The sequence below is a fragment of the Cervus canadensis genome, chromosome 30, assembly GCF_019320065.1.
Source record: "Cervus canadensis isolate Bull #8, Minnesota chromosome 30, ASM1932006v1, whole genome shotgun sequence".
NCBI classification, from domain to species: domain Eukaryota; kingdom Metazoa; phylum Chordata; class Mammalia; order Artiodactyla; family Cervidae; genus Cervus; species Cervus canadensis.
In genome coordinates, this window is record NC_057415.1 from 5,395,762 (window position 1) to 5,467,850 (window position 72,089).

Below are 72,089 nucleotides of genomic sequence, written 5' to 3' on the forward strand. Positions count from 1 at the left end.
AGTAAGAAAAAGCAAGCAGAGTTTGCTTTCTGGAAGTTATATTTGTTGCAGGAAATAGATAAGTAATTGGACGAATAAGTTTGTGATAAACTAACAACTTTTCAGAAAAGAAAAGGGTATCTTGTTTCAACCAGAAGCTTGTGCTAGACCCTGAAGTTAGAGAAGTCTTTCTTGAGAGAGTGACCCTTGAACTAAGAATTGAAGCATGAGGAATTAATCTGGTCACAAAGAGGCAGAGAAACAAGTGTTTCCAGAGGTTCTTGGATAGGAGAAAACATAGCATGTTGGGATAAAGAAAGGAAGCCAGAGCTCCTGAGTCTCAGGGAAGGAGAGGAAGATGAGAAGTAGATAAAATCGGTACAGAAAAACTAATAAAAGCAAAATTCAACATTTAAGTAGTTCTTTAAAAAATCATCACTTATCTAGCCTTTAATATGGAGCAGACACCACTTTTAAGTGATTTCAGTTAAATTAGCACCATTTAATCCTGGCTATTAATTCTACCCTCCTCTAGGGGATCTTCCCAATCCAGGGACTGAACCCAGGTCTCCCGCATTGCAGGCAGATTCTTTACCATTTGAACCAACAGAGAACCCCCAAGATACTGTTGTTACCCTCATTTTGGAAGATGAGAAAACTGAGGTATGGAGTGGTCAGACCTTGTCCAAGGTTTGTAGGTAGGAAAAATAAGTGCTGAGAACAGAACCCGGGTGGTTTGGATCTAAATGTCCACTTTTATTTACTGTATTATACAACCTCCTCCTAGTTAAGTTAAATAATTATAGTCTACTTTTACTGGGTGCTTAGTATTACCGAGTATCTTTCCAAACTCTTCAATATGTTAACATGTGCGTGCTCAGTTTTTCAGTCATGTCTCTTTTGCGACCCCAGGAATGTAGCCTGCCAGGCTCCTCTGTCCTTGGGATTCTCCAGGCAAGAATACTGGAGTGGGTAGATATTCCCTTCTCCAGGGGATCTTCCTGACCCAGGGATTGAACCTGGGTCTCCTGCATTGCAGGCATTGTCTTTACCATCTGAACCACCAGGGAAGCCCATTAATTGGCTATACCCCAATACAACATAAAGAGTTAAAGAAAACTTCCAGTTATGGTAGACCAGTTCAGTTTATGGGAATATTATGGGGATAATCAATAATGGAGATAGTGGAGGGATAGAATCCCAAGCAGATATGGGGTTATATTGCAAAGGTATATCTCTTCTAATATAATGAGAGAACACCTGCATAAAGAAGGGTTTGTACAGGTCCTTTGCACATTTGCCCATTAATGTTTTCTTTTTGTATTTATTTGAAAGAGTTCTATATTATCAGGATCTATGCCCTCACATTTTATTATATATGTTGTATGTAGTTTGGGAGTTTTTATTTGCCTTTTTAAAAATTAATTTGTGATTTATAGCATAAATGAGTTTTCATAAATAAGTTTAGATGAAAGTGATCTATCCTAGCTATCAGACCAATAAGTACTAGGGATGTAATGTACAATATGATGACTGTAGTGAACAGGGCTAGGTGGTGTATTTAAAAGTTGTTAAGACAATAGATCTTTAGAGTTCTCATCAAAAGGAAAAAATGGGGGGGGGGTGTTTAGTGTCTATATGACATGAACCATTTCATAATATATAATGTCAAATCTGTATGATATATACCTTAAACTGTTGTCAATTATATCTTAATAAAATCAGGAAAGGGAAAGTTATTTCCCTTCATCTCTCCCTCTTACCCTAGTGACTCTCTGGATTCTTTTATCGGGGTGGGGATGAAATATGGATTCATATCTTTGTTTCATTTAGTACCACAAACATCATTATCCTCATGTCCCACATGGTCCAGGCCTTTATTTCGCTAAGAAAAAAAAGTTCTCAACATTTCTATCTACTTTATTTTATCAAATTTTCCTTGACAGTTCTTACATGTGTCTTTCAGCATAGATGACTTTGTTCCACCACAGTTTATATGAACATGCTTCAGTAATTTTTTCCAAGACAAATGTGATGTTTTCACTTTAAAAATAATTTAGTACATCTGGAGTCATATTTATAACAGGTGTAATATAGGGATCTCTGTCCAGCCCACTTCCTCCACCACCACAATCTCAGTGGTTGCTTTTAATTAGTACATGATGTCCAACCTCCAGGTTTTAGCCTAAAGCACTTCACGAATTGTGTAACGCAATAAGGAACACTTCCTTGTGCTGGATCAAAACTGCCTGTCTGTCTGCTAGGGTCTTCATCCTCTCTGTGGAAGCAAGGACCAAGAACTGTGCACGTCTTTTCTCAAACACATGTGCCCCAGTTTGCCAGAATCATTCAGAATGTTTCCCGGGAGTTTATGTTTCATGATTTTACTCATTTTTCAAATTAAAGGTATGTCTTAATCTTTTTATGATAGTTTTCTGAGTATGCTGTGAGGAAACATCTCTCTTGTCACCAAGTTTAAATTGTAAATGATAAAATATTAATATTCACTGATTTTGCTGAGAACATAGCATAGAATTTGGACTAGATTATGGTTGATCTTGAGATTCAATAGTTCTATAAAATGCTGTATTACTCTTAAGTACTCTGATAGATGGTGAGAAGGAAGAAGGAGTGGATTTTACTAAATATCTGCAAGGCAGCAGACACCATGTTTGAGCAAGCTCCGGGACTTGGTGATGGACAGGGAAGCCTGGCATGCTGCAGCCCGTGGAGTCACAAAGAATCGGACATGACTGAGTGACTGAACTGGAAGTGAGACATGTTAGCCATTAGCCACTTTGTGTATTAGCACTCTTAAAATTCTATATTGTCTCCACTTCAGTGGTAAGAACATTGAGATTAATATCTGTAGATCAGGGAGATTAGACATATTACTCATGGTTATGTATGTGTGTTCAGTTGCTCAGTCATGTCCAACTCTTTGCAACCCCATGGACTGTAGCCCACCAGGCTCCTCTGTCCTTGGAATTTCCCAGGCAAGAAAAATGGAGTGGGTTGCCATTTCCTCCTCCAGGATATCTTCCTAACCCAGAGATCAAACCCACATCTCTTGTGTCTCCTGCATTGGCAGGCAGATTCTTTACCACTGCACCACCTGGGAAACCCCACTCACAGTCATACTGCTAATAAACTAGTAAAACTCTGGTTCCAATAAGAACAGATCCCAAAATCCTACGCTATTTGCTCTACATCACTCTGTACTGGGGTTGGTAGGACTCACCTGACAGATGTTTACCAATCTGATAGGTAATATAGAGATTATTTTAGCACTGATTCAAAGGATCTAAAATCCCTTTCACATGGGAAAGTCTTATATTTAGCTATGAGAGTTAACTTCAAATACAGATGCCCCATAGAGATAAAATCAATAATTTATATTGAAACAAACTATTGCAGTGACTGGCTTCCACAGGAGGCAGGATCCAGAGACAGGCAGGAGTAGAAGACAAAGGTCACACCTGCAGAATAAAGTGAAAAGATGTAAGAAACTGAAGGACCCCAATCTGTTTGCCTACTTTCCAGTGGAATTCTCCAGGCAAGAATACTGGAGTGGGTAGCCATTCCCTTCTCCAGGGAATCTTCTCGACCCCGGGATCGAACCTGCGTCTCTCACATTGCAGGCAGATTCTTTAGCGTCTGAGCCACCAAGAGAAGTCCACATTTTCCTAACTTAGAAATATCAGTCTCAATTTCCATACTTATAAAGTGGGGATGCTCTTCTACCTGGCTGCTAATTGGAAGCAAATGAACTCCATGAGATTAATTCTGTTATCCAATTACTACGGATGAATGTTAATATCAAATATATCCCCCACCCCCCCTACTGCTTATGTTCCCTTTCAGAAGAGGTCATCCTTGGAGTAGAGGGTCAAGAACTGGTTCATCCTAAAAGGCTTCCTCTGATGCAGAAGCGAGATGTTTGGCACATCCATGAGGATGACGTACAGGTACGGGCTTTGATTTAATAAATAAAATGCATTGTTTTGCAGGTATGAAGAAAGCAAACAAGTGAGGTATCTTGTCTTTTCTGAGGATTCTTACTGCTGTTAGTGCATATGCTTGGGTAGAGAGTGGAGTAGAGGTTGTAGGGGGTGGGGGGGTGGTTTGGACCATAACACAAAGTATCAGTTAATATCCATGAGCCCATACTTACATAAAAAGTGATTGAACAAGGAAATTAATGAGGGAGAATAGACAAATCTCTCTTAAAGAAGAAATCAGAAACTTAATGCAGAAATCCAACCCCCCCTCCCCAGGAGGTGTAGCATAGCACCCCACCTTTGAGCATGGGCTGTACTTCATGACTTCCTTCCCAAGAGTAGATAGAATAATATGGAAGAAAGAAAAAAATATAACTTGAAGTGAAGAAAGCTGGAAAATGTTGCCTCAGTGAGATGGTCCAGGTTAACATCAGTAATAAGTCATATTGACAGTATGTTCTTCTGATATGAGGCTATGAAAAATGGCACTTGATTATGTTGTTTTCCATCAATTCTTCATAACTCCAGTCTAAACATGAGAAAAACATCAGATAAACCTAAACTGAGAGACATCCCACAAAAAACCTGACCAGTATTTTTGACCAGTACTCTTCAAAACCGTCAAGGTCATCAGAAATAAGGGAAGTCTGAAAAATGATCACGATTTAGAGGAGCCTCAGAAGAAATGACAATCCCATGGTCAGAGGAGCCTGACAGGCTATAGTCCATGGGGTCACAAAGAGTCAGACACAACTTAGTGACTGAACAACAACAACCAAAGGACATAGATAGAAAAGTCATATACAAATAAAAGGAAAATATCAATTTCAAAAGTAATCAAAAGGAACAATTTATCACAATGTTATCATTTCGTTATTCAAAAGACTTTTATTAGCAACAATATCTAAGGCAAGGAAACGAATCACTATAAGTTTCTGTTGAAATTCTAATTTTGAACTTCCTTTATTCAAAGCTATCTGGTAATATTTACCAAAAGCTTTACATTTTCCCCCTACATTGCTGATCGTGAAATTCTAACTGTAGTGGATATCCCAAGTGAAATTTCTAATATAGATGTAGATTAAATAAGTTCATTTTGTGTATTCCAGTTTTAAAAAAAATACATACTGTAAAAAAAGATATATTAGAACAGGAAATGCTCATGGTCATGATTTATTTTTATGTGAAGATGTAGAGTATAGGACAGTGTATACCAACTGTTAAGAAAACATAAACAGAAGATCCAGGGGAGTAAAACTATAAGGATATATAGTAACTTGTATACTTCTGAATAAGGGAAAAGTAGGGAAAGTATGCATTTTTTCATTTAATTTCACTTTATAACTGGAAAAAAGTCCACCAAAATTAAGAAAAAAATAACTTGGCAATTATCCTGCAATTAAAATAAATAAATTTTAAAAACTATGCTCCGATATAAAATGAAATTTAAAAAAATAACTTGTGGGGACTTCCCTGGCAGTCCAGTGGTTAAGACTTCACTTTCCAATGTGGGGGTTGGGGAGGCTGGTTGGATCTCTGGTTGGTGACCTAAGATCCCACAGGCTTCTTGGTCAAAAAAGTAAAATACAAAACAGAAGCAATATGGTAATAAATTCAATAAAGATTTTTATAATGGTTTATGTAAAAAAAAAAAAACTTAAAAAAATAACTTGAAAGCAAAATTTTTCATAGAAATTCAGCTTTATCAGTATTTATGATTTTGCCTGAAAGGACTTCCGGGTTGCTGGGTAGACTGTGAAAGATCTGTAATTTTCCCCTCTACCTACCCCTTTACCCACCACCAACACACACTCAATGGGCAAACATTTAAGTCACATGATGGATACTGTTTTTCAGGAAGCTTTTGAAGAAGAATTGTTGTATCAACTAAACCTAAATAGAAAAATATTAATAATGCACCTTGTAAAATCAAGGTAAGTTCTATGACAATTCAATACCTTAGAGATGTACTAGTCTATAGTATCCTAGTTTTCATAAAAAACTTCTGGTAAAGTGAATTCCTTGAGCCCTTCTTATGTATATGTAATCTGAATTCTTACTCTTCTAAAATAAGCTTGTATCATTTCAACAATTTAATAACATTTAACAACAATTATGTACACTGCTCTCCTGTTCCTAAATTACTTCCAATCTGGGTTACCTGGAGTATGCTCACTGTAAGAGTGCATACATTAATGCTTTGTGAATCAGTGAAACAAAAGAAGCTTGAAAACTATATATTTTTTAAGTGACTTCTAAATTATTGAATATAGACATCAAATAGAGTTCTGCTGGAGCAGACTCTAAGGGATGGGAAGAATTTAGTTTATCAAGTTATTTTGTGTACCTTAAATAATTCTAATGCATTACATTAAACTTTTTTCATTAGCTCTCTTCACAACTGTTGCTGCTGTTTTTGTTCAATTTCCACTTCTTTCTTTTCTGTTGATCCTACGCACAATAGCTCTTCCTCCCAGCCTCAAACATTGAAATCATGAAGAACTCTCAGATGTTGAGTAAAATATAGGATAACTCCACTGAAGAATTGAGACTCTGGCCTATTAGCTTAAAAAATTAAGTAAATAAATGAACAACAACAAAATATCCTTCCACTTTGAGTCTCCCACTGAACAAATGTACAGAAATATGAACCTAATAACATACTTATATTGATAATTTGTTCAAAATCTGCATATTCTAACATCCTCAGGATGGAAGGAAGCTAACATTTATTGAGAAATTTCTGTGTGCCTTTCCTTAAAGTTCTTTTTTAGTCCCCAAAAGTTCTGAAAGTGTTAACCTCTGCATCCACTGAAATGTCCACATGGTAATTTACACTGATTGATATTTGAATATTAAACCATACTTGCATCCCTGTGATAAAACCCTCTTTGCTGTATTCAGTTCACTTAGATTTTGTTAAAGGTTTTTGAAACCATGTTAATGATGAATATTATTAAGCATTTCTACATTTTTGTGATGTTTGTCACATTTTTATATTAACATTATGTTGGCCTCAAAAATGAGTTAGGAAGTATTCTCTCTTCCTATATTTCCCAAAAGATGTTAGTTTTAAAATGCTTGATGGAATTCATGAATGAAACTACCTGTGCCTTGAAGATTTGTGTGTGGGGGGGGGGTGGTTTTATTATTACAAATTCAATTTTATTCAGAGAGGGTTAGAGTTATTCAAATTTTTTCCTTCACTTTGTATCAGTTTTAACTTCTAATTCACAAGGAAAACATACATTCATGTAAGATGTCAAATTTTTGGTATAAAGTGTTTTTTATAATATTCTCTTATTATTCTTTTAATGTCTATAGTATCTGATAACACTTTTATAATTTCTAATGCTGGTAATCTGAGTTCTCCATCCTTTTCTCTTGACAAATCTGAAGAGGTTTATCAATTAGCTCATCTTTTCAAATAGCCAAAATTTGTATTTTTTCATTGTTGCTCTTTTCTATTTATTTCACTGACTCCATCTATTATCTTTATTATTTAATTTTTCTACTTATCTAGGGTTTACTTTTCTCTTTTTATAGAAACATTTCATCTTTTCTGTCATAGGTATTTAAAATATTTAAAACCTTTGTATTTCCTCCAAGTATTAATTTAGATGCATCTAAAAAACCTTGACATGTTTTATTTTTATTATCATTCCTTTCAAAATATTTTCTAATTTCTTTTGAGGTTTCTTCTTTGACTCATGGATTACTTAAGAGTGTATTATTTATTTGATACCAATATCTGATAGTTTATGGTATAACCTTTGTCAAGATTTGTATGATATCATTTTTTAAATAAAAATTTATTGCAATTTGTTTTATAGACAAACCTATGTTCTAATTTGTTAAACATACCATATGCCCTTGGGAAAAAAAAATATTTTTCAGTTACTGGATGAAGAGTTCTAGACTGATAGAATTATTTAGATCGTTTATATTTACTTACATTACTCTTTTATGTGTTCTGTCAATTGCCAAGGGATGAGTATTAAAACATTCAATTATGATTTGGAATTGTTTATCCTTTGAATTTTTAAAATAATTGCTTCATGTATTTTGAAGCTTAGCAGTTAGATTCACACATATTTATTATTGTTTTTTATTTATTGTGGACTAACTCTTTTCTCATTATGTCATTTTAAAATGTCACTCTTGCTGGGAAGTGTATTTTACCTGATATTAATACACTTTAGCTCTGTCTTCACATGTTTACTGTTTCCATAATGTACGGTTTTTCATCCGTTTTCCCCAACCCACCTGTGTGTTAACATTTAAAATGTGTCTCCTGTAAGAAGGCAAGTGGTTGGTTGCTGCCTTTTAGTGACTTCTGACACTATTTCTAATTGGAAAGCTTAAGCCATTAATATTTAATGTAATAAATGATATGTTACAATGTTATGAATGAATGATATGGTTGTATTTAATGTTTAATTTCTGTTTGTCTCTGTTTTTGTTTCTCTGGTTTTCTTTTCCTACTCTTCTTTGGATCTTTGAATTATTTGACTTCTTTTTTACTTTATCTACTGGCTTTTTATCTATTGTCTTTTTAGCAATATCTATCTGCTTTAATTTAAAGTTTTTGTTTTAGAGATTAAAATATATATTTACAGTTAATATTGTATGAAAGTGAAGTGAAAGTCTCTCAGTTGTGTCTGACTCTTTGAGACCCCATGGACTGTATGTAGTACATGGAATTCTCCAGGCCAGCATACTGGAGTGGGCAGCCTTTCCCTTCTTCAGGGGATCCTCCCAACCCTGGGATTGAACCCAGGTATCCCACATTGCAGGAGGATTCTTTACCTTCTTTACCAGCTGAGCCACAAGGGAATATTGTATAACTTTTTATAAAATGTAAAAATTGCAATCTTTTTAAGTCCATGTATCATTTGATGCATGCAAAATATTTGTGATATTATATATCATATATGTATATATGATATATATGTATACATATAGTATATATTTTATCAAAATATATACCTGTTGGGTTAATGTGCACATATATCTTAATGCACATTAACCCAACAGGTATATGTTCTGATAAAATGTATACTATATATATACATATGTATCATATATACACATATATATCACATATACATATATGATATATAATATCACAAATATTTTGCATTAATTTTGGCACTTAAGGCAAGAGATTTTTCCTTAGATAATATTTTTCCTAGGTTCTTCTCAAAATGATGCAGTTTTAGAACTGCCAGGATCTTTTTCTTTTCTTTTTTTTTTTTTTTGCTGCCTGCACCACACCCTGAAATCTATATAGAATCTTCTCATGTGACTGGGATTGATTTTGCTTATCTTTAGCATAAGAGGATCTTGCTGAGAACTGAAAGCAACCTGGAGGCATCTCTCTCACATAATAGGTTTTATCTGTTCACTTATTAGAATAAATGAATCTCACCATCTCCCTGTCCTCTTTTTCAGGGAGCTTTTAGCCTTAAATTACAGTGAGACGTACTACTCCACAAAAGGAGAGGAAATCACCACACATCCTCAGATCACGGTATCTTACAGGACCTTCCTCTGTCTCTTCTTTGAAAATATTATTTCCTTGCATAATTTTGAAACCATTCTAGCTTTACAAGTAGTTGCAGAAAGTGTTACATCAGAATCAGAAAGTTGCAGGAAGTGTTAGTTAAAAAATAATAATCATAAGTAACTTTAAAAAATTTTAAAAACTGAAGAGTTAACTTGGTTCTATCAACTCATGAGAGCTTCTAAGCACCACTGTTCACTCGCTCCTCCCACTAATACTGGTCAAAGAGTGTGAAAAATAAATAGAGTAAGTATACAATTTTAAAAAAAGAAATGAATCTTGCATTGACTACCATCACTAAATGATCCTAGAATAGAGGCTATGATCCTCTGAATGCTAAAGGAGGCTGATAACTGCCTAACAGACAAATCAATGACTGCTAATGTATCTTATTGATTTCTCTGTACCCAAAATGGTGTTAAGTCTGGAGGAATGGTAAAGCAGAACACCAAAGAATTATGAGGTACCCTGATGGAGCAGTAGTTAAGCTAAAGGATAAAGCTTAAAGATATGAAACAATTTTAAAACCTCCATCTATTTGACTCTTATGTGAATCAAATCCCCTTGCCCAGTCCTTCTGATCCACCAACACTGAGTCCTCTTTCATTCTCCAAATGAGTTTTGGTTCATTTATTATAGTATTATTTCAGTGGATACAAGTTCTTTTTTTATATTTATCTTCCATTCCAGAAGATGCCCACTGCAGCCTTCTAGCCAAGGATGACTTTATTCTCTTCTACCAAATGTATACATTTTAAACCATATCACCTCTATTTAAGGCAGTTATCAGCTATGATATCTAAGTCATCTTGCACTGTTTGCAAAATAGAATAGTAAGAAAGCTGAGTTACATTATTCTACAAAGGGAGTGGATATTAGTCTGTGAGGGTCTGAGGTCTAGGGCCATAGAAATTGTCACACATAGACAGGAACTGAACAGAAGGAATTGATGGAAAGAGAAATTATCTGGTGGAATCACCATGAATGGAGCACCAAGGAGGGTGTAATAAAGATAACAACTGATCGAAGCAGAGAGGCAGGGAAGTCATGAAGGAACCTGGTTAGAGAGTGAGACCTAATTTTTGTGATCATCAAAAACTTTGATTTGATTTCATATGCAACAGGGGGAAATGTATGATAGCACAAGGAGGGTAGTTTAATAGAGATATTAAGATGGATTAAGGAGTAATATTTCTAAGGAAAAGGGTCACATTTCTGAGGTTAGCATCAACTCATAGACTGTTAAAATTGTCAGGGAAGAATTTATATACAGTTTTAAACAAAATAATCAAGCAGTTAAAACAAAAGGATTCTAAAGTAGCTTTAAAATCTTCCAACACAAGAATGCAATGAATGAATGCATTAATGAATATAAGTGTCATTTGTGAAAAGAAAATAATGATGTATTATGAATATAAAATGTAGAGATATTAATATTTATATAACACCCAAACATGTATTTATGTCAATAGCCTCTTCATCTCTTTTAGGATCACTGTTTTTACCAAGGATCTATCTTACATGAGTTTGATTCTGCTCTCAGCATCAGCACGTGTCATGGTCTGAGGTATGCACCATATCTTTCTACTTAAATGAGTTATTCTATGAATTTTCAAAGACATTCACTTTTATTTTTTATAGACACTTCATATAGAAAAATTAATGGCAAAAAAGGTACTGTATATTTTTGGCATGAATATCCAATCTAGCCCATTTTTTATGTTCATTTTAGACAAAAAGATACAACATGCTTTAAGCAAGATGAATTTTTCAATATATGATCAAGGGATTCAGAGTTGGAAGATAACTGAGATTCATCCAGCCTGGCCTCTCATGTTACCGATCAGGATACTGACATCAGAGATTTGTTCTTGAACATTCATTTTGCTGGTGGTTGAACTCTATCCAAAAACGGGCCTTCTACTTCCTAATCCTATAAATTCCTACCACATCACAGCACAATGCTTCACAGCTTTTTACTAAATTAGGCAGTGTTTCCAGCCTCTGGAAAGTAAAATAGTCAGAAGTAAAGCCTATATAAGTTTTCTCTAGATCTTGGGCTCAAGGACAAAGGAAGAAGATGTTGGGAGGCAAAGTAGAAAAACAAGAAACTTGTATCTTCATTTACAAGGATTTTACGTGTTCAGTTTTCAGTATTTCCAAGAATAAAAAACCCTTTAACAACACAATTGCCACATAGCAGTGTCTGTACCTTCATATATTTACTCTTTAATTAATATATACAAATTCACAAAATTTTTGCATGAACGCAGACTTGCCAGGGGTCCTCAGCCATGAGTGGGAATTGCTACTCTACTCAGGCTTCAGAGGAAAGATGGGGCTGTCAAATTTCTGAAATCCGGACAAGCTGTCTCTTAGCAAAGAGTCACATGCCGTATCACCTCTTGTTGCTCAGTCTCTAAGTCACGTCTGACTCTTTGAGACCCCATGGACTATAGCATACCAGGCTTCCCAGTCCTTCACTGTCTTCAAGGGTTTGCTCAAACTCATGTCCGTTGAGTCAGTGATGCCATCCAATCATCTCATCAGTATACCACCTCTTATTCACTCAGGATACCTGGCTACCTGCTGACATGAGGCCTTGACTCCACTGTTTCCCTTTCTTATTTTTTAAAATTTATTTATTTTAACTGGAGGATAATTGCTTTAAAGTATGTTTCCCTTTCTTAAAAAGGCAAACTCCACAAAGTGGAACAGAGAAATACTGTGCTAGTAATGTAGCAGTAAAATGATAGAGATTTTTAAATAGACATTGTATTCCTAATTTCCACAGGGGGTTCTTCAGGGTGAGAGATCAAAGATACCTCATTGAACCAGTGAAATATTCAGATGAGGGAGAACATTTGGTGTTCAGATATGACCCCCTGATGCAGCAGCCTATAAATTATTCTTGTACAGAGCTCAACTTTACCAGGACAACTGTTCCAAAGGATAATACTAAATCCCTGGAAGATTCCAAAATGGAAGTGAGTGCTTTATTTTTAAATCATTTTTATCCCATGTCAAATGCCTCTTATTTTCCTTCTCATCTCAAGAGAGAGATTATAAGCCCAATGGATGCAGTATATATGCTACCTGAATCTGACTCTTCACTGTTTGAAATCTGAAATGTCAATTTTTTGTTGTTCTTATCTTCATAGAAAGTGTTCGTTTTCTATAGCAAGTCTCAGTTTGTCTCACCAATTTCAAAGAAGGTGGATATCTGCAACCCTAAATATATAGATTTATAGTATTAGAGCTAAACGTGGTTGGAAGGAATGAAATTTACATCTTGAAATTGCTCCTAAATATTGTCGTTTCTTTCCTTGTCTTTCTTGCCACATTTTTTGGGGGAGGAGTTGTTGATTATAAGCCAGACTATCTCCCTCACATCAAACCAAATATTCTAATTGTTAGGGTGGAATTTCTAGTGGAATGACACTACAATGATAGTGTTTTAGGCTTTTCATATCATCTTAAATCCCCACGAGGTGTTAGCCTTAAGATCTGTGAATGTTTGTCTTCTTCACATATCCACGGTTTAGACTGTGTCTGAAACTTTCTAGATGCCTAAGAGGTGTTTTTTGATTAAATCAATCAATTAATAAATGATTAATTAGCTCAGAAAAGAATAACTTAGTTAAATAGTTGAACGATATGCCTCTGGTTTATACTCAAGAGAATATGCATATACCTAGCGCCTGATACTGAAGGCTGAAAACAGAATTTCCTGGAACTGTGTTTTATAAAATAAAGATCTATAATTAGCAATGTTTTACAAGGTTCCTTGGAATTGAATTTCAACAAAGGGAGACTGGGAGACAGAAGAGTGGAAGGAATACAGTCAGTCCTATTGATTGGTTATATGTCCTGCTCTCAGCTATAGATGGCCTTTTTTACATGAACTTACTTAGTGTTTACTTTATAAAAGAAAAAAAAAAACTAAATGTTAAAAACTGTATTCATGATTCTTTACTTATAACTCTTATTTTACCTGAAAGACTAAACAAAGAAATGAAGGAATATAAAATATGGAATGTTGCTTCAGTTTCACTAAAATCTGATGACTAGAGCCACATGTCTTAATAACATAGTGGGTTTTATTTACCTAAATTTCTGGAATTATTGGATATACTCTTGAACCTCACCTTACATAATACCAACATTTTTCACCTTGAAAATGTTAACTTAAAATGTTAAGATAAGAAATATTAACCATACTTCATTCAATTTTCCATACATTTCCAGAGCAAGGAAAAAGAAAAGCATATTGAACTGTTCATTGTTGCCGATGATAACATGGTGAGTTTTCACTTAAACATTTGCTCTCTACTGTAGTTGTGATTTTTTAGCAAAGAGAAAGTAGTATTTTCATCAGAATTTCATTCCAGGTTCAAAGTTATGTTTTTAGCTTCTCCGGACATATGTAAGAGACAATAAGGTCCTTTGGGTATACAGCAGGCTAAGTCAAAATAGAACCCTCCCTCTCCATTATGAACATATGGAAATGATGAACAACTTACAAAAAAATTGAAAATATGTTCACAATCTATATGTGGGTTTGTGCTCAATCGCTCAGTCGTGTTTGACTCTTTGCCACCCCATGGACTGTAGCCTGCCAGGCTCCTCTGTCTTTCCCAGGCAAGAATGTTGGAATGTGCTGCCATTTCCTTCTCCAGGGGATCTTCTTGACCCAGAATTGAACCTGTGTCTCCTGCATCACTGGCAGTCTCCTGCATCACAAGCAGATTCTTTACTGCTGAGCCACCAGGGAAGCCCAAGTGGAGAGAAGTGGGATGGACCACAATTACTAGCCCTTCTCCATCATATCTCTGGCTCCAGGATGATCCTTGATTATATGCTCCTGAGTCTGTGGCCACCATGGATACAGGAGGGCTGAGAAAGTTGTTTTTTGCAATATACTGGTTGATACAGCTTTAATAAGTTTTGCTATACATATGGACTCTAAAGCAGCAGCCCCCAACCCATTTTGGCACCAAGAATTGGTATCTTGGAAGACAATTTTTCCATGGACCAGGAAGTGGGGAGATGGTTTCAGCATCCTGAAAGTGCATTCAAGTGCATTACACTTATTGGGCACTTTATTTCTATTATTATTACTTCAGCTCCACCTCAGATCATCAGGCATTTGATCTCAGAGATTGGGGACCCCTGCTTTAAAGAACAGTTATCAGTTGGCTTAATAAATCAGTATAATGCTATATAATGTAATGTGAAGAGGGAACAGAGTTATAAAGAAACACCTTAAAATAGTGCCAAGTTAAAACTGCCTTTAGAAACTGCTATATCTGGTTATTTTATATTAAAAGTGTATTTCTGCATAAGTTGTATACATTTTTCAGCTCACTGGAAGGAAAGCCAATGAATTTTTTTCTTTGAAATATACCATAATGGGAATAATTTTGTTGAAATTGCATTCAGTTTCTATGATCAATGAATGTTAATTGAATGTCTATTTTTCCAGTATCGCAGGAATAGTCAACCTCACAGTAGACTGAGGAACCGAGTTTGGGGAATGGTCAATTTTGTTAACATGGTAAGATTTGACACAGTTTGAATCAAGCCAAAAACACAAATGAAAGAAACTTTTAGGCTAGATCTCTGCTGGACTTTTGTAGTAATCCTGATTCTGAGACAGCCCAAAATACAATTCACCAAGGCAGCTAATTAACAAAATTACATTGGAAAAAAGATCAAAGCAACAAATGAATCACAACTGTAAGTTTTAAGTTTTCTAAGTAAATGATATTTAATATTTAGATAAGTTTCAAGCATTTGTTACTAAGCACAAAATTTACAAGGCAGTGTACAAAGACTTGACTACCCACCATGAATAATCAAATCCATTCTTTGAAATTACTGTTCCATGACCTTGAATTGTATAGCAAAAAGGCTTTCAAATGCTAATTTATAGCCCATCTTCAAACAGAGAGATCAGGGGAAACATTTCTATGAAAAGCAGCAAATGATTACTTTGTCTAACTTAGAATGAACTAGAACCCTTTTAAATAAATAATACTGTGAATTTTACACATGTTTTAATAACTGACTCCTTCTGAGTTAGCCAGCTCCTTTACTAGGATAAAGAGGGCTCCCCAAAAAGACACTGTAGAAATCACCCCTTTAGGTCAGTGATTTTTTTCATTCACCAGCTGATCTGTTTCTAGTTTTTCACTAGAATATTTGGGGACCTGAACCAGCCCGACTGTGTACTGAATTCCTGGGCTAAGTGAGGCCATCAGTTTTGCTTTGCAGATAGGGGAAGTCATGAGCTGACCTCTGTTCAAATTCTACTGGGCCTAGGGCTGTTGAATGGGCTATGAAGATTCCATGGTAAGAGTCCCTGGTCAGACAGACTGAAGTCTATATTCAGCAATGAGCAAGGCTGCAAATCAGATTCTCTGCTTGGGCACAGGAGGAGAAGCAGCTCTGAAACTGATAAAGCTCTGTTGGCTGTCTTAAGTCAAGTTGACCCCCTTTCCTGGCTGAACAGGATCACTGACTTTGCTTGAAGACTATCAGCTCTGCCTGCCCATCTCTTAGGCTGAGCACTGCTGGGATGCCCATCTTTTAGAGGTTTTCACCAGTCCAGAAGTGGCTTTGCTCTGGGGGAATCTCAAGGGCTGTTTCTCCTGTTTCTTGCAATTATCTTTATTACTCCCCTAACATGGATCCAAATATAACACAGATCTATCTCTCTCCTTGAGTTCCCATCCCCAAACTGTTGCACATTGCTGAATTTGTACTAAATATTTTCAGTTCAGTTCAGTGATATTTTCTCACTAGAAAAGAATATATCCAGAGAATGGCAAATATCGTTTCCATTTGCACTTGATTACGATTTTATGAACCTGAAATCCACCCAAGAAGGTAGAGAGTCCAAAGAACCCAGGTTAAGAAAACATCTCACAGGACCTAACTCATCAAAAAAGACAAAGGAATGGACATCTAGTTAGGTTTGAGATCATGGTTTAGCTAAAGATCTAACTTTATAAGAGTTTATGAAAACCATAGTTCTTCATGGTTATGAAATGACCATGAGTCACGATTATTGTGTCGGCACATGAAATTCTATATAGTCATATTATGCAGGTTAAGAAAAGCGAAAAATTAGTACATGATTATTGTTATAGCAATGATGTGAATATTAAACTTCTTAATAATCGGTTACACCTTCTATGAATATTATCAAGTTGACCTCTCTATTTCTGTTCTTAACTCAGTGTTTATAGTTGTTATCCACTCCTCCTTTCAACTGACTTGTACTGGCTATTTTGAGATATAAAATTGATTTAACACATAGTTCTTTGTCTCAAAATCTTCATAATATTTGCTTAAATTCTTTTTGTCCTGGCATCAAAGTATCTATCAACTTTGTGTTTACAAAAGCAGATGGGAATAAGGGTGAGAAGGCTTGAGCTACAACTATTTCCATCTGCTTTAAGGCTTTGAGCAATTCCCAATAAGTTTTCTTACACAACAAAGTAATTCCAAAAATGAAACACGGAGCACAAACATGAGAGCTAAGTTATTGTTTGTTTGTTGTTTTTTTTTAATTTCTATAACTTTTTATTCATGAAAAATTTTAAGCATACACAAAGTAAGCAGAACAGTATAATGAACCTCTATGTATTCATCATCCAATTTCAGTGATTACCATCATTCTACCCTTTATCAATATCACTAGCCAATGCCCACCCCTTGCATTATTATTATTGTATTTTTACAAGTTTCGGGAGGTAAATTCAATACTTTGAAATATGCAAGTCTGCATTCTTCTTCTTTTTATTATTTTACAGGTTTGAGAGTGGTAAGTTCAATAGTTTGAAATGCACAAGTCTTAGCTATAAAAATTTGAATAATGAACCCACCTATGTGATCCACACTCCTATGACCATAGTAGAATCCATTTCCCACAAAATTCCTGTATCCCTAGGAGTAACCTGCTGGCTCTCCACACTACTTTTCTGAAAAATTTCACTGTAGATTAGTTCTACTCTAAGAGCTTCATGCAAATGGAATTATCCCGCGGGTCTTCGTCTGTGTCTGATTTCCCTTGCTTAGCACAATGCCTGAGATGCATTCATGTAGCTGTGTGTGTATTGGTGGTTTCTTCTCTGACATTTCTAGGTAGTTTTCTAGCGTATGGAGATCACAATTTGTTCACCCATTCTCCCAGTGATATTCATTTGAGTATTTTCCAATCTGGGCTACAGTGAATGAAGCTGTTATGAACATTTTTGCACAAATCCCTTTGCAGACAATGCAATATCAACATTCTAGTCTACTACCAAACCAACTCATGACCTCAGTAGAGAGATGGATAAGGAATATTCATTCTGTTGTGTGCCAGTGTTCATAAATTCATGTTTTCAGGTCAGGTATTATCTCAGAGCTTTACTTATGTATTTATTTTAGAGATATCGTGAGCCCAGTGCCTATCAGAATTATATTTCAAGGAGAATCAGATGTTTTTAGCCAAGTTTCTTGGTTGGCCATGGCGGTTCACCCAATATTCTGGATGATTCAACCTCACATTCTGTTTCAATACAACTATTTATAAAATGAGGCCTGAACATTTGACTATGTACTTCACACATCAAAATTACTTTTTTAATATAAAGAAATATAGTCACAATAAAGGATCCTTCTGCAATTTAACATTGTGAAAAATTGTTTCTCCTTTGAACAGATTTATAAAACCTTGAACATTCATGTGGCATTAGTTGGCCTTGAAATATGGACAAATGGAGACAAAATAGAAGTAGATTCAAACATAGAAACTACCTTATTGCGTTTTTCAGCTTGGCAAGAAATAATCCTTAAAAAAAGGAAACATTTTGATCACAGTATGTTACTCAGGTATGTAACTGCTCTATTTTTCTGCATATTAGATGGATTATTTTTAAAAAGAAAATAACACAATAAACTAAAATATTTTTAAAGCAGTTGACTTTTGGATAAAAGTCACAGGAATAAAACATTATGTGTGGTTAAACAGAAAATTTCCAAATGACCTTGTAAATGATCTTTTTCCTAATAATGGTCTTTCAGCATCTCTTTTGATGTCCTTAAAGCTACTATATAAGGGTGGTACCAGCTTTACCTATTTCATCTACCTATAATCCCAGTATTTCTCCTAAGGCCTACAAAACAGCCCACAGATACACTTTCTAGAGATTTCTTCAAGAAAATCTGAGATATCAAGGGAACATTTCATGAAAGGATGGGCATGATGAAGGACAGAAAACAATAAGGACCTAATAGAAGCAGCAGAAATTAAGAAGAGGTGGCAAGAATACACAGAAGAACTATACAAAAAAGGTCTTCATGACCCAGATGATGTGATGAACCAGGTGATGAATCAGATGAACCATGATGGTGTGATCACTCAACTAGAGTCAGGCATCCTGGAGTGTGAAGTCAAGTGGGCCTTAGGAAGCATTACTACAAACAAAGCTAGTGGAGGTGATGGAATTCCAGCTGAGCTATTTCAAATCCTAAAAGATGATGCTGTTGAAGTGTTGCTCTCAATATGCCAGTAAATTTGGAAAACTCAGCAGTGGCCACAGGACTGGAAAAGGTCAGTTTTCATTCCAATCCCAAAGAGGCAATTTCAAAGAATGTCAAATTACTGAACAGTTGTGCTCGTTTCACATGCTGTTAAAATTATGCTCAAAATCCTTCAAGCTAGGTTTTAGTAGTATGTGAACAGAGAACTTCCAGATGTATAAGCTGGATTTAGAAAAGGCAGAGGAACCAGAGATCAAATTGTCAACACCCATTAGATCATAGAGAAAGCAAGGGAATTCCAGAAAAACACCTACTTCTTCTTCATTGAATACGCTGTATGGATCACAACAGACTGTGGAAAATTCTAAAAGAGATGGAAATACCAGCCCACTTTGCCTGTCTCCTGCAAAACCTGTGTGCGAGTTAAGGAGCAACAGTCAGAACCTTACATGGAACAAATGACTGGTTCAAAATTGGGAAGGAGTACAGCAAAGCTGTACATTGTCACCCTGCCTGTCACATGCAGAGTACATCATGCCAAATGCCAGGCTGGATGAATCACAAGCTGGAATCAAGATTTCCAGGAGAAATATCAACAACTTCAGACATGCAGATGTGTGCGTGTGCTAAGTTGCTTCAGTTGTGTCCAGTTCTTTGCTACCTAATGGACGGTAGACCATCCAGCTCCTCCTCTATCCATGGGATGCTCCAGGCAAGGATAATGGAGTGGGTTGCCTTGCCCTCCTTGAGGTGATCTTCTTGACCCAGGGATAGGACCTATATCTCTCAGATCTCCTGAATTGGCAAATGGATTCTTTACCACTCACACCACCTGGAAGCCCAGATATGCAGATGATACCACTCTAATGGCAGAAAGTGAAGAGAAACTAAAGAGCCTCTTGATGAGGGAGTAAGAGGAGAGTGAAAAAGCTGGCTTAAAACTCAACATTCAAAAAGTAAGATTATGGCACCTGATCCTATCACTTCATGGCAAGTAAAGGGGGGAAAGTGAAAGCAGCAGTAGTTTTTCTTTTCTTGGGTTCCCAAATACCTGTGGATGGTGACTGCAGCCATGACATTAAAGACATTTCCTCCTTGGAAGGAAAGCTGTGACATACCTAGACAGTGTATTAAAAACTAGAGACATCACTTTGCCAACAAAGGTGTGTATAGTCAAAGCTATGGTTTTTCCAGTAGTCATGTAAGGATGTGAGAGCTGGATCATAAAGAAGACTGAGCACCAAAGAATTGATGCTTTTGAATTGCAGTCTTGGAAAAGACTCTTGAGAGTCCTTTGGACTCAAAGAAGATCAAACCAGTCAATTCTGAAGGAAATTAACCCTGAGTGTTGGAAGGACTGATGCTGAAGCTGAAGCTCCAGTACTTTGGCCACCTGATGCAAAGAGCTGACTCATTGGAAAAGACCCTGATTCTGGGAAAACTTGAGGACAGGAGGAGATGGGGGCAACAAAGGATGAGATGGTTGGATGGCATAATTGACTCAAAGGACATAAGTTTGAGCAAACTCCAGGAAACAGTGAAGGACAGGGAACTCTAGCGTGCTATAGACCACGGGGTCACAAAGACTCAGACACGACTTGGTGACTGAACAACAATAACAACAGCATTATCTCAGTGTTAACTTTCAGTCTGAGCTCAGAACTATGAAGCTTGCAAGGCCCATAATGGGAGCTCAGGTCTAGTCATTTGGCAGCTTGATGAGCAAACCAGAACTCCAGATATCATTTCTGGTATCACAGTGACTGTAACACGTATCTCCAGGGGAATAACTGCATCTGGTTTAGTTTCACACATTCATGTACTATGGACTTCCCCGGTGTCTCAGACAGTAAAGCGTCTGCCTATGATGCAGGAGACCCGGGTTCGATCACTGAGTTGGAAAGATACCCTGGAGAAGGAAATGGCAACCCACTCCAGTACTCTTGCCTGGAAAATCCCATGGATGGGAGGATCCTGGTAGGCTACAGTCCATGGGGTCACAAAGAGTTGGACTACTATGTCCCAAAATCATGGGGGGTAAGCTAAAATATCATCATGACCTTCATAGCAAGCAAGACTAGCCCCTTTGCCTAATTCATGGATGTATGTCTTAAAATACTTAAGAAATTAGTCTAGAAATATTAATTGGTTTTACGTAGACAAACTTTTATTTCCACAAATGTCTATTATTCTGAGCAGTAGCTTCACACACTATTAGTATGTCTACAAATAAGAATGTGGGGAGGGGAGTGCTAAATGTTTAACTGAGCATCATATTTGGAACTTCTTATGTGTTGGGTTTCTTATATGTCTTCCTTCTATATTCACATAGATCTAGAAGTGGTTGGATACCATATATGACATTATCATGCTGTGACTTTTGGTTTTCAGTAATGATGAGCTAAGTTAGAATCCAGACGGTGCTTTCTCTGGTGCTTCATCTCCATAGCTGATATTCTCTCAAGATTCCCAGAGTCTGGAAAGATTGGAATCCTAAATTCTTCTAAGATGCATAGTCAAATACTAAGACTTTTAAATATAGGGAGATAAATATTTCAGTAGTGAAGACAGAAAAATAACATCTCTTCTTGATGAAAAAATTTGAAGACTGAGAGTGGTCACCTGACCTGACAACCTTTCTTGTATTTGAACCCTCTGTATTATACTCTGAGTTTCCTTGGTGGCTCAGATGGTAAAGAATCTGCCTGCAATTCGGGAAACCTGGGTTCAATCCCTGGGTTGGGAAGGTCCCCTGGAGAGGTAACAGCTACCCACTCCAGTATTGTGGCCTAGAGAATTCCATGAATGGTATAGTCCATGGCGTAGCAAACAGTTGGACATGACTAAATGACTTTTACTTTCACTTTATTATACTCTAAGAATGGCCCTCCAACCTATGACAGTTCTTTTCAGAGTGGTAAAACTCTAAATGTTTTTCTTGAAAGCATATCAGATTTGGGTCCCTTTAGTATACACATCTACATCTGTCTTTTTAGACAATCCAGGAATAGGCCTTTTTTACATGACAAGTGTTTTAAAATATCTGATAATAGTTATCAAATTCTCTATGAGTTTCTATGGTTGATTATTTTTGTTTTAATTTTCAAGCACAGCAAACTAATCATGGTGTTGAGTCCGTTCACTATGCTGCATTTCCCCCTCTGAACCCTTTTAAATATTTAGGTCTTTTAAGTGACCTTATCCAAAGTTGAGTGCAGGGCAAACTAAAGTTAAGTCAAATGGACTCTGACCTTATTATTTTTTTTTTTGGAAAGGGCATTTTTATGGTTTAATTTCTAGATTACATTGACTTTCTCAATGCCTCTAAAATGCCACAGGTTTAAAATGAGTTTGATATCAACTAAGGTCATCCTCCATTCCAGAACTCCAGGAAAAAGAAAGGGCACTTTTCATGTGCCAGGGTACTAGCACTGGGGGGTTCACTTCACTTCAGTCTTTGTGTTGATTGAACTACAGGTTTATTTGTATCTTGTTCACAGTGGAAAGTGGCTCTACGCACAAGCACATGGAACTTCCTATCCAGGGGGGATGTGCCTGCCCTATTATTCCTCAAGTGTTGTTAAGGTGGGCTGTGTTTTATTTATGTTACATTACTTAATTAGAAATTTTACCTTAAATTACTGTAATTTTCTGTGTTCTATTGGAAGGAACCACGTATGCATCTTATCATACATTCCCATCAAAATATGTCATGATGAAGCTGTCTTGTTTCTTTTTTAAATGGGAAGTGTATCATAAAAACTATAGATACATAATGAAGATAAACCAGTGCTTTTCAGAATTTAAAAGAACATTGGATTTTGGATGATTCTTCCTGCCTTTGAAACCTTCTCTAGCATGATCAAAATAATCACACTGATAAAATTTTGGTATATACTTCTAGTTTTTTACAAAGTCAAGTATGAAATCTGAAGATTTCAGCAGCAACTTTCTGTCAAAATCCTATTAATGGTATAAGCCTACTGAAAGGTTCTTACATATGAAAAGAGTATTCAGTACTTATGTTAATATATGAATTAACATACCAACACTAGGAAAGCTCTTTTGCCTATTACATACAGTTATTTATAAGGACATGTGATGTACATAAAACTTGATGGCTGGTTTAGCAAGTGAACATAATTGCTTTTATTCAGAAAATGTATAAACCACTTCAAGTATCATATCTAGATGACCTTACCATTCAATTTTAGCAAGCCTACGAACTATCAACTGCCAACACTGCTTGTTTACCCAATCCCTTCCCAGGTCACTAGGCTTCCAGTAAATTCTGTCCAAGTAACCCTAAGATAAGCTTTAAAATATCAAAGTTGATTTCCTCTAGTGTCTTTACCTAGTTGTTGCTATGCTCAGGAAAGTCTTGTAAGACCTTGAACTTAAAAGCTAGTACTTACTAAGATGACTACCTGATTTTTTATTCCCATGGTTTTTTTATGATTATAATTTTGCCTATAGTATTTCAGAAATAAAATTTTGTATAATAGAGTCAAATTAATCTAATATAGGCTGTGCACTCCAATTATGACATTATAACCCATCCAGGATACATTTTAAATGTCATATGAGTAAGATGAAATTACCAAATTAGGGATGTTTTTCCTTTATAGTAACTTGATATCCCACCCCTCTTCAGAAATTAAAATTTTCCACTAACATAGAGGTTAAAATATAAAATAGAACTAAGAACAGGATAGCAATCAACACTGCCTTGGATTTTCCATTACTGATCTTCTGACTTTTTCATAGTAGTAACTCCCTCCTCATGATTGTATCACATTATTGCCTAATGTGAGATTTTAAATTGAAAACCCTAAACTCACATATTTTTATTTTTATGCCCTTTGAATATCTAGTAATAGGAGACAATCAATACTGTTTATTTTGTTGTTAGGATGCTAATTAATAAGTTTGAGCTATTGGTAAGAATGAGTCTATATAAAATCAATAATGACTATTACTTCACCAAAAAAAAAAAATCTACTAATGTTTGAGTTAGAAACCATCAAAAGGTTTTGTCCAACTTCATCATATAAGTGAGGAAATTAAGGTGCAAGAATGGAAGATAATTAAGTTCATAATCTCTCAGATAAGATACTAATTAGCCAGAAGCGAGAAACCAGATCTTAGTGACTACTTCAGAGCTTGTGTACTGTAGTGTGCTATTTCATAGAAGTTTCTAATGCAAGGCTTTTTTGGCCTCAGGATCTTTTACCTGACCTCAATGCAATTGCGAGCAGAATGGCACACCAGTTGGGGCATAACCTTGGGATGAGTCATGATGATTACCCATGTACCTGTGCTTTGGAAAAATGTGTGATGAACAGTGGTGGAAGGTGAGATTCCAACAATATAGAGAAAATATTTCCATATTGGAGGAATGGCTTTGATTAAAACTCAGTGCTATGGGGCTACATGGTTATTATAGGGCTACGGTTTCCCTGGTGGTTCAGAGGGGCTTCCCTGGTGGCTCAGAGGGTAAAGAATCTGCCTACAATGCAGGTGTCCCAGGTTTGATCCCTGGGTCAGTAAGATCCCCTGGAAAAGGGAATGGCAACCCACTCTAGTATTCTTGCCTGGAGAATCCCATGGACTGGAGGAACATGGTGGGCTGTAGTCTATGGGGTCACGAGTCTGACACAACTGAATGACTAGCACTATAGTTATTATCTGGAATTTTCCTAATATATCCTGGCTAAGAACTCAGTAACTGATATCTAATCTTACATCATTATCTACATAATTAGTAATATTTGGGAGGGGAACACACCATCCCCCTCAAATGTCTTCAAGACTGTAAAAATCCATCTGTAGTTAATCATTGTTTCAATAATAATGAGCAGGGAGTCAAAACCAGAGGAAGATAGAAGGGAGGTGAGTTTCAATTTGAAAAGAAGTATATCACATTCCTAGGATGTGTAAGAAAATTAATTGCTTCAAGAAATGTTATAGAGAACAATTTCTGCCAGGTATCCTGTTAGCTAGTGCTTATTTTTTTAAAAGCTTGAACATGATTCAGTCCCTGTATTGAGAAGCTAGCAATCTTGCACAGATGATAGACAAATATATAGATTATTTCAAGTGGAACAATAAAAGGTGATGTGGAAACAGCAGGTAGAGTTGGCCTAGATGTAGGCTGCAGGGGGCTTCCCAGGCAGGACTAGTGGTAAGGAGCCTGCCTCCCAATGCAACAAATATAAGAGATGCGGGTTCAATCCCTGGGTTGGGGAAATTCCCTGGAGGAGGGCATGGCAACCCACTCCAGTATTTCTTGCCTAGAAAATCCCATGGACAGAGAAGCCTGGTGGGCTACAGTCCATAGGGTCACAGAGGTAAACAGGGCTGAAGTGACTTAGCACGTACGCACACAGGCTTCAGGAAGCATATTCTGGAAGATATATAGTCTGAATATTTTCACTAAACTAGCCTGTGTTGGCTGTATTTCAAAAAGACATTTCATGTAATAAAGAGCCCAGTTACTGGTCAGCAGTAACTGTAAGGTGAGAGCAGGAAAGGTAAATGGACTTTGAGTCCGTCATTTCTGTTTGTTCTGTTTTGGCTGCTCTGGGCCTTTGTTGCTGCTTGTGGGCTTTTCTCTAGTTGAGACGAGCAGGGGCTACTCTCTGGTTGTGGTGCATGGGCTTCTCATTGCGGTGGCCTCTCTTCTTGTGGTGTGCAGGCTCTAGAGTATGGGTTCAGCAGTTGTGGCGCATGGACTTTGCTGCCCTGAGGTATGTGGAATATTCCTGGATCAGGGATTGAACCCACGTCCCCTGCATTGGCAGGCAGACTCCCAACTACTGGACCACCAGAGCAGTCTTCTCTTTGTTTTTTGTTCTCAGTTCTTCATAGAATTTTCATGGCTGTTCTACCACTATGCATTGATATGATTAATCTTTATTTTTAACTCATCCTATCTCTAGCATTCCTGCAATGAAATTCAGTAAATGCAGCAAAGCCCAGTACCAGCAATTTCTCAAGGATTACCAGCTAACATGCATGTTCAATGTTCCATTTTCTGACAAGCTATCTGATTACCCATACTGTGGAAACAACAGATTGGATGATGGAGAGGAGTGTGATTGTGGCCTTGTTCAGGTATTTGCAAATGATGCTGTCTTTCAATTTACAAAATGTCAACTCAGCTAGAACCTAGGCACGGATGTAGCCATTAATCAACCATGGTAATCCTTGTAAAGCTTCAACAAGTATGCTTTAAAAAAAAAAAAGAATTGGAAACATGCTGTTGGGTACCCTCTTTGCAAAGCTTCTTCCCAAGTCATGAATTGTGTGTAGTGATCTTACCTCATTAGCCTGGTTTATATGCTAATTGGCTCTTCTAGTGCGAAGGGCCCATAGGTCTCCTTAAGTCCGATCTCTCTTCCACAGTTGGATTTGTTCTACAAAATCCCACACAGTCAGTTGAGTTTGACTCAGGGCCTTATGAAGCTAGTCTATATCCCTGTTGACCAGTTCACATTATTAGAAAATTTAATTGAGCAGAAACCTTCCAAACGTACACAGATTTATAGCAGTCTCTGGAACATTTAGAATAAGCCTTGCAGGCATATTTTAAATTAACTCTTAATCTGCTTTTCTTCTACATAGAAGCTCTTTCTTTCTAGAGCTCATCATATAGGTATGTGCCCTAGATAACAACTTCTCACATTATCAAGTGCTCATCCATCACCCCGGCATGTTGTTAGAATGTGGACTCTGATTCAGCATGTCTGGAGTAGAACTGAGATCCTATTCCTACGAACCTACAACATTGAGCTGATGCTGGAAGTCCAAGGACATTTTTAATAGCTATGCTGTAGACATTGCACAATTCAAAAAAAGTGTAGTAAGATGGCCACAAAGAGACTCCATGATCAGAGTGGAGACTGTGACAGGTCCAGAGGTTACGGCTTCTAGTTTTCAAATGTCTAGGTTAAATATGAAGAGAACCTTAACTTCGGAAACTGATGCTTTTGCCCATGTGCATTGTTTGGAGTATTGCTACAGTTTCATTCTAACACTTGAAATACCTTACCTCGGGGCTCCTAATCCAGGCCATGGACCAGTTTGTAGCCTGTTAGGAACCGGTCTGCACATCAGCAGGTGAGCAGTGAGAGAGTGAGCAAAGCTTCATTTGTATTTACAGCCACTCCCATTGTTCACATCACCACCTGAGCTCCGCCTCCCATCTTATCATCGGAGGTATAATAAATATAATGCACTTAAAACATCCTGAACCATCCCTCATAATCTCAGTCCATAGAAAAAGTGTCTTCCATGAAACTGGCCCCTGGTGCCAAAAAGGTCACAAACTTTGGGCTTGTGAGAATTCACTAGCTGTGGAGTACTGAACAGCTCCAAAGTAAAAGTCCCAGACACTGGTTGGAAGCAGGAGCCTTTATACACTTATCACCATCAAGGACCATGCATTTAAACTGAACTCTGAAAAATAACTAAGGCTAAGTTCCACAGAAACACAGTAAATGAACTCTTTAAACAGGAGCCAAAGTACAAAGCACTTCTGATCTTGCATTTCTGATGATTGCCAGGACTGCAGTAATCCTTGCTGTGATGCACGCAAATGCATGTTGAAGCCAGGGTTTACTTGTGCTGAAGGAGAATGCTGTGAGTCTTGCCAGGTAAGAGACTCTGCTAGGACTGGGTTTCTCTGTTTTCAGTTTATTAAGTATACACAGAACCAAAGAGTTGTCTGATCACTGAGTGACCTTACATTACCAACCCCAGATTGCAGCCAGATTTGCTGGTACCCAATAGAGCTTCTTCTGAAATGCTCTGACTTTTAAACCCTGATCTGTGCTGTGGTTTGGGAAGTGGAGAAGTGGGTAAGCAGTGCTTAGAATTTTAGAAATGGAGTCATACAACCAACATTATTTTTGGTCCTTTTTTCAATGACTACTAGCCTATTTCACCTTAGCTGAGGGGGGAAATGGCACCCCCTACTTCAGTGAACTTACAGGGAAAATGGTTTTATTGGAATTGGAAGCGATAGTAACTAGTACCTAGAGATAGATCCCTAGGAAGGATGACCAGAAACCCAAATGCCTCTGTTCAAGGGTTCACTGACTCTTCCTTCATGCCACTGGATCATGAACTAAAAAAGGAAAGGAAGTGTGTTTAATTCATCCTCAAATCTTTCCAAAACCCCAGCACAATCAAATGCGTATTGAATGACTAAATGAGAGAATACTTCCATGTCATGCCCTCTCTAAATGAAAGTCAACATATATATATAGTCAGGGGTTCCCAGTTTTGTGTGTATGGTGGGCTGGGGGAGAGGGATGAAGGAATGAAGAAGGCAAGATGAGAAGAACACAAGCTCATTTCCCCATTTTATAACCATTCCAACTCTGCCCCACCGCTGTTCCAAATCCAAATTTCAATACCACCAGCCTGTCATTCCTAAAATTATATACAAGCCAATAAAGATAGTAATTCTCAGTGGAAAGGAGAAGGAAATCATGATCTCATGACCCATCCTTAAAACTTCTTTTAGTTAAATTAAATGGGTCGACCTACTTACTTCCTCCTACTCACTGACCCTTCCTTGCCTGCCTAAGGATGCCCAAGAATCAATCTCTTCATTTTTCTTCCACAGCTGAAAAAAGCAGGGTCTATATGCAGACCAGCAAAAACTGAATGTGATTTTCCTGAGAGGTGCACTGGTCACTCTTCAGGGTGTCCTAAGAACCAATTCCAAGTAAATGGATTTCCTTGCAAGAACGCAAAAGGCTACTGCTTCATGGGGAGCTGTCCCACCCGGGATGATCAGTGCTCTGAATTGTTTGATCATGGTAAGAGACAGTGGCAGTGAATGATGGGTAAAGATAATAGCGCTGTTTCTCTGTTACTGTCCTTTAGGAATTTGGGGGGCAAGATTGGAGATAATGTCATTTATGGCAGATATGACCTGGCACCTTTCTAAATAATACCTTTAATATTCATTGATTTTACCTCTAATATTAATTGACTGGCTTCCCAGGTGGCTCAGTGGTAAAGAAGCCACCTGTCAATGCAGGAGATGTAGGAGACACACGTTAAATCCCTGGGTTGGGAAGATCCCCTGCAGTAGGAAATGCCAACCCACTCCAGTATTCTTGCCTAGAGAATCCCATGGACAGAGGATCCTGGTGGGCTATTGTCCATGGAGTCGCAAAGTGTCAGACACAATTGAGCAACTAAGAACGCACACACACACACATTAGTTGACTATCTAAGTATGTGGGTTAAGGTATGTTTGTTTCTTTTTTATATCCATATTACTTCCTAAAATATCCTCCTGAGGCAATAAGATAGTTTTAAAATTATTTATGCCTCCCATTCTGTTTCACTACTATGTAAGTGACAATGAAATTTCAATGACATTAGAAAAGTAAGGAATTTATGATTTGTCACAATCATGTTGTCATTGTTTTACTTTTATCATACTGCTTTGGATCCCAGAAGCGAAAGCCAGTTCTGATATTTGCTACAAGATGAATACAATTGGAAATAAATTTGGATACTGCAAAAACAAGGGACGCATATTAATTCCTTGTGAAGAAAAGTAAGTACCTTGTAAAGAAAAGCATGTGCCCTCTCAAAGCATTTTGCAAAATCAGAACAGCTTTTACACTGACAGCCAACAGTCTCTCTTTTTCACTCAGGAGATTAGGAAGAGAGAGCTTCCCTGGTGGCTTAAGTAGTAAAGAATCTGCAAGCAATGCAGGTGTCCTGGGTTTGATCTCTGGGTCAGAAAGATCCTGTGGAGTAGGGATGGCGACCTACTCCAGAATTTTTGCCTGGAAAATGCCATGGACAGAGGAGACTGGTGGGCTACAGTCCATGGGGTGGCAAAGAGTTGGACATGACTGAGTGACTAATATATTTGATTTTTAGAAAGAAAGGGGAGCAAGAAGGGAGAGACCACACATCCCTGATGGAATTAACTGGTTTTTATGTTCTGTATTTTGTAACTGAAAATCATGGAATGCAGGGAAGGATGGGAAGATTTACGATTCCTAGGAAGAAAAGGAGGGGAAGAAACTACAAAAAAGAGAGAGAGATAGAAGGAAAGAGAAAGAGGGGGAAATAGGTAGAAAAGGGGGAAAGAGAAAGAGAGAAGGAAAGTCATCAGAAGAAAGAATGATAGATGCTGACATTGAAAACAGGATGGGAGAACTGAATATTAGATCCAATTTCTAAAACACATGTGCTAAACCCATATTCTGGGTTTGTTTATGATGTATGACATGGTTTCTATACTCTCCCAAACAAGATCTGTACTGAATGCAACAATAATAAAAACCTAGAGTCAAGTTCAACTTTGCTTCTAAATATACTTCTAAAAAAGTACACTTAATTTACTTTATTTCCAACTGTTGCCTTATCTGTGAAAAGGGGGTTATGATAATAGCAACTTCATAGATTTTTTTAAATGAGAATCAACTGATGTGCACTATGCAAGAAAGAAAAAAATTTAATGTCCTGATTCAAGTTCAGTCAGTTCAGTTCAGTCACTCAGTCATGTCCCATTATATGCGACCCCATGGGCTGCAGCATGCCAGGCCTCCCTGTCCATTACCATCTCCCAGAGATTACTCAGATTCATGTCCATTGAATCAGTGATGCCATCCAATCATCTCATCCTCTGTCATCCCCTTCTCCTCCTGCCTTTAATCTTTTCCAGCATCAGGGTCTTTTCAAATGAGTCAGTTTTTTGCATTAGGTGGCCAAAGTATTGGAGTTTCAGCTTTAGCATCAGTCCTTCCAATGAATATTCAGGACTCATTTCCTTTAGGATGGACTGGTTGGATCTCCTTGCAGTCCAAGGGACTCTCAAGAGTTTTCTCCAACACCACAGTTCAAAAGCATCAATTCTTCACTGCTCAGCTTTCTTTATAGTCCAAATCTCACATCCACACATGACTACTGGAAAAACCATAGCCTTGCCCAGACGGACCTTTATTGACAAAGTAATGTCTCTGCTTTTTAATATGCTGTCTAGGTTGGTCATAACTTTTCTTCCAAGGAGTAAGCATCTTTTAATTTCATAGCTGCAGTTACCATCTGCAGTGATTTTGGAGCCCCAAAAATAAATTCAGCCACTGTTTCCACTGTTTCCCCATCTATTTCCCATGAAGTAATGGGACCAGATTCCGTGATCTTTGTTTTCTGAATGTTGAGTTTTAAGCCAACTTTTTCACTCTCTTCTTTCACTTTCATCAAGAGGCTCGTTAGTTCTTCTTGGCTTCCTGCCATAAAGGTGGTGTCATCTGCATATCTGAGGTTATTGATATTTCTCCCAGCAATCTTGATTCCAGCCTGTGCTTCATCCAGCCCAGAGTTTCTCATGATGCACTCTACATATAAGTTAAATAAGCAGGGTGACAATATACAGCCTTGACATACTCCTTTCCTGATTTGGAACCAGTCTGTTGTTCCATGTCCAGTTCTGACTATTGCTTCCTGACCTGATCAGGAGGCAGGTCAGGTAATCTGGTATTCCCATCTCTTTAAGAATTTTCCACAGTTTGTTGTGGTCCACATAGTCAAAGGCTTTGGCATGGTCAATAAAGAAGTAGATTTTTTCTGGAACTCTCTTGCTTTTTTCATGATCCAACAGATGTTGGCAATTTGATCTCTGGTTCCTCTGCCTTTTCTAAATCCAGCTTGAACATCTGGAAGTTCACAGTTCACGTACTGTCGAAGCCTGGCTTAGAGAATTTTGAGCATTACTTTACTAGCGTGTGAGATGAGTGCAACTGTGCAGTAGTTTGAGCATTCTTTGGCATTGCCTTTCTTAGGGATTGGAATGAAAACAGACCTTTTCTAGTCCTGTGGCCACTGCTGAGTTCTCCAAATTTGCTGGCATATTGAGTGTAGCAATTTCAGAGCATCATCTTTTAGATTTGAAATAGCTCAACTGGAATTCCATCATCTTACTAGCTTTGTTCCTAGTGATGCTTCCTAAGGCCCACTTGACTTCGCATTTCAGAATGTCTGGCTCTAGGTGGGTGATCATACCATTCTGATTATCTGGGTCATGGAGATCTTTCTCGTATAGTTCTTCTGTGTATTATTGCCACCTCTTCTTAATATTCTTGCCACCTCTTCTGCTTCTGTTAGGTCCGTATCATTTCTGTCCTTTATTGTGCCCATCTTTGCATGAAATGTTCCCTTGGTAGCTCTAATTTTCTTGAAGAGATCTCTAGCCTTTCCCATTCTATTGTTTTCCTCTATTTCTTTGCACTGATCACTGAGGAAGGCTTTCTGATCTCTCCTGGCTATTCTTTGGAACTCTGCATTCAAATGGGAATATCTTTCCTTTTCTACTTTGCTTTTCACTTTTCTTCTTTTCTCAGCTATTTGTAAGGCCTCCTCAGACAGCCATTTTGCTTTTTTGCATTTCTTTTTCTTGGGGATGGTCTTTAACCCTGTCTCCTGTACAATGTCATGAACCTCCATCCATAGATCCTCAGGCACTCTTGTCTATCAGATCTAATTCCATTAATCTATTTGTCACTCCTACTCAATAATCATAAGGGATTTGATTTAGGTCATACCTGAATGGTCTAGTGGTTTTCCCTACTTTCTTCAAGTCTGAATTTGGCAATAAGGAGTTCATGATCTGAGCCACAGTCAGCTCCCAGTCTGTTTCTGCTGACTGTATAGAGCTTCTCCATCTTTGACTGCAAAGAATATAATCAATCTGATTTCGATATTGACCATCTGATGATGTCCATGTGTAGAGATTACCCTTGTGTTGTTGAAAGAGGGTGTTTGCTATGACCAGTGCATTCTCTTGGCAAAACTCTATTAGCCTTTGCCCTGCTTCATTCCATACTCCAAGGCCAAATTTGCCTGTTACTCCAGGTGTTTCTTGACTTCCTACTTTTGCATTCCAGTCCCCTATAATTAAAAGGACATCTTTTTGGAGTGTTAGTTCTAGAAGGTCTTGTAGGTCGTTATAGAACCATTGAACTTCAGCACTCTTGGTCAGGGCATAGACTTGGATTACTGTGGTATTGAATGGTTTGCCTTGGAAATGAGCAGAAATCATTCTGTCATTTTTGTGATTGCATCCAAGTACTGCATTTCAGACTCTTTTGTTGACTATGATAGCTACTCCATTTCTTCTAAGGGATTCTTGCCCACAGTAGTAAGTATAATGATCATCTGAGTTAAATTCACCCATTCCACTCCATTTTAACTTGCAGATTCCTAAAACGTCACCGTTCACTCTTGCCATCTCCTGTTGGAGAAAGGAACAGTGACCCCACAAGAGACTGACCCAGACTTGCCCGAGAGTGTCCAGGAGTCTCCAGTGGAGGCATGGGTGGGTGGTGGCCTGTTGCAGGGTTGGGGGCACTGAGTGTAGCAGTGCATGCTGGGATCTTTTGAAGGAGGTCGCCATTACCTTCATTACCTCTGCCATTGTTTGGCCCCAGGTAAATAACAGGGAGGCAACACAGCTCCACTGGTCAACAGAAAATTGGATTAAAGATTTACTGAGCATGGCCCCACCCATCAGAACAAGACCCAGTTTCCCCCTCAGTCAGTTTCTCCCACCAGGAAGCTTCCATAAGCCTCTTATCCTTCTCCATCAGAGGGCAGACAGACTGAAAACCACAATCACAGAAAACTAACCAATCTGACCACATGGACCACAGCCTTGTCTAACTCAGTGAAACTGTGAGCCATGCCATGTAGGGCCACCCAAGACAGATGAGTCACTGACAAAATGTGGTCCACTGGGAAAGGGACTGGCAAACCACTTCAGTATTCTTACCTTGAAAAACCATGAACAGTATGAAAAGGTAAAAAGATAGGACACTGAAAGATGAACTCCCCAGGTCGGTAGGTGCCCAATATGCCACTGATTCAAGTTATGCTTATCCAAATTACTAATAATATTCTCCTATAAGCTTGAGCTAATATTGCTTTATGAGAATTACCTAGGTGTCATAAAGAAATATACATTTAGTATCTTTGTCTGCTCATCTCAGTTTTCAGGGTCAGGACTTTGTCCAGAGGCTTACCTGGCCTCTCCTGGGCTCTGACAAGCCTAAGTTTAAAAAAAAATAAGCAGGCCACTCCACTGCCAGCCTAGTTTCTAGCAGTCCTATTTCTTGTCCCAAGTGTGAGCCAATATTCTTGCTTCCCTTCAGAGATATCAAATGCGGAAAGATATTTTGCACAGGTGGGCATCACTCTTTTGTCCTTGGAGAAGAGAAGATCTACCACCTTAAGAAGCATCTGAAACAGAATACCAGTGAATGCAAAACCTTCTATTTGTACCATGAATCTAAGGATTTTGGCCTGGTTGCACCTGGCACAAAATGTGGCGATGGAATGGTAAGATGAATGCCCTTTGTTTTATTAGAACTTCTTGTTCAGTCACTTAAAACTTCACTGGATCCCATAATTGGCCCCAGAGGGCCTATCTTTGGGAACACAGAAAAAAAGTCTGCAACATTTTTTAAATAAGCAGCGTAGCAACAACACTATTCATTTTAATAAATAAATATTCATTTTAATATTTTTATACCAATTATGTAAATGTTACAAATGTGCTTAATTAGTGTCTTACAGTAGATGCTTAATGAAATTATAGACTTAATGTTTGAATTTAATTGCCTATGAAGTAGCCATACAGTCTTCATTTATTTTACTCATTCAGATGTATTTACTGGGCATGTACTACAATGCCAGTATCTGTGCAGGACACAGGTGATGTAAAGATGTGTGTACTTGAGAATTTCTTAGATTAACTCAAGTGCATCATTACAATTCAACTCAGTTGCTTTCATTGTGATGTGATCAATGTGTATGAGTCCAAAGGAAGTGACTGACTTTTCTTAGAGAACATGGAATGGCATCTCCTGATGCCATTGAATGAGAGACATTTCAGCTTCAACTTTATGAACATTTTCAACATACAGAAGAAGAGAAAAGACATGTTTCTGTGTTTTAACGAACTTTTATTGGAGTATAGTTGCTTTATAACGTTGTATTAGCTTCTACTGTACAGTAAAATGAATCAGCTGTACATTTACATACATCCCCTCTCTTTTGGATTTCCTTCCCATTGATATCACCACAGGGCACTGAAAGCAGAGTTCCCCTTACTGACAGCGGGCTCTCATCAGGTATCTATTTTATATAGTGTATCAATATTGCATACATGTCAATCCCAATCTCCCAGTTCATTCCACTCCCTCCTTTCCCCCTTGGTGTCCATGTGTTTGATCTCTACATCTGTGTCTTCTGCTTTGCAAATAAGATCATTTTTCTCAATTCTACATATATGCATTAATATATATTTGTTTTCCTTTTTCTGACTTCACTCTGTATGGCAGACCCCAGGTCTATCCACATCTCTACAAATGACCCAATTTTGTTCCTGTTAAATATTATTCTGAATAATATCCCATTGTATATATGTGTCACATCTTCTTATCCATTCTTATGTCGGTGAACATTCAGGTTGCTTCCATGTCCTGGTTATTGTAAATAGTGCTTCAATAAATATTGGGGTGCATGCGTCTTTTTGAAGTATGGTTTTTGCTGTGTATATACCCAGTAGTAGGATTGCTGGACCATATGGTAGCTCTATTTTTAGTTTTTTATAGAATCTACATACAGTTCTCTGTAGCAACTGTATCAATTTACATTCCCATCAATAGTGCAAGAAGGTTCCCTTTTCTCCACACCCTCTTCAGTATTTATTGCTTGTGTATATTTTGATAATGGTCATTCTGACTGGTGTGAGGTGATAGATCATTGTAATTTTGATTTGCATTTCTCTGATAATTAGTGATGATGAGCATATTTTCATGTGTATGTTGGTCATCTGTATGTCCTCTTTGGAAAAATGTCTGTTTAGGTCTTCTGCTCTTTTTTTATTAGATGCTTGTTTTTTGATATTTGAGTAGCGTGAGTTGTTGATATATTTTGAATATTGATCCCTTGTCCATTGCTTTATTTGCAAATATTTTCTCCTATTCTGAGGGTTGTCTTTTCATCTTGTTCATGGTTTGAGAAAATGCTTTTTTAAAAAGACATACCTAAAAAAAAAATAAAAAAATAAAAAAAAAATAAAAAGACATACCTACATAATATACAAAGGTACAAAGTATAACATATGGCATATCCAGGTAACTGACAGCATTAGTGTGATTGGAGTTCCAGGTGAAATGGTAGGAAACTAAGTTGAACAGGTAAAATGAAGCTAAGTTTGGGAAGGTTTTACCACTCTTAGGTGAAGACTTGAGAATGTATACTAAAAACAATAGCCAGCACATCATGGTTTATAAGCACAAGAGTATTTGAAAAATAGAATACTGTATTAAAATCAGCAACTTTGAAACTGAAAAGTATCTATGACATGGCTCCCCTTCTCTACACCACCACCCACAAACATTACAGTATCATTCATATAATGAGACAGAAAATTAATTGGAAAGTAAAAATTCAGCATATAAAAAAGGAATCAGAAGTTAATAATTTCATAGAGACCTATATTTCATATTTCAAGTGTATAATTTTAACTATAGAGGGACAGAGGAGCCTGGCAGGCTACAGTGCATGGGTCACAGAGTCGGACACAACTGAGCTACACACCTCATGAAAATGACTAAATAAATATAAAAATGGTGAAGAGTTAACAGTTATGAAAATTTGTTTGTGTACCAATCGCCATCTAGAAAGGTCAAGAGTTTTCAATAACAGAGTGTATGAGGCATCAGTTTAAAGAAAATACCAAATAGTTTTCTGTTCACTTCAGGTAGGGAAAATCAGCCAGAGGTATCAAGTAAAAGTATGAGGTCCCCTTTGTAGAGTGACTGGGATTCAGCAGAGAGGCTGAAAGGGGAGCAGTTGTTAAGGAGAGTTTGGTGATGGTGCAAACACACTGTGAGCAGGTACCACCACCACACTTAGGACCTAAATCCATCAAGAGGAATCTCAGCACAGAAGTGCACCACTTATGATAGTGGCAGTTCGTGAACCAGTTCCTCATAAGGGAATCCATGCATAGCAAACGCTAGTCTATAGAGTTATCACAAAGACACTACTTATAGAACTTGTCATTTTCATATTTACACTGAGCTACTATTTTTTTAGACATGAGGAACTTCAAATGCCTTAAAAGCATTCTAGTTTCTCTTAGTAGTTATTCCTTCTGGGTCAGTTTCATTTGGCATAGGAAAATAGGGCAAACATATGCCATTACACCTAGGTGCCCTTTTCCTTAGTTATACTAGGAACTTACAACATAGATAAGAAAAAAAAAGATGAAAAATAAAAGAGAAGAGAAAGTAAGAGAGAAATAAGACTGCAGAGAGAATAAGAGTAGAGAAAAGAGGAAATTCGTTGGTTCGTTCTCTCACACAGAATTGCTCAAAATTGGTCTCTGTAGCTATCTCTTTAGTAAACATTCAAAATTGCAAAATCAAAGTAAGAAACATCTCAGTATTTTCCTTTGGTAGAACCTGAAATACTTGAAAAGAGGTCAGCATGGGTTTTAAAACAAAGTTTCTCAGTGTTTAATCATGTATATAGAAAACCCATTCTGTAAACATAAGGAAAGAAGACTAAAAAACATACATGAAAGAAACCAGGATGGTGAACAAAGGAGACAGTCTGAGAAATCAAAGATGACAGTTTCCGTGAAAGTGATACATTTTTAGAAAGAGGAAAAACCTTTAGAAATAAATTAAATTTATATTTTAATGGATATATGACGTGATATAACATTATATAGCAACATAGAAGAAACATAACATATATGTTACATATAACATATAATAAACATAACATTATAAAGCAACTATGTGCCACTAAAAATTAATTTAAAAAGTAAAACATGCTATTATTCTTAAAAAGGGTACTAAATTTATAAAAATGATACAATTTGCAATCCAGAAGCACTGCCTTCAGAGTACAAAATGAATCATGATTGCTTTTATGCAATTTATGCAGTAAGCCATGGAATCAAAACTATAAAAAAATCAGTAAATTGAAAGCTACTCTTCTTAAAAAAGAAAACTAAGATGAAATTTCTAAAAAGAAAAGAAAGTGAATTAAAGTAAGAAATGCAGTTCTAAGAAATCTGATACAGAGTTAATAGGAATTCTAGATAAAGAAACTGTTTAGTCCCTTAATCGTGTCTGACTCTTTGCAAATAAATGAGCTAAGATAAGCCATGTAATAACCTAGAGCAACAAAACAGTAATTTGGTCATAAAACTTACCCCCCCCAAAAGCATAATTTAAAAGAAAATTGATACGTATAAATCATAATAATAAGATTAATGGATATTGACAAAATGCCCAGCTAGCAACTATGATATAACAAACATGGATCCTTATCAAATTAGAAGAAAATGTGGTAGAAATAATAGAAGAAATTGCTGCAATTACAATGGTAGAATCATTGATAGGTTAACATTTGAAGAAGTCATGAGGACATAGACATTATCATGATTAATTATCATAATTATTTATTATCATAATTAATTATCATGATTAATTGTATATAACAATATTTGACTGTACAGTGCATTTTTTTCAAATACCCACTTAACATTTATAGAAGAGTTCCTCTTCCACAGAAGACTCTATATGTGGTTTTTCATTAGGACAAATGATGCAAATTCTGAGTGAGTAATTCTAATTGATCTTGGTGACTTCATTTCTAGGTGTGCAGCAGTGGTGAATGTGTGACTATTGAAAAGGCCTACAATTCAACTGATTGCTCTGCTCAGTGCAATGAAAATTCTGTAAGGTTTGACTCCTTTTTAAATTGACGTCTTACCAGTCACTTGTTTGCATAAGACTTCATTCCCGAGCCTGTGTATAAGTACAGGTGCACCCATGAGTGTGTGTGTATATATGTATATATGTATGCATGGTGATTTTTAAATCAAATATGCATTTGGGATCCATATTTTTTCATGCATTTATAATACTGAACCAAAGAGCCAAACCAAGTGTTATACATAGATAATGCCAATATTGCAAGTATATGTCCTGTCATTGGACTGGTAATCTAGAAACCAAGTAATTTATGTATGTATGAAGTTTAAACCAAAAGTTTAAAGTTGGGTCTATTGGGACTTCCTTGGCAGACCATGGTTAAGACTTTAAGACTTCACCTTCCAACACAAGAGATGCAGGTTCAATCCCTCATCAGGGAACTGAGATACCACATGCCTCTTGGCCCAAAACCCAAAGCATAAAACAGAAGCAATATTGTAACAAATTCAATAAAGACTTTAAAAATGATCTACTTCCAAAAGAATCTTTTAAAAAAGTTGCATCTATCATCATTTCTCTTACAGTTAAATTATACCAGTATTGACGTTAGCCCAAAGCTTTTGAGAAAAACAAACAAGCAACAAACAAAAAAGCAACAACAAATTTCTCACTCATTTTGACACTGTTCAATACTAGCAGTATCTAGCAGTTTGCTTTTGTGGGTAACATTTTTCCTAAGCCAAATTAATCAGTAACACTTGTATAGAGTTGTACTCTTTCAAGAGTTTTATGTATATATTAAATTGTAAAAGTTTCATAATCACGTTAAAAGATAAGTACTATTCCTATGCCCTCTTTTAGAGATGGTGAAGCAATCACACTGATATTCTGTGAAAGGAAAAGCTGAGCTTTCGGTATAGAAACAGTGTATGTCCTTAACCATTACACAATGCTTTTTGATGAAGTAGACATTTATGCCACTGCTTTTTTTTTTTTTTTTCACATTAATGTTATCTCACTAAATCTAGTTGAAGTCTTCTCTTTGGCTATGATATGCCCAACTTTAGCAAGAGCTGTTCATTCAATAAGATTGATGGCTTCTGGAAAGATAAGCCAAACCATCTGGTTCATTCAGTTTCAGATTTGTCAGAATCCTTCTCTTGCTCCAAGACCATCTTCAAAGATAGCTGCTCCTTGTATTTTATTGCCTTATTTTTCCCAACCTTGATTTTGGATTCGTTAATTAATCAGTAAAAAGTTCATGGGTGTGTGCGTGTATGTATTTTGGGTGTGTGTGAATGCTAAGCTGAATGAGGTGGAAAACACAAGTTTTATGTCAGTCATGTGATGAATTATTTGATTGATGGCTCTTCCAGGTGGATGATGGTGACCTTGAGTGTCAGTGCGAGGGAATTCAGGCATCTGCGGAATGGGAGGAAACCTTAAATGTTACCAGTGAGCATCCCGGAATAACATACTATCTTAGAACGTCCTGGTGGTCCTCTGGCTAAGACTCTGTGCTTCCACTGAAAGGGGCATAGATAGGTTTGATCCTTCCCTGATCCTTGGTCAGGGAAGTTCTGCATTCTGTGAACTGTGTCCAAAAAATAAATAAATAATAATCATTTAAAAATATATAGGGGCTTGCCTAGTGGCTCAGTGGTAAAGATTTCGCCTGCCAATGCAGGAGACATGGGTTTGATCCCTGGGTTGGGAAGATCCCCTGGGGTAGGAAATGGCAACTGACTCCAGTATTTTTGCCTGGGAAATCCAGAGGAGCCTGGCAGGCTACAGTCCATGGGGTCACAAAGGGTCGGACACGACTTAGCAACTGAACAATAAAACAACAAAGTATATATACATAATATCTTGCATATATCAGAAACCTCACCAGTGAGAATACTTTCTGCTTTATATGACAAGTCCACTACACATGTGTTGTATTTCTGTATGGATTTGTATGATATTTTTCTTATTGTTAATGTTTAAATACCCAAGTTTGAATTTACTACAATTAATCTGAAATGAATGTATCTTCTTCCAGTTAAATGTGGATTAGTTCCTCCAAGAATCCTTAACCCAGTAAGGCCTTTTCTATAGTCAGTTAATCACTGATAATCCAAATTTTCCCACTAACTGGGATTCTCTTAAACATAATGGAATCTTGGGTGGCGTGTCCATTGCTAATACAGATAATAATTTGTACAATGTTCTGGTCTTTGACTTTATTAAAAAAAAAAAAAAACAGAGGAGGGTAGAATTAAAGTCCTTCAAGGAAGACAGAAACATAATTGTAACTTCTCAGTTAAATGTTAAGATTCCATGGTTCCAAGGTTGATGTCTTGGCTGAAGCTCATGTGTTTTAATGTTACAGATATCTCCATCCTGGTGGTTGTGCTTGTCCTGGTTATTTTTGGTGTTGTGGTTGTCATATTACTAATTCGTTACAAAAAATGTATTACACTGAAGCAAGTTCAAAGGTAGGTCTGTAATCTTTATGTGTTGAAGGGGACCATTACCTAGACAATATAAACTTTGTAGCCACAAAGATTATTTGGTGGGAAGAAGGTATAAGCCTCTTACTGAAGACCAAGTAAAAGTGTAACAAGTTGAGCTTTTACACACTTCATTCTCATTCAAATGTTAGCCCCATGGTTCCCAAACTTCACTGCACATTGGAATTACAAGGTTTTTTTTTTTTAACACTAAATTTGGTTCCTCCTTCAGATTTAATTGTTATAGAGTGTCACATGAGTATCAATCAGTCTTTTAAAAATCTTCTAGATGATTTACTATTAACCACAGGCTTCTCCCATACTATAGCTGGTATCAATATTCAATTCCTTCTTGACAGCCCACCTCGAGAAAGCCTAGGAGTGGAGAATAAAGGATACTTTGGTGGTGAGCAGCAGACAAGGAATGAGCCCATCTTATCTGATATTCATCCTCTACATGTAAGAAAAAATTGATTGCAGCAGTTTTAATCAATTGCAAAAGTAGCTGTATGTATGTTTGAAGTGAACTATCCCTAAGCTAAGTGAAGTGGGAAATGTAGAAGAATAGTCTAACATGATTCCACATCAATGACCTTCTGTTGACATGTAGGGAAGGAAAGAATGGCAGGATTCAAATAAGTCAAGACATTATTTCTGAATAGAATATGTTGGTTAAATAAAATACTAATTTGTGCATAGCTGGAAAATTTTACAAATGTAAACCTCCACAAGTCTTCATAAATCTAAAAGAGTTGGTGTCATACAAAATATGTCCTCAAAATAAAATTCTATTAGAAATCAGTGGCAGAAAAATATTGGGAAAAGCCTTTTTCTCATAAAAATTAAAAATGTACAGTGTATAGTGTTGAGAGATAAATATTCAGGGGTGAAAGTATAATTGTGTGCAAGGAGGAGGTCATTACCTTAAGTTTGGAAAGTGGTTAATTTAGATGGGTAGGAAGTGGGTGGCAGTAATGATGGGAAACTTGAAATTTCTTAATCAGTTTAGTAATTACAAGAGTATTTACCTTAAATGTTTCATTAAGCCACGAATCTGTTTTGTGTATGTTTTTTTATCTGTATTGTATTTTCCCATGAAATGACTAGAAATGAATAAGGATGACAACGCCAATTGTTAGTGGGGATATATAGAGTGAAAACTCTCATAAAAGCTAATGAAAATTTAAACGATACAACCAGTAGGTAAAACTGATTCTATGGCCTAAAACTGATCATACACATTGCCTGTAATCTAGCAATTTTGGTCATACGAATACACCCAACAGAAAGAGGTACACGTGCATATCAGAAAACATCAACAATAATGTTCCAACAGCATTATTTACAAGAAGCAAAAATAAAACAAATATCTAGTAACAAAAAAGGTGAACATTTCACTATGTATTCATACAATGGAACACTACAGACAAGGAAAAATGGACAAACTACTGATGTTTACAACATATTATTGTAGGTGATGTATTACTACCACAAACATACTGTTAGACAACATGTCAAACTCAAAGGCAAACTGTACAATGCAACTTACATAAGTTCGAACTGACAAAACTGATCTATGATGTTAGATGTCAGGGTAGTTGTTATCACAGGGGAGAGTGGATTTTGGGGGGATAGAGGTTGGCAGTAAAGTTCCTTTTTTGATCTTGGTGGGGCTTGGTTACACAGATGTGCTCATTTGTGAAAATTCACCCATCTCAACACTTTTCTATTCATATATTTCTTTGTGTATCTTTTTACTTTAAAGGGAAAGCATATTAAAATAATACCCATAGAAATTAAAAAAAAAAAAAATGACAATCCTGGAGAAATCCCAGCAAGTCATGGCTTGTTCAGTACCTTTAACAATAGTTATGATTTCCAATGTATTTGGCTCAGTGGGGAGAAAAAGAGTGTGAGTGCTGATTAAAAAGCTACAAAAGTATCCTTTGAAAAAATTAACCAATGAAGAAAATTTGGTGATAAGATTATACCAATGAAACTGCCCACAAGCGCCTATTTATTGAAGGAAGTATGAACAGATTATTGATAGATGCAAATGCCAATGATAATATAATGGTGTTAGTGTTTTAAATTAGGAATTTTTTTTGGTTAGTGATCTTGCCCCAACTCTCCATTTCCCATAAGTCCTGTGCTTTTTACTGTACAGAATTATAGAACAAGCTCCCACCATACCCTGAGGGACATATGTATGACATTACAGTAGAAAGGCTTTTACTGAACTTCTCTTACTCAGGATTGTAAACTCCTTCTGTGGTAATACGATGTTTATCATTTTTATCCATTCTTACTTTTTATTATGATAATAGTGACCCCAAGAAACAAGTCTTCATTGTCCACTCAGATGAACAGAAAATATTGTGTGGTAATTTTTTAAGCTTACACTGAGATTTTCTGATATGGAAACACAGGATGCCAATGTCAGGGTTAAATAAGAAGCTGTATGTAACTGCACTTAGCCCCGTGTTTGTATATATTTAGCACTTAATGTCTGTTAATTGTCTACTATGCCTCATGCACGGTTGCAGTAACTTTCCCAATTGCATTTTCTTTAAATTAATATGCAAAGCAGTTTCACTCTCAGAGAAGGTAGTCGGGAGAAGGTAGTCTGACCGTTTATTGCTGTTCAGTCACTGTGTCGTGTCTGATTCCTTGCAATCCCATGCACGGCAGCACGTCGGTTTCCTCTGTCCTTCACCAGCCCCTGTTGATGATAGTCAGTCGTGTCCAACTCTTTGTGATCCCATGGACTGTAGCCCACCAGGGTCCTCTGTCCACGGAATTCTCCAGGCAAGAATACTGGAGTGGATAAGCATTCCCTTCTCCAGGGGATCTTCCCAACCCAGAAATTGAACCAGGGTCTCTGCGTTCCAGGCAGATTCCTTACTATCTGAGCCACCAGGGAAGCCTCTACCTCCCAGAGTTTGCTCAGATTCATGTCCATTGAGTCGGTGATGCTATCTAACCATCTCATCCTCTGACCACATGATCAATGATAAATAGTTACCAGAGGTTCACATAGCACCTGGGGCATATTTGTTGCACTTCTAGAATACAAAATCCCAAAGAGCTATCCAAAATTTTAGTTGAATGGGGGAATTTAGAAGAAGAGCTTAATAAATATTTGAGTGAATTTAGCCATATAGAATAATATGGGGCTTCCCAGGTGTCGTGGTGGTAAAGAATCTTCCTGCCAATGCAAGAAACACAAGAGACACAGGTTTGATCCATGATTCAGGAAGATCCCCAGGAGGAAGAAATGACAACCCACTCCAGTATTCTTGCCTGGAGAATTCCATGGACAGAGAAGCCTGGTGGGCTACAGTCCATGGAGTCACGAAGAGTCAGATATGACTGAGCGACTGAGCACACACATGCACATCGCATGATATGTTGTAAGTGTAGATTTGTACAGGGCAGTCTGAGTCCTTGTGTCTCTTGTTTAGGCTTTTTGTATTATTTGTCATAAAATTATATAAATAATAATGATTCAACTGATGCCTGTTTGATACATTAGTTACCCATCAAAAGGCTAGTTCTTAGCAAAACTGTGGTTTGGGGAAGGATGGTGTTTGGGATCCTTTCTCAGTTACATTAATGATGCTTGGTTAGATTTTTGGTACCCAAGGCCTCTTCCCAGTTCCGTTTCCACCGAACCATTCTTTCTGATTGTATTATAAAACCACTGAGGGTTAAGAGACAGCACTTAACAAAGGGTAACTTAGGCCAGAATGTAAAGAAACTCCTGGGCTTGCCAGATGTCACTAGTGGTAAAGAACCTGCCTGCAATGCAGGAGACATACAGAGATATGAGTTCAATCCCTGGGTCGGGAAGATCCCCTGGAGGAGGGCAGGGCACACACTCTAGTTATCCTTGTCTGGAGAATCCCACGGACAGAGGAGCCTGGCAGGCTGCATCCATGGGGTCGCAAAGAGTATGAAATAACTTAGCACTAACACATGCAAAGAAACTCCCACTCTCTCAGAAGTATGATTGCTTCATAGGTAGGTTCTTAGACTCATCCTTCACAAGAGGACAACCTAGGCAAGAGTGTTATCTCCGTGTGTTTCAACATTTGCACACTTACTAAGACTATATTCTAGGGAGGACTTGAAAATTGATTTTGTAGGCATGGGAAATAGTCCTATTTGTTTGAGCATTAACTGAAGGCTTAAGAGTATCTCTTTTCACCAGCGAAGAACCACAGAGCCCTTGGAGAGACTTCCAACCAGCATCTCCAGTCCGCACTACATCACTTTGGTATGTCCCTCCTCTCTGCCAGTTGTGCAGTCTGTGTCCATGTCACTAATAATCTTGGAGCCACTTACCCACTCCTCAGTTCCTTGAAAAGGTCCAGTGATATAACACAGCTCTCTGGCTCTGGGCAGAAATAGGAACTTCTCGGCAGGGCTGGGATTACGGTGATGGGAGTACAATGACTCCTGTAAGTACACAGATGCTGTCTTTATTTAAAACACTGCCTGTCTCATCATGAATTCTTGGGAATTAGTTCTGATTAAAAAAAAACAAAAACACAGTAATGTTTTTTACTATGTTATTTGCTATGATCACAGAGTTTGTCTGTAGCTCTTAAATGTTATTCCTGGGACAAGTGCCTTGCTAACCCTGCTCTAGTCCCAGCCCTGGTTCTCAGGGTAAAGCTGAATGATGGTTTCCAGAGACCTTGAACAGCAGAGGGCTTTCCACGAACTGAGGACGTGTGTTTCCCGAATCAATGTTGATGACAGAGAAGCCAGTTAGCTAAAGCAGCACACACATGCATGAGAGACATGGAGCCAAAACAGAGACATTACATAAGTAGGAAAGCAGAGAAGTAAAATACATCTCTCTTTATGATAAACGAGCCCAGATATTTTTCCTTAGCTCAGATTTATAGGTTTCCATTATAATTTTTACCATCATATTCTTACTCAGTCACTCAGTCGTGTCTGACTCTTTGCTACTCCATGGATTGCCGCACGCCAGTCTTCCCTGTTCTTCACTGTCTCCCGGAGCTTGCTCAAACTCATGTCCATTGAGTCAGTGACACCATCTAACCATCTCATCCTCTTCTGCCCCCTTCTTCTCCTGCCCTCAGTCTTTCCCAGCATCAGGGTCTTTTCCAAAGAGCCAGCTCTTCGCATCAGGTGTCCAAAGTATTGGAGCTTCAGCATCAGTCTTTGCAATGTTCAGGGTTGATTTCCTTTAGAATGGACTGGTTGGATCTCCTTGCAGTTCAAGGGACTCACAAGAGTCTTCTCCAGCACCACAGTTCAAAAGCATCTATTCTTCAGTGCTCAGCCTTCTTTAGAAGATGGTTATTCATGACAGGAAATTTTAGTGAATCATGCAATCTCTGAATATGCACCAATATCTCATAATCTCTGGTGTCTTTGATGGACTTATTTCCTGAAGTCTTCATTTACTTAGATACAAAAAGAAGAGAGAGATTACAGGGTCTCTAAGATCACCTAAACCACTGGAGTCTTTATCTGCACCTGTATTCTCAAGTACACATAGAAATGTATTATTTATAGCTGGGTGCTAATCATCAAGTATATCTCTATAAAATCAGCAATTCTCATTATACATTCTTCAATGGATTGAAGGGGGTGACCGAGAGAGTGTTCAGTCTGTGGCTTCACAGACTCCTCCTACCACACAGAAGGGTCTCAGAGTGTGCTGGACAGGCAGGGTGGCACTGGCAGTTGGAGTTACAGCAAGGCCAACAAGAAAACATGATTTCTGATAAAACGTCCCTTAACCAGTACTCCACCCTCACCCACCTCTGCCCACTTCATTCCTACACAGTCTTAGTTTTTCATGGATCAAAAAGGGGTGGTCTGAGTGTGTATGTATGTCTGTGCATGATATCTTCTGGTTTAGTTCCTGACACAACAAAATGTTTACTATAGAAATCTGCAAATAAAGAGCACAGAGGAATGGCAGATCCCAATTCAAGCGCCAAAATGGTAAGTTCCCGTGTCAAATGGTTCCCTCCTTTTCAAATGCTCTTTTTGTGCTTTTTGCCTACTCGTTGAACGGAGAGATTCTCTGTTCTTATCAAAAGATTGAGATTGAGATGACGCAGAGAGTCCACCATGACTGAGCAACTAAACAACAATTATAGAGAAGTTATCCTTTCTGATGGAACAGTTTGCTTCATGATTGATTGCTTTGCTAAAACTTTCACTTACAAATCAATAACTCACTAAATCTGAGGGATAATTTTATTTTGAATGACTGTGTCTACTGGTAGAAGATTTATCAAAAATTTGTGGTTTTTGCCAAAGGGAGACAAAAGAGCATTGTGTGACTGACTACATTTTAGAGTTTTTGTTTTCATTCCTTCATTCATCCATTCATTGACTTTTCTTGAGTCTCTACAAAGTACTGGGCTAATAGGAGGGTTTTCCCTAGAAAGCATTCTTACTGGAAATCCTGCCCAATACACTTTCCCTTTGGGGATGGAGAAGGAAATGTTTTTTAGAAATTTGTTCTTTTTTTAATGTAATTTTATTTATTTTATTTTTGGCTGAGCTAGGTCTTTGCTGCTATGCAGGCTTTTCCCTAGTTGCGGCTAGTGGGGGCTACGCTAGTTGTGGTGTGAGGGTTTCTCATTGCAGTGGCTTCTCTGATGGTGGAACGTGGGCTCTAGAGCACAGACTCTGTAGTTGTGGTGAACAGGCTTAGGTGCCCCACTGCATGTGGGATCTTCCCTGGGCCAGGGATCCAACCCATGTCTCCTGCACTGGCAGGCGGACTCTTTACCACTGAGCCACCAGGAATGGTTTCAAGCAGTCCTTCCCCTCCACAAAGATGAAGCTGCCTCGTATTGGAGAGCAGAGAGATGGTCCTTAGGGCAAGCAAACTGTTTGCCTTCCTGTATTAAAAAACAAAATGGCTTTCTATCTTTTGTGACAGACTGGTCGATTTTACAATAACTGCTTAATTAGCCATGGCTAAGGAGATCTGGAAAAGTGTGGATAAATGTCGTACAACAGAATGTAAAAAGCTTGCTGTAATTAGCAGATATAAATGAGTCACTGAAATATAACATGCTTATAGATTTTGCAGAAAATAAATCACTTTTAACCATCTCTTTTTATTTAGAGCTTGAAACTGGATATCCAAAATGGCTGTGCGAGGCTAGGCTGAGGATCCTGGAAGCATGATCTTCTTAACCTTCCCTAGATGTTTGCTACACAAATATCTGGTAGTTTCTCAGCTGTTTTTATCCAGACAGAACATGCTGAAGAGAAGTAGCATCTTTCCATAACATTTACTTGTAGAATTCACAACCTGTGGCTTAGACACACGCTAATATACCAAAAAAAAAAAAAAAAACTATCCTTTTTTAAATGCTCCTTTAGCTTCATACAACAATAAGTAGTCTACTTACACGAGTATTTTCTTACAAAATATTAATCTAACTACTTAAAACACAAGTCAAAACTTGGAAGTAAATTACAATGTTGAGTCTAGGAAGGAAAACATCTTTTATTACAGGTTATTTCTTTGGGAACATAAAAGTACTTATCTTAATTTGAACCTGACATAATTACCACTAATTATGGTTTAAATAAAGTTCTCTCCTGCAGAGATGCCAAGGAAATCCATGCAGGAGGCATCAGATTCCACTACTTAATTAAAAGGTCAATGGCTGTTCTGATCATTCCCTATCAGTGAAGGAGAAAAAAGAATAATCACTTCAGCTACCAAATCTTAAACTTGTGAGGGTGGCCAAAGAGGACATGAAGCTCTCCTGGTCATTCAAAAAGCCTAGAAGTCAATTCTAACTTCCTTAATTTTTTAGGCTTCTTTAAGAACTAGCCAGAAAACTCATAGATGTACAAAATTTTCAAAAAATTGACTCCAGCAGAGAGGAAATACAATTTCCATGAAGGGCTTTTGAGATCCTTGCAATATATGGGTTTGAGCACTCCAGTGTGCAAGTTCCGTTCTGTTTCTTCTGGTTGATTACTTTGGTATGTGGGGTTGTCCTGGGAATGATTTCAACTCTTTTTTATGAGGGTGTGTCTCATCATATTCTCGTATGTTCTCTATTTTCTTTTTTTCTTAACTGCTCAAGCTATCTGCAATCATTTTTTTCATTTACTGAAATAAAGTTTTTAAGTGCTAAATGCAAACTTTCTGATTCAATGAAATAAAAGCTGCAAATGAAAGAAGAAAGCTGGTTGTTCCTGGTGAATTTCTGTTGGAACGCTGACTGGTTGATGGGAGGAGCCAGTTAAATCAGCAAAGGATGGCAGTGAATCAGCAGTTTATACATAGTGTGCTTGCAGTAGGCATCTACTCTTATTAAAGCCATTCCTTGAGAAAGAATACTGATAAATGCATGCTTAAAGCAAAACATGCTAACTGAAACATTTTATGTAAATTTTTTAAAAAAGAGAAATTCTATATCGTATACACTAGCCTCATTAAAGCAAGCAATAATCTTCATGTCCAAGGCAAATATTATGTGATACTCCTTACATGTGAAGTCTAAAAAACTGGTATAATGAACTTATTTACAGAAACAGACTCTCAGATGTAGAAAACAAACATGATACGGGGCTGGGGGGAAGGATGAATTGTGAGATTGGACTTGACATATACACACATATTTATATGAAAGTAGATAACTGTTCAATACTCCGTAATGATCTATATGGGAAAAAATATGAAAAAGTGGATGCATGTATACATACAACTGATTCACTTTGCTGTACACCTAAAACTTACACAACATTGTACATCAACTATAAATTGTTTTTTTTTAATAGACAAAATGGAGAGATGTTCACACATTCCAGTCCCCTGAACAATACATGTGTTGATGAACAATATACATTTTGGTGATATCTTATTCTCCCTTTAAAAGAATCATTTTTTGTTTTTGATTTGTTCCTTTCCTTATTGTTCCCTCATCTCTTTCAGAAAACTCCCCATCACCACTCATTTCCTCTGTCCTGGGCTCCACATTCAACTAACTACCAGTTTCTAGTGATTTTTTTTTTTTTTCCAAATTTCTCTCTCTCTCCAATTATAAATGTCTGGAATTCCCTAAGTCCTCCCACTTCATTGCTTCCTGCCTAGATAATCATTCTAGACTTCTAATCTGCTGCCCTGTTTTTCAAACAACCCCAGGAGCTTTCTGACAATTAAGCCTCTTTTTAATTTTAAGTAATATTCATCATGCTTGTCCATATCACTCACCCTAGGTCTTCAAGACTTTATATTCATTTCAAATGCCTCTCTCTGCTCTATTTCCTAGGGATCTTCTTCTTCTAATACTGTCTACAGACTCAGAAGCATTTTCACAACCAGTGGTCCCCTTGTAAACACAGTTCTGTCTCTGGTTGTGGAAAAGTTATGACTTCATAGCCCTAATACTTCTGGCTCTTGTCATTTCCCCAAGGTTTGAATCCTATCCCTTGAATCTACAAGTGCTGTCAAGGCTTCTTCTGGGAATGGACACACTTGCTAGACCTACTATCTAAGCAACTCTGCCCTCCACCTCAGCCCCCTGAACGTCTTGCTGTCCAGTTATGAATAAACAACCCTTATTAATGCCTCAGCTTAGACTCAACTTGCTACCAGCCTGGAATGTTGTGTCTTGAGATGCTGGACTGGCTCTCTGCACTTAGGTCAAGTGCCCTCTGCCCTGGACAGAGGTGGGTTTATCTGGAAGCTAACGAATCTGGGGCTCTTCAGGGCCTATCACATGTGCTGCTGCTTCCCAGACCTTTTATCTAATTTTGCATTTGCGTTTCTTTAAATGACATTCAGTGGGCCCTTGTGGGTTGGGAAGAAGAAATTCAAACCATATGTCAGCCATGAGAACCTGTTGTATAGCACAAGGAACACACTGCTCAGAGCACTCTCCTCAGGGCCCTGTGGGGACCGAAATGGGAAGGACATCCCAGAAGCAGGGATGCGTGTATGCATGTGGCTGGTTCACTGTCAGCAGAAACTGGCACAGCAGTGTAAAGCAACTATATTCCAACAAGGCTTAATTAATTATCAATTAATTAATTTTTTTCATTCATTTTTATTAGTTGGAGGCTAATTACTTTACAGTATTGTAGTGGTTTTTGTCATACATTGACATGAATCAGCCATGGATTTATGTGTATTCCCCATCCCGATCCCCCCTCCCACCTCCCTCTCTACCTGATCCCTCTGGGTCTTCCCAGTGCACCAGGCCCGAGCACTTGTCTCATGCATCCCACCTGGGCTGGTGATCTGTTTCACCATAGATAATATACATGTTTCAATGCTGTTCTCTCGAAACATCCCACCCTCGCCTTCTCCCACAGAGTCCAAAAGTCTGTTCTGTACATCTATGTCTCTTTTTCTGTTTTGCATATAGGGTTCCATATATATGTGTTAGTATACTGTAATGTTCTTTATCTTTCTGGCTTACTTCACTCTGTATAATGGGCTCCAGTTTCACCCATCTCATTAGAACTGATTCAAATGAATTCTTTTTAATGGCTGAGTAATATTCCATTGTGTATATGTACCACAGCCTCCTTATCCATTCGTCTGCTGATGGGCATCTAGGTTGCTTCCATGTCCTGGCTATCATAAACAGTGCTGCGATGAACATTGGGGTGCACATGTCTCTTTCAGATCTGGTTTCCTCTGTGTGTATGCCCAGCAGTAGGATTGCTGGGTCATATGGCAGTTCTATTTCCAGTTTTTTAAGGAATCTCCACACTGTTCTCCATAGTGGCTGTACTAGTTTGCATTCCCACCAACAGTGTAAGAGGGTTCCCTTTTCTCCACACCCTCTCCAGCATTTATTGCTTGTAGACTTTTGGATAGCAGCCATCCTGACTGGCGTGTAATGGTAACTCATTGTGGTTTTGATTTGCATTTCTCAATTAATTTTTAAAAGTGCTGATAGGAAACAAATAGGACAAAGATGCACCTTAGTTAGACTGAAGTTGTAATCACGGGGAGGGTGAGAGTGAACCAACCTGAAATGGTACAAGAAGGATGTGGGCATAGGAGAAGCATGGTAGGTTTGATGCGTCTCCCACATCCTCCCAGCTAACTGGGGAAAGACCTGCCTGGGCATTGAGTACTCAGGAGAACACCACAAAGAGGAAAATCCAAGATGGGAGTGAAACCCAGCTGAACCCTGCCTATGCTCCCCAGCCCACATGCAGATCAATGGCTGAGGGCCAAAGTTTATAGGCTCCCAGAGTGTGGACAAAACCAGCGCCTAAATCTCCAACCACTGAGTGATGCAGGGTCAGGAACCCCAAGGAAAAACAGTATAAAATATAAAAAGAAGTCGAATTGATCAGAGATGCTAGTGGCTGTACATGTCAAAAGGTGAAGGATGGGCAGGGGATGAATTCTGCAGTGTAAGTTTTTGCAAGTCACTTTAAAAAAATCCTCTGAAAAAATAAATCAAAATCTGTATTTGTTACAATATATTATCTAAATGTTATGGTGCCAAGGAATATCAAGTGTATTTTTACATTAGTTCTGCCAGGACTGCAGTGAGCCATTCCCTTCTCCAAGGGACCTTCCCAACTCAAGTATCGAGCCCAGGTCTCCTGAATTACACACAGATTTTTTACCATCTGAGCCACCAGGGAAGCCTAGGACTGCAGTGATGACAACACAAACTAAAACACTCTCCGACATAAATCACAGCAAGATCCTCTATGACCCACCTCCCAGAATATTGGAAATAAAAGCAAAACTAAACAAATGGGTGCACTACAAAGGAAACTATAAGTTTGCAAGTCACTTTAAAAAAATCCTCTGAAAAAATAAATCAAAATCTGTATTTGTTACAATATATTATCTAAATGTTATGGTGCCAAGGAATATCAAGTGTATTTTTACATTAGTTCTGCCAGGACTGCAGTGAGCCATTCCCTTCTCCAAGGGACCTTCCCAACTCAAGTATCGAGCCCAGGTCTCCTGAATTACACACAGATTTTTTACCATCTGAGCCACCAGGGAAGCCTAGGACTGCAGTGCACTGAATCGGGTGGAGAGGGAGGTGGGAGGGGGGATCGGGATTGGGAATACATGTAAATCCATGGCTGATTCAAAGAATAAAAAATAAAATAAAATAAAATAAAAAATTAAAATAAATAAATAAATAAATAAAACAAAACCAACATTCCCAGTAGCATCCATTATAGTCCTCCTTGGCTATCAGCGGAGGATTAGTTCCAGGCCCCCAGGGGAGACTAACCTCCCAAGCTCAAGTAGCTTACATAAAGTGGTGAAGTTGTCCTTTTTTTTTTTTTTTCCCCTATTATTTGCAATGTAACCTATGGGCTTCCCTTGTGGTTCAGATGTGTCAGGTAACATTTAACAGGAGGCTTCCTCTGCGCTGTTTTGAATCTGTCAGGAACCCTCTGGCCCTTATTTATTCCTGAATATTCAGGAATAAGAGGAGAGGCACGCCTTTCCTGGGGCTGAGGAATCCAGGCATTTCTCATTACAGTGATAAGTACCCACTTCCTTTTTATGAGCCAAATGGTAAAAGATGATTGTTTGCAACTCTCTCTTTGATAGGGATCATCTTATGTTTTCTAAGTCTGGAATTTTAATCTTTATCTTTGCTGAGAATTACTACAGTATATATGCCCACGCCATGTTGATTAAAACACCTTTGCTCCATCAGAGCTTTGGTCCCCGTGTCTTTCTTTCCTTCTATTCCTTCTCTCTTTCTCTGTCTCTATTTCTGGCTAATTCCTCGGAGCGTGGAGGCCCGCTGAGCTCACTTTCTTGCCCGGGCTTCTAAGACCCTCTCGAGAAGGCGCACTGCGCCTTCACCCACTCGAGAGGGCACCTGGTGCCTACGTGGAGCAGCGCCAGCCCTAAGAACAGGGCTCTATTGGCTTTCCGCGTAAACCAGGGGATATCAGCCTCTTTCTCTCTTACGCTTGGAACCACAGGTTCCGGTCCATTAAAGGATCAACAAGATGGTAAAGAATTCATCTGCTATGCAGGACACTCGGGTTCAATCTCTGGATCTGGAAGATCCCCTAGAAAAGGGAATAGCTACCCACTCCAGTATTCCTACCTGGGAAATTCCATGGACAGAGGAGCCTGGCAGGCTACAGTCCATGGGGTCGCAAAGAATCGGACAAGATTGAGCGACTACCAAGACGGAGTGTCTAACACTTATGCAATGCACATGTATACTTTGAATCATTTCTACATTATTTATAATACCTAATGTAAGGAAAATAGTACTTTTGTTAATAGTTATAAACACAATGTAAATGCTACATAAATAAGAGCTGAGATGTGGCAGATTCAATTTTTGCCTTTTGGAACTTTCGAATTTTTTTTTCAATGTTTTTTTATCCATAGTTTATTGAATTCCTGGATATAAATGTGATTGCAGAGAACTGATTGACTGTCTTCTCAAATATCAACCAGGTATAGAGCCACTCTGCCTTTTTATCAAGGCACCTGGACTGATAGGTGATTGTGGAATTTAAAAACTGAACTTTGGATGTGCTAAAATTGTGAAATCATCCTGAAGAAAGCTAAACATTTCCTTATAAACATTTCCTTGCCACTTCTGTGGCAGGTCTTTCGGTACCTGATAACCTAACAATGAAGTTCCTAGAAAGGTCACTAGGAGGCGACATAGAAAACTAAATCTGCGAGCAAGTAGCCTGATTCCATTCCTTTGTTAGACACCAGTCGTCAGAAACAGTGACTTTAAACAAACTCACTAAGAATTTTGTTAAAGTCCTCTTCCTGATCATTAAGGAAGTAGCTTTGGGTGAATTTTGACAGACTAAACTTCCCTGTCTGCCAGGATCACGGGTTGAGGGAGAAAATAAAGAGCATATCGCTGAAAAGAGAGGAGAGCGGGGTTGGCAGCCTGAAAGCTTTGATTGGAGATTCTAACTGGAAAGACAAGTCCTTTTTACTCTGTTTTGAAATCCAGTCCTCTTGAAGCTGACTTGTCAATAGCCCCAAATAACCCAGTCTCCTGAAGGCTCTTGTGAGTTTTGCTTTTGTTTTTAAATCTTGTAGTATCTTGTTTACTTAGTTTTTGGAGTCCATGAGATTGGCCACTGCTGCCGTGGATGCTTGAAGGTACCCACCCCTCCCCACCCAGGTACACCTAAGGGATTTTAAATGTCAGGAGAAGCCACAGCCTGCGTGACTGCTGGGACTCAATGGTGGACCCTTGACGACAATGGATCATCACCAAAGACTGAGAAATAATTGGAAGGCTGAGCTGATTGGCAGCTTCCTGATCACTTTTCTGCCTGAAGGTCAGGCTTTCAGGAAACTCAGAAGCAATTATGTAAGGAAGTGGCTGCCTTGAGGCTTTGACAGAATGCATTAACATCTTTCTCCAGGAAAAGCTACCCTGAGCTATACGTAATGGATATCGATTGCTCAGAAAAGAAGATATAACTTTAAACCTTGGAGGGTCTCCAGAGATGAAAGACAGAGAAAAAGGAGGGCTAGTTTGGAAGAAACCACGCCAGGGCTATCTTAGAGAATCCTAGATAAGTGACTGCAAAAGCCATGGACACCAGCGATTTGCTACAAGGAGAGCAAAGACAGCATTTATTGAGTGCATGCTATTTGTTAAGCATTAATCTAAGCACTTAATAGCATAATTTCATTCTTAAATTGAAACAACTCTGTGAGTATTATTCAGTCGTTAAGTCAAGTCCAATTCTCTGTGATCTCATAGACTGTATGCCAGGCTCCTCTGTCTTCCACTATCTCTTGCAGGTTGCTCAAATTCATGTCCATTGAGGCGGTGATGCTATCTAACCACCCCATCCTGTTGTCTGCTTCTCCTCCCACCCTCAGTCTTTCCCAGCACCAGGGTCTTTTCCAGTGAGTCAGCTCTTCACATACGGTGGCTTCAGCATCAGTCCTTCCAATGACTATTCAGGGTTGCTTTTCTTTAGGATTGACTGGTTTAATCTCATTGCTGTCGAAGGGACTCTCAAGAGTCTTCTTCAGCACAATTCAAAAACATCAGTTGTTCAGTGCTCAGCTTTATTTATGGTCTAACTCTCACATTAGTACATATGAGCTAATATTATTATCCTCATTTTACAGTTTGAGAAAAATTAAGATCAAAAGTCAAATAATCCACTGAGAGAGAGCTAGCTGATTAAATATCATAGTCAGGACATCAACCCAGGAAGTCTAACTCCAAAGAGTATGCTTTCAATCACTCCCATGCTGCTCGGGTAAATATAATTTTGATAGCGGAAAGGTAGACTCCCTCAATTTCAGACTCCTGGAAAGGAAATGAATATATCTCACTCCCACTCTCATTTTCCATCCAGCAAACTTCCTAACCTTTGGAGCCACAGGGACAATGATTCATAGGTTTACACAGCCAGGAAAGACAAGAACATCCACCCAGTAATGACCCCCTAATTTAGGCAATCGCTGGTTGAGATGCTGTTGTTCACAGAGGGCTTTGTTTGGGGATACAGCTGAGGCTGCAGTTCCTTTTACCATTCTCTTGGCCACTCCCTAGCGGGTGCTTGTGATCCCGAAATCTTTTCTGTGTTTTACAACTACTTTAGGTTCTGGCTTCCCCAGGGTCTCAGATAGTAAAGAATCTACCTGCAATGCGGGAAACCTGGGTTTGATCACTGTGTCAGGAAGATCACCTGGAAAAGTGAATGAAAATCCACTCCTGTATTCTTGCCTAGAGAAACCCATGGACAGAAGAGCCTAGCGGGCTACATTTCATGGGATCACAAAGAGTCCAACACACTGAGCGACTAACACTTTCACTTTCTAGGCTCTGGAAGATGCTTCCTCAACAGGACAGGACTGTCTCTGGGTGATGTTCTACTTCAGTTTAGCATGCCTAGGAAAGCTGTCTGGTGCTGCCCCCACCATCTGGGCAGAGAAGGAAAACCAGCAGAATTATTGACACTCGAAAGGAGCCAATGCGTCGGGGGATGGTAGGCATCAATACAGAGACAGAGTCTCTGATGAAACCTTCTTCCTTGCTTGAATAAAGAATGCACCAGATGAATGGTCATCTTTAATAGGTAAGGAAAGAGGACATTTGTACTGCACCTTTTTAGACTCCAGGTCTAAACTTCTAGACTTTTACACGCTCACCCTGGGATGTCCACTGCAAAGCTTTATGACCAGTATTATTTTACAGATGAGAAAACGAAGCATAACCGGTCCCTATATGCAGCTGTAAATGGCAAAACAAGAAAATCTGACCATATGCTTCAGACTAAAGCCACAATCTGAACTCTTCCCCACTCCAGTTTTGAGGCTGATTGGTCATGCTGGGTGGCTCAGTGGTAAAGACTCTGCCTGCCAAGGAGATGCAGGTTCCATCCCTGGGTCAGGAAGAACCCCTGGAGGAGGAAATAGCAACCCACTCTAGTATTCTTGACTGGGAGATCCCATGGACTGGGGGGCCTGGTGGGATACAGTCCTTGGAGTTTCAAAGAACTGGACACAACTTAGCAACTGAGCACTGAATCGTGCCCCAAGATGATAACAACATCACAGGTGGTCTCAGAATGACTTACGAGTTTATTCTTGGGGAAACAACATTGATCTAGGAAGTGGTTTGCCAACCAGGTGCAGTGGGTGGGCCTGTGTTTTTGCCATAAAGCAGCAGATATCAATTTCATTTTCACATCTTCTGCAGGTTCTTCAAAGTAATGATTAGAGGGAAGGAAATATTCAAAGGCCTGTCATCATTCTAGCCGGACTCAAAAAAAAAAAAAAAAAAAAAGGCTCATTGGATAGGAAAACAAATGATTTTAGGCATATCATCCAGCATTTAAAAATCATTCTTGGGACTTCCCTGGAAGTCTGGTTTTTAAGACTCTGAGCTTCCCCTGCAGGGGCAAGGGTTTTATTCCTGATCAGGGAACTGAGATTCTGCAAGCTGCATGGCACAGCCAAAATATATTTTTTTAATATTTTTAAAAAAGGATAACAATATCCCATTGATTCAATAAATAAATAAATAATAAAAATCATTCTCATCTCATATTTAAACTCTTCCATTCTCTTACCTTATCAGCATCAGGCTCTTGATATAGTAGTTTATACTGATGACCCAGGAGTGGTGAAATTAAAAAAAAAAAAGAAACCTGAGGTCCTGACTCAGGGACATGCTTATTCAGGTCCAGGGTAAGTAAATGGAGATGAGTTTGATCTCAGAAATGTGTGTGGTGCTCTCTCTGCAGAGAGACTTGGATGAAGACATTGTTATCTACTGGGGTGTTTATGCTGCCAAAGGAATGAAAAAAATATCTTCCAAGGAGCACACGGAACTCATTTGATACCACAGTATTGAGGCCATGCCAGTCAACCCAGAGTAGAAATCAGTTCATTCCATCTCATTAACGCTGCCTTGGTGGTTTAACAGGTTTCTATGCTGAAAATATCACCAGCTGGGCCCTTGACACACAAGATCCCACCTTCAGAAATGAATTATCAGTCATAAGTCCAGTGTGATGCCAACTGCACCCTGGGTTCACTTGGATATTCAACTCTCAGAAAGAAGAGTGAGAAATCTAAAAGGGAGGTGATATATAGATACTTCCAGGGCAGCCCCGGTGGCTCGGCAGGTAAAAAAAAATCCACCTGCAAAGCAGGAGACACGGGAGATGAGAGTTCAATCCCTGCGTCAGGAAGATCCCCTGGAGGAGGAAATGGCAACCCACTCCAGTATTCTTGCCTGGGAAATCCCATGGACAGCAGAGCCTGTCAGACTACAGTCCAAAGCATCCCAAAGAGTCAGACATGACTGAGCGGCTGAGACGCGTGTATACAGTACACAGAGCTGACTCACTCTGTTGTACAGTAGAAACCAACACGACCGTGTAGAGCAACTATACTCCAATAAAAGCTAATTCAAAAAAGAGAGTGTTACAGTGGAAATCCTTCCCAGGATCACAGAACAGCCAAAATATGACCTTTTTCACTAGGAACTCCCCCACTTAAAGCAACTCTTGAAGCAAACAACCAAAACCTAGAAACAGAGACCAATGATCCTTATATATTTCAGAGGGAAAAATGGCTTAAAATAACGAAATATATAGCAAACATGGATCAATACCATTTAGGTTCTGCTTCTTTAATTATCCGTTTACTCCATTATTCAGCATGGGTTCATTGCACACTTGCTGTATTGGAGGTGATTATTCTAGGTTCAGCAGATGTCACCACTCTAACGGCAGAAAGCGAAGAACTAAAGAGCCTCCTGATGAAGGTGAAAGAGGAGAGTCAAAAAGCTGGCTTAAATCTCAGTGTTCAAAAAACAAAGATCATGGCATCTGGTCCCATCACATCTGGCAAACAGATGGGGGAACAGTGGAAACAGTGACAGACTTTATTTTCTTGGGCTCCAAAATCACTGCAGATGATGATGGCAGCCATGAAATTAAAAGAGGTTTGCTCCTTGAAACAAAAGCTATGACCAACCGAGACAGAATATTAAAAAGCAGAGACAATACTTTGCCAACAAAGGTCCATATAGTCAAAGCTATGGTTTTTCCATTAGTCGTGTATGGATGTGAGGGTTGGACCATAAAGAAGGCTGAGCGCCAAAGAATTGATGCTTTTGAACTGTGGTGTTGGAACCAAAACCTGAAACAGAGACCTTGGACTATATTTCAGAGGGAAAAATGGCTTGTCAATAACGAAATATATAGCAAACATGGATCAATACCATTTAGGTTCTGCTTCTTTAATTATCCGTTTACTCCATTATTCAGCATGGGTTCATTGCACACTTGCTGTATTGGAGGTGATTATTCTAGGTTCAGCAGATGTCACCACTCTAACGGCAGAAAGCGAAGAACTAAAGAGCCTCCTGATGAAGGTGAAAGAGGAGAGTCAAAAAGCTGGTTAAAACTCGGTGTTCAAAAAACAAAGATCATGGCGTCTGGTCCCATCACATCTGGCAAACAGATGGGGGAACAGTGGAAACAGTGACAGACTTTATTTTCTTGGGCTCCAAAATCACTGCAGATGATGATGGCAGCCATGAAATTAAAAGAGGTTTGCTCCTTGAAACAAAAGCTATGACCAACCGAGACAGAATATTAAAAAGCAGAGACAATACTTTGCCAACAAAGGTCCATATAGTCAAAGCTATGGTTTTTCCATTAGTCGTGTACAGATGTGAGAGTTGGACCATAAAGAAAGCTGAGTGCCAAAGAATTGATGCTTTTGAACTGTGGTGTTGGAGAAGACTCTTGAGAGTCCCTTGGACTACAAGGAGATCCAACCTGTCAATCCTAAAAGAAATCAGTCCTGAATATTCATTGGAATGACTGATGCTAAAGCTGAAACTCAAATACTTTGGCCACCTGATGCAAAGAGCCAACTCATTACAAAAGACCCTGAGAAAAGACCCTGGGAAAGATTAAAGGCAGGAGGAAAAGAGAACGACAGAGGATGAGATGGTTGGATGGCATCACTGACTCGGACATGAGTTTGAGCAAGCTGTGGGAGATGGTGAAGGACAGGGAAGCCTGGCGTGCTGCAGTCCATGGGGTCACAAAGAGTTAGACACAATTGAGTGACTGAACAAGAATGAAAAATTCAAAGTGAAAGTGTGAAGGTGTCAGTTGCTCAGTCGTGCCCAACTCTTTGTGAAACCATGGGCTGTAGCCTGCCTGAGTGCTCTGTCCATCGGTTTTCCCAGGCAAAAATACTGGACTGGATTGTCATTCCCTTCTCCAGGGGATCTTCCTGACCCAGGGATTGAACCTGAGCCTCCTGCATTGCAGATTCTCTACCATCTGAACCACCAGGAAAGCCCAAGGAACCCAAGCCTCATGGAAAGGCAAAACAGGTGATGAAAGGCATGTAGGAGGAAGGTAATAGATGGGGTTGCCCAGGTTAATGAAGAGGAGATGTACACTGTTTGTTGGAGTGGAGGAGCCTTCAAGAAGGCACCTTTTCATTAAGATCTTAACAAATGTTCAAAGATTTACCAAGCAGAAACTGAGGACTACAAGGAGAACTGGAAAGTCTGTGGACACCAGGGTTTAATGGGTCCATTCATAGTCCATCATAGAAGTTCATCATAGAAGATGCCATGCTTTATAGAGACCAAGGATGGTAGAGACAGCCAAAAGAGGGTGGCTTCACAAGGCTTTTTTTTCTGAGTGAGGGGAGAGGAATTGGGCAGAGGGGAAAGTTGATATTGGCTTCTAGGGTTCTGTTCTATATAGACAAGGCCTCATCAGGTCCTTCACCAAGAGAGAGGATGAACCAGCTTAGACTAGAGGCAATAGTAAGTTGGAGGCATTTTTAACTGACTCTTATGTAGATAGTGTAGTGAATTAATATGATAGCAAAGTAAAACTAGGGAAATTACTCAGAAAAGTTTTATTATTTTTTTAAAAGGTGACTTAAAAATATTTATTCTGCTCCCTCTGCTAACTCAGATGGTAAAGAATCCACCTGCAATGCAGGAGATCTGGGTTAGATCCCTGGGTCCGGAAGATACTCTGGAGAAAGGAATGATAACCCACTCCAGTATTCTTGCCCAGAAAATTCCGTGGACAGAGGAGCCTGGGGGCTATAGTTCATGAGATCACAAAGAGTCAGACACGACTGAGCGACTAACACTTTTCACTTTTTCTTCACTTTCTCAATTATTGTGCTAAAAGCTGACTACCTCCAGCAGATCCTTGGACCAGTAGCACAGGGTTGAATACAAGATAGGCTCATTACCTACCACTGAGAGTTTAAATAAATGTGTTACTTTTTAAAGTAATGAAAATAATGCCCAATGAAGTCAGATACTTAGTGGAAAATAACTGAGATATTGATAATTTTTGGCATAGGACTCAATTCCCCTAGATGTTGATACAGTACATAGTTCCTCCCCATCCTGAGATTCATGGCTGGATTGGGTGAGGCAGACTGGGACCTGGGACGGGAGACCTTTGCTGAGGTGTTTGCACCTGGACAAATACTTCCTCAAGCAACAAAACACCAAGTAACTATTAATATAAGAGACTAAAAATAAATGTGTGTGTGTGCAGTTGTGGCAAATTATGGACAGCAAGATACATAAAGACCAAAACCCAGCTGCCATTTCCAAGGAGCCAGAAACAAAAGCAGGTTCACAGCTAGAGAGAAATTTCATCTTAGGTTGAGTCATACCTTGAGTCTCACCCATACCTGATTTAGATCATATTTAGATGAAAATTTGGACTTTTAGAGTACACGCTAGAATGAGTTAAGACATTTAGGGCTGTTGTGATGGGGTGAATGTGTTCTGCATACATGAAGGATATGAATATGGAGAAGCCAGAGGGAGGTGTGTTATGAGCTGAATTGATTCCCCATCTGCACATTCATACGCTGAAATCCTCAGAGCTAGAACTTCAGAATTTTACTGTATTTGGAGGTAATGCTTCTAAAGAGATAATTAAGTTAAACAAGGTCATTAGGGTGGGCTCTTCTACAGTAAGTCCCCTATATACAAGTTTCATTCCAAGAGCCAGTTCATAAGTCCAGTTTGTTTGTAAGTCCAACAAATTTAGCCTAGGTACCCAACTAACACAATTGGCTATATAGTAGTGTAATTGTCATAGGTTTATAAAACTTTTCACACAAATAATGCATAAAAAATAAAAGCAAAAAAACCAACATTTTTAGTCATGCAGTGCAGTACCTTGAAAAGTACGGTAGTCCAGTACCACAGCTGTTATACAAGGGCTGGCCTCGAGTGAACAGGCAAGAGGAGTTACTGACCAGAGGAGGGAGAGGAGGGGCTGAAGAAAGGGGAAGCTTTAGTTGCTCAGTCGTGTCTGACTCTTCGCAGTCCTGTGGACTGTAGCCTCTGTCCCTGGAATTCTCCAGGCCAGAATACCGGAGTGGGTAGCCATTCCCTTCTTCAAGGGATCTTCCCAACCCAGGGATCAAACCCGATTCTTCTTCTTTGCAAGCAGATTCTTTACCGTCTGAGCCACCAGAGAAACAAAGGAAATTCTATGAATTCAGAAACCATGGGAAACATGAATTCAGAGATGGAAGCTAAATGAATGCCACTTTAATCACAGTTTCAATTTTTGTCTCATAGTAAGGATTCAATGAACAGCATACCACATTTTAGAAAATTTCAAAGCAGAATTGAAATTAAATCATTAGAAGTAAGAATTAGTAGGGAAAAAACAACAGACTAAAATTCACAAATATAATTAACGTTGGAATTAGTGGTTTCAAAAATAAGAAATAAGTACATAATTACATTTAAAGAGTTAAAAGTTGACCAGAAAAAGAAATTAGGAACAAAAATAACCTCTAGATTTAAAAATAGATAAAATATAATTAAAAATTAAAATGCAATGGATGTGCTGAGCAGCATGTTAGACATAGCCAAAGAGAGAAGTAATAAGTTTTATGGCAGGTCTAAAGAAGGTATCCAGTTATGCAGCATTGTGAGATATAGCTGAGGGGAAGCATAAGTAACTTATTTAGAAATACTGAGATAGTGGAAATAACTTACAGTATTGATTGTTTGGTGTATAGTGGATGGAAACCAAGAATGGGGAAGCATGCAGCAGAAGCTCTTATCTTTCATTATAAATCTTGAATATTACTGGATATTTTAAACTATATGTATTTCATGAAAAAGTATTTTATTTATTGTTTTAAATTTTATTCTATGTTGGTTTATGGTTGATTAATAATGTGTTAGTTTCAGATGTACAGCAAAGTGTTTCAGTGTTACATATGCATGCATCCTGGTGGCTCAGAGGTTAAAACGTCTGCCTACAATGCAGGAGACCTGGGTTCGATCCCTGGGCTGGGAAGACCCCCTGGAGAAGGAAATGGCAACCCACTCCAGTATTCTTGCCTGGAGAATCCCATGGATGGAGGAGCCTGGTGGGCTACAGTCCACGGGGTCGCAAAGAGTCGGACACAACTGAGCGACTTCACTTCGCTTCATTCTTTAGAAAAAAAAAAAAACTTTTAAAAGAGATAAGACAGCTATTCTTTATGAGACTCAGTAATCTAATTTAGAAATCAAAGTTCTGGTTCATATAAATAAGAAAATAATGTAGACAATTGTGATGAAAATTTAATATATTTATTTTCTGGCTGAAAATCAAAAGATGCTGTTTTTCTGATCTTCACAATAATTTTTCCCCTATATTACAAGTTGGTTTCCCCTAGTTGAGAGTTTAGGCAGGGCAGACTAAATCCCGGCATTGATTCAACAAGCACCAAGACTGTGCCATCATCATTCTGCCAGAGGGACAATGTAAAATTGACTAAGAGACAAAACTGCGGCTAATCCAAAGAGACATATACAAAGTGGGTCCTTAAAATGCAGTAGAAGAAGTGTCAAGAAATTGCGTATTGAAAATTAACTGGAATTGGAGAGCTAGGCAATTTAGGGACAATTTGTTAGGATGAGTAGAATAGGAGATGGTCTGGAATAATTAGAGATGGGAGTCTGTGCCTGCACTAGGCTTGTGTGAATTCCTCATATACATTGGCTTCTGTGAGTTCAACCAGTAAAGAGGATGGAGGGGATAAGAAATCAGACTGTCCTATGAAGTGAATGAGTGAGTGATAGCCGCTCAGTCGTGTCCAACGCTTTGCAACTCCATGGACTGTAGCCTGTCAGGCTCTTCTGTCCATGGAATTCTCCAGAACAGAATTCCTGGAGAGGCTTGCTGTTTCCTTCTTCAGGGAATCTTCCCAATCCGGGGATCAAACCCAGGTCTCCCGCATTGCAGGCAGATTCTTTACCGTCTGAGCCACAAGGGAAGCCCAGTCCTATGAAAAGACTCAGAAATTGAACAAACAAACACACCTATGAATACAAAGGGTAAATTGCTCTCTTATTGTGAAATCCAATGCGTGGCTTCTGTAAATCATTGAGATTACCAGTCTTCGAGTGATCAAGACAGAACCCAGCTTTGCTGTAATGCTGAAACAACGTCATGTCAGTGACACTAGAAATCTGACCGACTTGTCAAAGCATCCTGCTTTTGACTAAGAATTCTGGCACTGTGGGTTTACTTAACCTCTTTTCTTTGAGGGGTACTGCTAATATAGGACTGTTATAATTAAATCTTCTTAATACAGAAGGATTTTAAAAAGTGATTTCCTATTTTAATTAGATGTAGTGGTGATCAGACTACCTTGCATTACACTATAGTACTTAGCAGATGATAGTGCAATTTTCTTCTTATCACTGAGAAAAAATTTTATTAGCAGAGTCAGAGAATGCCCACTTATATGAGATAACTAAAAATGGTTTTTAGGAGAGGAATAGCTACGTCACAAGAAAAATGGTAAAATCTTCTAAGCCAATGATACTTGCAGTCCTATGGTTAAAATCCTTCCCTTTTTCATACCAAAATTTTAATCTATGTATATGTTGTATGTGCTTAGTTATGATTGACTCTTTGAGACCCCATGGATTGTAGCCTGCCAGGCTCCTCTGTCCATGGGATTCTCCAGGCAAGAATACTGGAGTGGGTAGCCATTCCCTTCTTCAGAGGATCTTCTCAACCCAGGGATTGAATCCAGGTTTCCTGCACTGCAAGCAGATTCTCTACTGTCTGAGCCACCAGGGAAGCCCATGCATATTGTTGAGTATATATTTTTCCCCTTAATTACAAGAGGTACAAAGTTCCTCCTTAAGGCACTTTTTTGACAAGATATTAGAAATAGGACTACCAGATTTGCTTTAGTTAGCTAGCTTTTTTAATAAAGCCAATGATAACCAAGGAAACGTTCGTATTTCTAGTGGCAACCAGAGTATGGTAGGAAGCCCAAGACATGGTCTGAAATGCACCTTGGTGCTGTGTGGGTTTGGTTGGTTCGGGAGGTAAAGATTTATCTGATAGGGCACAAAAGATACTTTATGTTTTTAAAGATTTTTTGATGTGGACCATTTTTAAAGACTTTCTGTACTGAATTTGCTACAATATTTCTTCTGTTTTTATGTTTTGACTTTTTGGTCTGAGGCATATAAGATCTTAGCTCCCCGACCAGGGATCGAACTTGCATTCCTGCACCAGAAGGCAAAGCCTTGACCACAGGACTGCCAGGGAAGTCTCCAAAAGATACTTTAAATCATTCTGTTCTCAAGGCTCTTACTTATATCAGCTTGGGGAAAAAAAGTTAAATTTTTAAGAAAAAAATCTCATGTTAAGTAGCAAGCACTCATCCAGATAGAAAAGGAACACAGAGTAACCTACTTCATATGTGAGCGTGGATGGATTTGAACCCCAGAGACTTTCTAACAGGTCATCTTTCAGGCTCAAAACTTTGGTTATTGTAGAGAAAAGGAAATAAAGGGGGCAAGAAGATTATTAAACTTCTCTTTGTGTGTTTGCATAATTTACTCGTTAAAAGCCAATGGAGATTACTTTTTGTAATTTAAAAAGAAATAGTGTTTTTAACTTAGAAAAATGAGTCATGCCTGATTTCCCATCTCCATTCTCAGCGTAGAAAATGGCTTGTCGATGTCCTAAAACAGTCAGAACGAGAACAAATAATCTTCAGTAACAAGGGCATCCCATCCTCAGCCTCTGCTACCACTGAAGGCAGATCGTTAACATGCATTTTCAGCCTCACTGCCCACCTGTCTCCTAAGTAAGAAGCTATTTAGAGTTCCCCACCCACCCGGTGTGCTACTGGGGGATAAGCACTTAGGATGAAGACATTTGGCCACTGTTGATGTGCTTTTGTGGCTGAATATGAGTATGAGAGAGAAATTCTAGTAAAAAAAAACAACTTGGTAAGACACTCAGTAGACGTGAGATGCTTTACCATCTTTTTTGACTCTCCTAAAACCCTAATCACACCTTTTTCCAAAATAGCAATTTCTCTTCTTACTATTCTTTTCATGCATACTGATCAATTATCCTCAGCTGAATGTGGCATCTGTGACCTGCCTAGACCCTATTGACTACAAGTCAAAATTCTGCTTAGTTTCATGCAGAGGTGGGGAGAACATTCATCCTTTTTCCTCATTTGGTGCCACATGCAATTACATGGGCTCTAAAACAAATTGGCTTGTATCAAGCTAAGTCATTAAAATATTATGAAATTCAGTTCACTATAATCTCAGGAAACATGCAAAAAATAAATAAATAAATAAAACTTAAACTACCCTCTCCATCCTTTGCATTAGGCCCTGCTCCTATTCACATCACTTCTTTTAAAATTTGGACGCAAAGAGACATGGCAGGTAAGATTATGAGGAGGAAGGCTTGGCCTAGAGGAGGAGTCCCCAACTTCCAGGATTTAATGCCTGATGACCTGAGGTTCGGCTGATGTAGTAATGATAGAAATTAAGTGCACAATAAATGTAATGTGCTTGAATCATCCCCAAACCATCCCTCCTCCCCGCTCCCTGTCCATGGAAAAATTGTCTTCCACAAAACCAGTCCCTGGTACCAAAAAAGTTTGGGGACCACTGGTGGAGGCCATTAACTTATCTAAGCAAAACATTCACAGTTCCAAGACAGAATTGTTCACATTGGTGGGGGGATGGTGAGGATGTTAGTGGAAGAGTAAGAAATTCATAATTACAAAAGTTGGACTAATCAGAAAAGTTTTATGGACAAGATAAGGCCAACTTGATCTCGGAGAAAAAGGATTTGGGACTAGGGAGCTTGGAGTGCATTTCAGGAAGCAGGTGACGTTTATGTTAAGTAGGTGTCATGGCAGTGCAAACACAGGGTGGAAAATAATTTCAAGATACAGAGCGTTTCATAATGGAGTGAGTTTATTAAAGACAAAGAGCAGAGATAAAGTGGGCACTGCGAGCGCAGTGTGCAAACCTCCTGACCGGCCAGGGAGAGTCATCAGAAGGGAGAATTTTGTTTTATTATTATTATATTTATTATATTATTTTTATTATTACTTATTTTTTTATTTATTAGAGTGGGAGATGTTGTTATTACAGTGGGCTGGCTCAAGGTGAACTGATGCTTTTCATGGATTGGTAGCAATTTTTATAGCTCCAAGACCAAGACAGTTCCTGCTGGAAAGCTGGCATTAGGTGATTGCTTAGGGCGCTATAGGGTAAACACTGGGGTGGGTATTTTTGCCTAATTGGTGTCAGAAAGCTGGCTAGTGATGATCAGGAGGGCTTTTGACAACAGTTACAAAGGGACTCAGTCAGCTTCTGAGGTGGTCTTGGTTCTGGGCTCTGCTTCTGCGGTCTAGATGCAAGGCCTTGCAGCTGTGACCCTGGGGCAGGACGCCGTAATAACCAAGTAGAACATTAACAGCTTGTGGGCAGCAGGTGCTGGGGAGCAAAGGGAAGATGGAATTTAATGAGTAGATGAAGCCATTCAGTAGAAGAGCTTGAAAGCTAGGTAGAAATATTTAAATTAGATGTTAGATTTAAATTAGCAATAGAAAAACATTGAAGTTATCAGCTAAACGTGATCAGACCACTGGGAGAAATTGTTTCAGTGATTTTGGTTAATTTAATAGGAGTTTGGATTTGTGATGGTGCTCTGTTGGAAAGATCTCCTGGAGAAAGGAATGGCTACCCACTCCAGCAGTCTTGCCTGGATAATTCCAAGGACAGAGGAACCTGGAGGGCTAGAGTTCATGGGGGCTCAAAGAGTGGGACACAACTGAGCAACTAACATTTTCACTTTTCTTATTTTTCTCCTCAAAAACACTACATTAGACTTTCAGGAAGATGTAGGACCCAATAGGAGCCAAGCCAATTCTTCTATCATGGCCCATTTGGAAATCCTGAAATCTTTAGTTAAAACAGTTATGGCACTTTCCTAAATCTCTGCTCAGTAGAGGAGAGGTGACAGATAAATAGACCTAGGACACAATTCTGAGCTTGGAAACTGCAAAGCTGTCAAAATGTCCAGAAACTCATCCAGAAATGATGGCTACAGAGGGAAGTTTTCCTAATTTCCATTTCTGAAAAAATGAGTCAATAATTCTTTAGCCTCATGCTACATGTATCATGACACATGTTTGATTTGCAGTCTACAAGAAGCACTAATATAGAAAAGGGCAAAGAGATGAAAGTGACCCAGAAATGGTTGCAAGCAAAGCCCATTCACAGTGGACCCCAGAAGATTACAGGTCATAAATCGGTGTATGCTTTTTGATCATCTAAATGACTGCCCATGGCTTATTCTTTATTATCTCATAGAGAAGAATAAGAAATACAGAATCAGCAGAGAGGAAAAATACTAACATGTTTCTGAACATTTTAGAAGAGCTGGGACATCACTGGTGGTCCAGTGATTAAACTTTGCCTTCCAACGCAGGGAGGATGGGTGTGATCCTTGGTTAGGAAGCTAAGAATACCACATACCTTCTGGTCAAAAATCCACAACATATATCAGTAGCAGTATTGTAACAAATTAAATATAAACTTAAAAAAAGAAGGATGGAGCTCTGTGCTGTTCCCTGCATTTCCTCATTTAATATCAGTTTTATTAAGCCCAGGGTTGTTAAGGAATTTGTCCAGGATCACACAGCTGCTGCTGCTAAGTTGCTTCAGTCATGTCTGACTCTGTGTGACCCCATACATGCAGCCCACCAGGCTCCCCCATTCCTGGGATTCTCCAGGCAAGAACACTGGAGTGGGTTGCCATTTCCTTCTCCAATGTATGAAAGTAAAAAGTGAAAGTGAAGTCGCTCAGTCATGTCCGACTCTTCGCGACCCCATGGACTGCAGCCTACCAGGCTCCTCCGTCCATGGGATTTTCCAGGCAAGAGCACTGGAGTGGGGTGCCATCTCCTCCTCCAGAGAATCTTCCCGACCCAGGGATCAAACTCGCATCTCCTGCATTTACAGGTGGATTCTTTACCACTGAGCCACCAGGGAAGACACTTTCATTGGGTTTCCTTAATTATTTTGCTCCTTCATTTTGTATTTGAGAAAAAAGACTTGATGCTGTTTATTCTTTTATATTTTCATACATTTTATCACCACCTATATGCAAGGCATTCATAAGGACTACCAGAAAAATAAAACTGCAATCCCTTACTTAAGGAGTTTTCACAAAGAAAGGGAATTTTAAATGTATATTGAGTAATGTGTGTTGAAAGAAACCCTGGAAAACATATCATGTTGAAGTGATAGATTGTATGTGGTGAAGGATCTGAATGCCTACTTTTGGCATCTTGAAATTTATTTAGGTACTGAAGAGTCACTTTGTATTTTTGAGCAGAAAAGTCATTTTAGCATTCCTTAAATCTGTGTCATTTCCAAATACAACTGTGAGATTATTAAGAACTCTATTATGTATGTAGAATAAAAATAGAAAATTTAGAAATGGAAGATGCTTTTAAAATCACTTTGTCTCACTCTCAATGTTCAAGTCAAGAGAGGTTTCTCTTACCTTTCTTTTATTTATTTATTTTTTATTTTTATTTTTATTTTTTTTTTTTACTTTTTCACTTTCTTGTAAAATCCTCAAGGTCTGGGACACCTCTATTAATGATACGGTTAGAAAAATGTCGCTGCATCTACAGGTGACATTTCCGACTTGGAATAAAGTCATTTGTGCTTTACTCCTCAGTGATGGAACTCATGGCTTTGCCAACAGCCAGTGCTTCAGAGACGGCTAAAGCTAAATTCCCATCCTGGAAATAATAGAGATTGGTTTCTTTCCTGCTCTAAAAACCTTATGGCTCTTCTTAGCAGCCGGCCTATTTGCTGAGCTGTAGAAAATCTCTTTTTCATGAAGGAATTTCATTTCACAGATTCAAAATGCAATTCAAGGCTATCAGAGGTTATTGGGCCATTTTCCTCATTTTTTTTTCAAGTGAGGAAACTGCCACCTACAAAGACTGGAGGGCTGGCTAGCTGGCAACCGGGTGGAGCCAGATCCCTCCACACCTGGCACATGTCCAGGATTGCTTCCTCTGCATCGTGTTTCTTTGGTCCATGCTCCAACATCAACATCATTCCCCATCATTGACGAACTTGCAATGACCTGTTATTGGGTAGTTTCAGGAAGAGTTCTATCTATTCATTCAATGTCATTCCAGGTCCACATGGATTTTTAGTCCAAGCAGAGCTGCTAGGAAGAGAAAGAATGAGACACCATCAGGGTTTCCTCTTCCTTTGTGATAACTTTACTGGATGCACCATGTGCCTATTTGTTTTCTATTGAGAATCATTTGCTCTAGTGATTTAGCATCAAGAACATTAGGAAAACTGTCAGATAGACGTTCTGCTGGGCACTTTACCTGTTATATCAAGTAGCTCTCACAAATCTCTGAGGGTGTGTGTGTGTGTGTGTGTGCACGTGAGTGTTCATGGGTGCCCGTGATTATTATTATATATTTTTATATAGAAAGCTGAAGCTCTGAGAGATTAATCTGTCAGATCCCCTACCTAGTAAGTGCCAAAGCTGAAAGTAAAACTCTTGTCTCTCAGAACCCAAATCTAAGCTTTTTACACTGCACCAGTTTCCTCACTGAACACATCAATTCTTCTCCTAAATTAAGCAAAAGTCATATTTGTTTTCATGCAAGGTTTACAATAAACAGAACTGAGCTTAAATTTATGTAGCATTTTGCATTTCCCAAATGCTTTGCATCCTTTTTTATTGCTTGCTTGATGGGGAAAATCTTTATGAGTGATTTTTGCAAGTCACTGTGGCTAAGCAAAAAGAAAAAGCAAGGACTAGGGGCCTGAGCAGTGATGGCTCTGACATCCTAGGGCCTTAGAAGTAGGGAAAGATGACAACTTGTAAA

At 38.5% G+C, this 72,089-nt stretch overlaps 1 protein-coding gene across 1 annotated transcript; it reads left to right on the forward strand.

Moving 5' to 3' along the window:
* Positions 1–2,333: 2,333 nt before the first annotated feature.
* Positions 2,334–48,597, forward strand: ADAM7 (ADAM metallopeptidase domain 7). Its single transcript, XM_043453657.1, has 22 exons — positions 2,334–2,385; positions 3,844–3,947; positions 5,838–5,914; positions 9,435–9,513; positions 11,037–11,113; positions 12,341–12,533; positions 13,795–13,848; positions 15,032–15,103; positions 18,260–18,429; positions 22,581–22,665; positions 24,304–24,434; positions 26,022–26,196; positions 27,648–27,737; positions 28,715–28,910; positions 29,560–29,662; positions 34,266–34,452; positions 38,798–38,878; positions 40,232–40,310; positions 41,230–41,335; positions 41,710–41,809; positions 47,285–47,341; positions 48,483–48,597. The coding sequence occupies exons 1-22, from the start codon at positions 2,334–2,336 to the stop codon at positions 48,525–48,527; spliced, it is 2,313 nt and encodes a 770-aa protein (XP_043309592.1). The 3' UTR covers positions 48,528–48,597.
* The last annotated feature ends 23,492 nt before the right edge of the window (positions 48,598–72,089 follow it).

Bases quoted from the DNA above. Each gene is read 5' to 3' on its own strand.
- ADAM7 (XM_043453657.1), top strand. From the start codon at position 2,334: ATGTTTCCCGGGAGTTTATGTTTCATGATTTTACTCATTTTTCAAATT. The intron at 27,738-28,714 runs GTAAGAGACTCT...TTTCTTCCACAG, and splicing joins AATGCTGTGAGTCTTGCCAG to CTGAAAAAAGCAGGGTCTAT. The intron at 41,810-47,284 runs GTAAGAAAAAAT...TGTTTACTATAG, and splicing joins CTGATATTCATCCTCTACAT to AAATCTGCAAATAAAGAGCA.